We start from the raw sequence: 70,731 nt of genomic DNA, 5'->3' as shown, positions 1-70,731 counted from the left end.
AGTTATTAATGACTAACTTCAGTCCCATTGGGTCTAGTCTGATATGACTAAGTCTGGATCCAACGTGGTAACAGCAAAACTCCAAAAACAAATGTAGACAATAAACAGGATTCATGAGTGTTGGAGAGAAAATATAACAGTGTAAGAAAATCGATACTGAAAGTACTCCACCACTTTTTCTGAGTTTTTCTTTAATAGATAAATAGAATTCTTTCAAGATTAAATGAAGAAGAAATTAACAGCATCTTTGTAGGCAAAAGGAAGAAGACAGAATGAGTGTTCAGTTCATTTATAAAGGAAATGAAAAAGGTGATTTGAGAGTATGCAGAATGGATCAAAAGACCTGTCTAAAATAAATGGGAGAATATGAGGTATAAGGGGCACAATGTTATGTCAAGCATCAAGTCATTCACTCTTAGAAAAAGATTACATCTTCTGAAAGTGCAAAATAATCTGAACAACCTTTATTTCTCTCTTAGTTATTTGAGGCATGTCGATATCTTGCAGCTAGATGTCATGTAAGTATTTACTTATATATGGACCATTCTCTAAGCGACCAGTAGGCATAAGGAAATAACATGGCAGAAGTGATTATTTCTCCAATTGAAATATACATTTTAAAATCTGAATTTTTGTAACTCCTTGTTTAAATATGCCCTAATTAAAATGGTAGGTTGAGTTTCATAATTATTTTAAATCTGTGCCCAATAAAGGCTCAAGACAATGAACATTATTGAATAAATATAAAGACACTGGGCAGTATCCAACTGAGTCATTCTGTTAGTGCAAATGATGTTGCCCTAGCAGAAACTAAGTTCTGAACTATGCACAAGAGAAGAATCCAACTAAAGTTACATTTGCACAAGCATGGTTGCACAAGCAGTTGTGCATTATGCTTGCACAGCCCATTGCACCCATAATGTTTGCGCAGCCCATTGCACATGCCCAGTTGCGCCCATAACGCTTGCTCAGCCTGTTGTGCAGATGTAACGGACAACCACTTGCGCAACAGAACATTTCAGCCCAGCTCCATTAGCGCTATTTAAGTTTGCGGAATGACACCATTACATACTGCCCTCTATTTCCTGTCCTGAAACCACACATCTAAATAAGGTACAGTGGGGAGTGGGGGCAAAAGAGGAGGAACAAAGGGATTGGTACAGGAGGCTATCTTCAATTTGTCTCTAAACGTGTGACTGCAAACAGTTAGAGGAAAGTAGAGAAATGGAGACTGAAAGTGAGACTAAAAGAGACAAAAAAGTAAGGTAACTAGAATTAAGAGATCTGGGCGTATGATGAACAGAGATTTCGAGGAATTGATATATTAAGAGGTTGAAGATACAAGGTTTAGGTCTGTTATGGTTGTAACAAGCAGAAGCGGTGTGCGTGTGTAAAGTTGCAATTCAGCAGCACATAACCTGCTGTTGGGTGAACTAGTAAACATTTTAATCTTCTTTTCATTGTCACTTTAATCATAAATGGTCACTCATTTTGCTTTTCTCTGTGTAGTATGCTGCAAAAGAATATCAGCAGGCTCTTGATATTCTTGACATGGAAGAACCAATCAACAAAAGACTGTTTGAAAAATATTTGAAGGATGAAAGTGGGCTGAAAGACTGTTCCAGTGATTGGGAGGTTTCGCAATCTTCAGTGAGTAAAAAATGGCGTATAGTCCTTTAACGGCTATAGGAGAAATAGGACACTTTGCAGTGACATGAATTTGTGACTATCTTCTATTTTAAGACTTAATATCTTGGCTAGGTAAAAATAAAGTATTTTATATTAACAGGAGCCTCCATAATACAAAACATGAAAAAAGAAGAAGACATGCATCATGTGCCCACACCTTTATGCCATAATGATAGCCACAGTATAGGTATAGTGTATCCACTGCACTAATTTTATAATGTGTGAAGCATCCTGTAGTGCAGGGGTGGGGAAACTTTTTTCTGTCAGGGGCCTTATGGGTAATCTGCCAGGGGCAGTATATCAGTGGTTGGTGGGGCCAAACCCAGCAGAAGGCAGGGCCAGAACTAATAATGCATGGGTCACACCTTTTCTCTTTCTGCCACCCATCTTTCTCCCTCCCTCCCCCTCCTTTCTTGCCCATTGGGCTGACAGGGAAGGGACAGGTTGCAGGTCTGAACTGCTTATATTCAGAGGGCTTTTGAAATTAGGCTAACGCCACATGTTGCCCAACTCTGCTGTAGTGCATTGTGTCAATATTCTATTGAAAGATAGTCAGTCCATTATGGCTGAAATGTTTTTTACTTCTCAGGTTTGATTTGTACTCAAAATCAATTTGCAAACACTGATTCAGTCTCTGACCTCCAGCCATCCTTTCTCATCAGATCAAGAGCTCTATTTGCCTTTTGCGGGGAAAGATCTATGATGCTCTGGATAATAGGACCCTGGCAACGTTCAGCTACAAAGAGGCCTTGAAACTTGATGTCTACTGCTTTGAAGCATTTGACCTTTTAACATCACACCACATGCTGACAGCAGAAGAAGGTTTGGATAGCAATTTTTCCCCTCAAAGATTTTTAAAAAGTCAGTCTTGATCCAAAATGTTTTAATAAACAAAATGTTAAAGCTCTTGATTAGAGATACTGGTTTTAAAAATAAAGAAGATGTAATGGGTATTCTGTGATATGTAAATCTCCAAATAGGCTGTTAATAAGTGCTTTCTTGACTATCACAACATAACAATGAGCTAAATTGTACACATATATAATGTACACAAATATATGAATTGTTAGGTTCTGTCACACTCTTGCATCATACCAAGCTACAAAATATTGGGATGAGACTAAAGGAAGGGGCTATGTAGATAGGGGTTTGGCTCAAAAGGCCCCACTAAGTTCTGTGGACTATAGAGTGGTACACGCTTCAGAGAAGTCATAACCTGACAATAATGCCAGAATATGGAGTCAGCAGGAGCAGGGAATAAGCTAGCCCTTGCCTCAGTGGTGTTCCTGAGTGCTGTATCCTTGACATGCTGCTCTATAAATGAATGGCTAGCATACAGTGCTTTTTGTTTTCCCCACAAAAATGTATTTGAAGCCAGTGGTGCAGTGAGGGTAAAATCTGCAGTCCCTGCCCCTCGGATAAAGATCCTCCAAGCCCTTCCTCTAACAATATATGCCTGTCATAATGATGGACATTTCACTAGTCCTAATTTATAATCCAGTCCTCCAACTGTTATAGGGATTTACTTATTTACTGTACTTTTAAACCATCCAACAACTGAAGTTCTCTGGGTGGAATCCGACTACGATTTTGCTTCTATACCTTTCCTTACATGGAACAGGCTCACTCTACCTTCCCTAACCTGGCACCCTCAGTGTGTGGGATCATCGCTTACTTATCCCCAACCATCGGCATGCTGGAGGGCATCAGGTTGGGGATAGCTGGGCTATAGAATAGTCTTTATCAAACCTTGGGGCAGGCCTCTCTTTTTGGGTGTGGGACACCTAAGGGGAGCTGTGGAGTGGAAATATTACAGGGAGGAACAGGATTTTGAGGTGAGGCAGCTTTCACCCTACTTAGGTCTTGGCTAGTATGACCAAATGTCTTCTGGAAAAGAACCCTCACTGATTCACATTATATCTGTAGGGTTTACTGTATCCATGCTATTTTATCCCCAAAGAAAGTGCTATTGTTAATTTCTAATTGGAGTTCTCTGTGGATGATTTTTAGGAAAGGGGTCATAGTCTTGCTATTCTCTTTCTCTTCTAACTTCTCCGCCTTGACTAGTACTCCAGTCTACAGGTTCCTGCATGCAGCAGCACTAGACTGCACACAACTGCAGATGACTCTCCACATGCTCGCCTCTGGAATAGATTATAGGTATCAGATTGTGGGATGTGAGGAATAGAAGGTAGAAGAAATTCAGAAGGGGAGCCCAAGTTCTAAAAGTTTGGGAGACACTGCTGTAGAATCCATGTGTTATACACTATTCTTTGTAGCACTATGATTATATAGGGTAAATTGTAGGTGATCAAATGTAATATGGTATGTTGTTATGATGACTTTTCACTTAACCTGAGATTTCCTGCATGAGCAAATAAGTGCTATAGAAAAGATACGCCAATTGCTGCTTAGTTCAGTATAACAAAACATGTTATGTTGAGACTGCAATGAGATGCAAGATTCTTATATACTGTAGATCTGTATATAGAAATAGGAACATGCAGATATTACTTAGATAATTTTATTCATTTGCTTTTGTTACTGATGTTTTCAGAAAAAGAGCTTCTTGAATCTCTACCTCTTGGAAAACAGTGCACAGAAGAAGAACAAGTATTGCTACATTTTCTGTTTGAGAACAAACTAAAAAAGGTAATAGATCCATCTTAAAATATAAGCCCTATCTTGACTTCAAATGCAAATTTGATAAGATTCTGTTACATAGACTTTAATATAATCAAGCTGGTTATGTTGCATTTTAGTTTGTATTATTCAGTTCTATTTTGTGTTTTATCAGTGTAGTATAAGTCACTACCAACTTACATACTGTTAATCAATTAGAATTCACTCTTCAGGAGCTTTCAGTATATCAGTTAACAATATTAAAGGGTCAGAACACATGTCAACATGTGAAACTAGTGAAATTCAGCTGATAACTTACACTGTGAGGCTTGAGCTCTCATTCCTCCTTTGTGTTAAGGGGGAAAGCTTCCAAACTTGGGGAACTGTGGTTTTAATGAACTGTGGTTAGAATAAACAAACCAGAATCAAACTGTGTTTTCATATTATGGTTTGTTGGCTAACCTTGGTTAGAATAAGCCACAGTTTCCCAAGTTTATATGTAACTCAGAACCAGACCAATGTCTTTATCCAAGAGTAATCCTTATTCATTTTGAAAAAAGTCAAGCCATGTAATGCAAGTTTCTTAAATGACATTAAGCTGAGCTAAACATTGGGGGGTGGGGGGTGAATTCTTTGGCTGCCTGACAAAATCTGTAAGGTTGTAAATCTGTAAATGGAGAATAGTGTTCCCCTTGCATTCTCAAAGCAAGTTCCCAGTCAGTTTTAAGTCTTGCTTTTAGGACAGAGGAGGTGCTGCTTTCCCTCCATCTTCAGAGCGACTACACAATGAGAATGAAGAGGGACCAGAGTGATACATGGCAGATAAGAAAATTATATAAATAGAGATGGCCATATGACAGCGTATAGAGGCAGGATACCATTTGTAGAGGCTGGTTGAAATATAGAGGTTCTATTCTGCTAGGAGACAGGCTACTGGCAGTCTGGTACAGCTGACCCAGGAACTAGCACATTTTCCAAAATACTCAACAGTACAGTGTGTGTAACTTGAGGAATGAAGTCTGGGTAGTGTAGCGCCATTGTGAAGTACTCAGGCAGCAGAGAAGATATTAGAACTTTCCCAGAAATGGTGTCTTTATTGAGAGAGTAAAATAAAAATGCAATTTATAAATTAACTATTGAAGTCTGTCCCAGAGAAGGGCGAGAGAGAAGGCTGCCACTTCACTTTCATTGTGAAGTGGCAACAAGCCAGAGGAGGCTGCACAGTGATCTTTCAGAATTAACGGGGAAAGGAGGAGGCTGAAATGGTAGAGGTTGGTAGGAGAAAGAGAGAGGGGTCCACAGAGAAAGGCAGTTATGTCTTTCCTTCATTATACTCTGTCCAACACATAGGATACTTTGTGTCAGGGTAAAAGGAGAGGCAGAAAAAACATACACCTTTACTGGGCACAAATAACTGGAAGTGGGAGTGCAGGAAAAAGGCACACCAGCTGGGAGCAGAGTCACTCAGGATCCATTTTTTCTGGAAATACCTCTTCTGGAATTGCCTAAGGTTCAGAGGTGCAAGAAAGGGCACCAAACTGGGAGTTCCAAAAGCTATTCAAGCAGAGTGTTGGCCAACAAGGCAGCTCTTGGAATCACATTTGGGAAAACTCCCTGAGTCCAGGGCATCTAAGGCACTTATAGTCTGAGTTAGGACAATCATGGTGGGAAAAGAAGCCATCGTGGCTTCTCCCCAGCCCCTGTGCGTGCCCGTTGTTTACATAATTACCCAAGCTGCAGTGCAGGTTGCCATGTTGTACAAACGCAGCACAGCAGTGGTGGCTTTGTACCCACCCTACAAACTATGACATGCAGTAGGGGTTATAGGGTGGGTATGGAGCCACCCTCACCGTGCTGTGAACTGGGTTCACACAGCATGCCAACCCATGCTGCAGCACAGGTAATTATGTAAACAGGCGTGTGCACAGAATGCATGGGGGGGTAGGAGGAGAAGCCACTATGGCTTCTTTTCCCTCTGCGATTGTCCGACCACCCCCATAGTCTTAGAAACAAAAACTCATGAAAGAGTGGAGTGATTCTGGAATGGTGATGTACAGGTGAACAAATAAGACAATTGTGTTGTCTTGGTTAACAAAAGGGAGCTGTATGTGTGCAGGGCGATGCTTGACTTTAGGTGGGCTTTAAAGTACTCCTTATAAAGCCATTTGAAATCTCACAGCTCTCAATAGCCAGCATGGCCTGATTGGATTAGAAACATAGGGAGATTAAGCATTAGAAATTATAAGAGGTCCTAAGCCAGTGTATAGAGGATGGAATATTCCCTTGTTTATTTCAATAGAGGGTGTCAGTGGGAATCTTCAAATGCATTTTGTCCTAGCTTGCTATAACTTACCAGGGAAGTTTTCCAGACAAAATGAAGACTTTTGAGCCAAGGAGATAGTGTCTCAACACAAAATGGAGATACGCCAGTGCTCTCTGGCAACAGTCATATTATGAATCTGAGCTGCTATTTGGTTCTTTACTGAAATTTCTTTTGTCTTTCAGTATAATAAGCCTAGTGAAACGGTGATTCCTGAATCTGTAGATGGTCTTCAAGACAATCTGGATGTAGTAGTGTCTTTAGCAGAAAGACATTACTATAACTGTGATTTCAAAATGTGCTACAAGCTTACTTCTATGTAAGTACAGAAACCAGCCTTTCTTATGAAATAGTACTTATTGGACATCACTTTGACAGGGATGAACTCAACTTGTGAGACACATTAAATACATGTTTATCCTGCATATTGAACTTTCTAAGAGACAAAAATAGCACTGTGTATATTGGAAAGGTATCTTTTCAGCATGAAACAGCATATTATAGGCTTATGCTCTCTGCAAAGTTGGATTCAGTTAGAACGTTAGCTATGCTGGCTGGAGATGAACAAAGTTGTAATCCAACACATCTGGAGGGCACCACGTTGGAAAAGACTGCCTGAAAAACAGGTTTTTTAAAGGCTCCAAAAGTCATCAGAGTGTTTATACTTTGAAAGGAGACCTTGGTTTGCAGCCAAAGATAGGTTAAACAAAGCAGTCCTATACATGTCTACTCAGAAGTAAGTCCCATTGAGTGGGTTTGGGATTTCAGCCTTAAGGAAATTCAGAGAAGGAAAGTTTCCTGTCCCCTTGTCCTCAGTATGGATATCTGAGCCCCCCCAAAAGACTTTCCAGGGGGTGGGAAGCTCTTGTGAATAATGTGGGATGGTGCACAGGGGGCTGCTTGGCATCCCCCCCCTCAGCCTCCAGGTTGTTCATGACGGGCCCTCAACTCTCCAGAGAGACTTTTTGGGAGGCACAGAGGGCTTGGCGGGGGGATGAGAAGTGTAGCCCTGTTAAGTCACCTTTCCTAAGCATGAAACATATTTATTTGTGTTATGAAAGTCATGCTTCTGGCAAGGAGAGATCCCTAGCACCGCCACTTATCTTCTCCATGCTTTCCGTGTTTCCCAATAATTTTGGGAGTTTACCCCTATGCTTGGGTTCCAAATATGTGTTTAGCAGAAACATACAAAGCCTGGGTTGGGTGGCAGTAGGAGTTATAGGGGGGAAATAGTAAATGAGAGAAGGGTTAAGCTCTTGCATTTCCACCCATTGCTTTCCCCCTGCAAATCCTCTCTCCATCCACTAGCACATTGCCTCAGAGAAGTGACAGCCTGGCTTCCCAGAGACTCAGTGGCTACCAGATATGTACTTTTGGCTAAAAAATTTGTTAATTTCATTGAAACTGATATCTGGAGCTGGGAGCTTAAATAAAACTATAGTCTTTTTAGTGTTTGTCTAAGCTGTTTGGAGAATGGGAGGGATACAAAAGTAACATTTTTTTTACAATATATTACAACAGTAATTATGTATTTGTGACTGATGTAAATAAAAATTGGAGGGTCTTATTTGGACTTATTTTTAGAGTAATGGAAAAGGATCCATTCCATGCCAGTTGCTTACCTGTGCATATTGGGACGCTTGTGGAGCTGAATAAAGCAAATGGTGAGAGACTGTTTAATACATGTTGAAAATGAATAGATTATTTTTTTAAGGGTTCAAATCTCCACTCAACCATGGAACTCACACGTTAGCCTTAGCCAGTCATCATCTTTCAACTAGGGCTGTGCACCGCTTCAGCCTGAGGCCTGAACCCCAAGTTGAAGCAGACTGCTTCGGGTCACTTTGAGCACCTTCCGACGCGAAGTGGAGGGGCCACAAGCGACCCGGAGCAGGTCGGGGGCTTTCCAAAGCACTCAGTGTGCTTCAGAGCTTTGGCACCCCTGGCCCAGCCACACCAGATCCTTACCTGAGCTGCTGCTGCCTCCTTTGCTGCTGCCTCCATTGGCACCCTCGCTGTCCTCCCCACCCCCGCCATTGCTGTCCTCACCGCTGCCACCCTCGCCACCGTCCTTGCCGCCACCCCCTCCACCGCCAACTCCTTGGGCCTGGAGGCGCAGACCGACTCTTACTGCAGGGAGCTGCCATTTTAAAAATGGCAACTCCCTGCAGTAAGAGTTGGTCCACATGACCAGGCCTCATGAGTTGGTGGCGGTGAGGACGGTGGCGGTGGAGGCAGCAGTGAGGGTGCCAGCAGCAAGGACCATGGTGGCAGCATGGATGGCGATGGTGGCGGCGGAGGTGATGGTGAGGACGACAGCGATGGAGGTGGTGGCGGAGGTGGCAGCGAGGACGGCAGCGGAGGCGGTGGCAAGATAGGGGGGTTGGCGTGGGGGCATTGGGGGGGACCCGAAGCGGGGTTCGACATCTGAATCCCGCTTCAGGTTCAGGGCTGAGTCTGGTCAGGGGACCACCAAATCTGCCCGAGCCGAATCGGACCCACCTCCGAAGCCACAAAGCAGCTTCTGAGTCGGATCGGGGGGGGGGGGGGGCGTCCCTGTACAGCCCTACTTTCAACCCAACCTACTTCACAGGTTGTTGTGAGGATAAAATGGGGGATGAAGAACCATGTATGCCACCTTGGAGGAAGGGTGGGTTATAAATGTAATAAATGTGAGATATTGTTGGATAGCTGTAAATATGGAATAAGTTGTTATAGTAGTGGCTGAATCCATATTTAATGGATTTGATGTAAACTACTAATATTAACATATGGATTTCCTTAGCAAGATTTCATTCTTGTATTTAATTCTTTTCCAGTCTGGGTGAGTCACTATACATATTTCTACTGGTTCTGCATTTAAAAACTTATCACTTTTCCCATTTAAAGGCAGGAACATCCTCCTTTAGACCGCATATTTGCATTTTGCACCTTATAATTAGCAACTGTTAACATAAATTATGGTTAATATTCCTAATTTTACAATATTTAAATTCATTGTTATTAGTCTATAATGGGGAAATGCATACATTTTAGCACAGTCAGCAGAAATGGGGAACCATGGTTCATTCATGCTATAAAGAAGTTAAATGCAGGAATGAAATCTTGCTAAAGCAGTAGCTCACACCAAAGCATGAGTATCATTGAGACACTTGTTTCTAGCAACAAAGTTGGCATCTTATTATAAAATGAAAAGAAAATTGGGAGACGCACCACTAAATGCAAATAGTAAGTATATTACTCTTTAATTAAGTATGTATGCTTATTCATGATCAAACTGCAAAGATATATAATAGTTTAAATCCAAACATTGGCTACTTTATTCTGATCATCATTATTAAAAATAAAAATGGGAATTAGAGTAGTACTTCTGAATTAATGCAGTGTTTGACACACATATTACTTAAATGTATTTTCCCCCTTTTCCCCTCCTAGAACTGTTCTACCTTTCTCATAAACTGGTGGATTTATACCCAAATAATCCTGTAAGTTGTATGTCTGTTCTTTGTCCCATCAATGTGATATAAATGTCATCAACAGAAGTTTCAAATTAAAGTTAGGACACAAATAGTAGCAGGCACAGTCTTAAACTAAAGGTTAGCGTTGCTGGTATTACCACTTTTGTAAGAGCTAGATAAAAGTTCTTGAGCTAAAACGGTACAAAATCCAGTAGGCATGTATACTATGCTCCTCGTCACTTCGGATGTCCAAAGCACTATCCACAAGATGTTCGTGACACAGTCATGATCTACTCAGCACTGACAATTGCAAATACTTGCTGGGCATCATCACCATACTTTCTCAGCAACAAAATATTGTGGATTGAGTGCTGGGAAAATAAGAAATTTCCTTAACAAATGCACACCCTTTGAGAGAGAGATCTGGATACTGTACAAAAATGTTAGTAACAGCTGTGCACATCTTGAACTTGGGGAAAGATGTATTAGTTAATTTAAAACACAGAAATAATTCAAAACTCCCTGTGGTACATTAAAAATGTATTTAAGAAATGAACATGCTTCTAATGCTGCTTGTTTGTTTAAAATAAAAATGTTCTAACATTTGAAATGGAACTCGTGCATGCATTATGTCTCTAAACTTGGAATATACAAGGAACTATTTAATTCCAAGAACTAAGTCTAAATAAAAATGGTATATTTTTAATAGTAACTATACATTGTAATAAGAGAGCTGCATTTCTGCAGTCAACACTCATTCATTAAATGTAAGAACAAGAAAAGAAAAAGCACTGCATATTAATTGAACCTTCAGTGCAAATATCTATGGATCCAATAATAAATGTATACTTTGGGTTTACATAACTTATATTGTCTGTGTGATCATAATTTTCTTACAAAATTTTCATGCTAACTCCAGATAAAATGGCTGGGATCCAAGAATTGTGCAGTTAGTTCAGCAAGCCTACCAAGGCTTTAACTAAAGCTTAGATTTGTGTTTTTTGAAGAGCAGTCTTCCTCTGCCCACTGTGGCACACAGCAGAGTGCTTTTGGGAGAATTCCAAAAGCAGTTTGTGATGTGGTATAGGAACATAGGCTGTTCATAGAACAAAAGTAGAACATCTTTGAACCCTGGACAAAAATGTAAATATGGCATGAAGTTCTTAAAGCTCTAAAGTGCATATGTGCACATGTGCCACCGCATATGCATACTGCTTTGTGCATATTACTGCTTAGACTCATGCTGTTAATTTATTTAACTTGTCATATTGTTAACTTGCTATATGCTTAATGTGACTGAATTTTATTAGGTCTCCTGGTTTGCTGTAGGATGTTACTATCTCATGGTTGGCCATAAAAATGAACATGCCAGACGATACCTTAGGTAAGTTTTACTTTATTTTATTTATCCTTAGGGGCCTTGATCTAGTAAGTTCAAAACCTATAATATTTTAAGAAACCTTGTGCTATAAACTTTGATAAAATAAGTAAGGCTCAAGTGACTAGAATATTTTGAAGACCAGAGTTTGCACAGTTTAGTAAATGTTACATTTAACATTACAGTTTTCATTGGCTCTAATTTTATCAGTATGCTTTTTATGTTTCAGTAAAGCTACTACACTTGAGAGAACATATGGGCCGGCATGGATAGCATATGGACATTCATTTGCAGTTGAAAGTGAGCATGACCAAGCAATGGCTGCTTACTTCACAGCAGCCCAGCTGATGAAAGGGTATGTCAAAATCAGATTGCTAGGTAATATGAGAGCAGTTCAACAAAACCACCTTAGGGAGCAAGCAATCCTATGGACGCTAGTCAGCAGCTAGACGACCATAGAATATGTGGTTTTCTGGGAACCGACCTCGGAGCCACACTCCAAGGTCAATTCCTGGAAAACTGACCTCCCCCCCCCCTTCTACGCTGCCTCACAGGCAGCGCAGAACAGCCCCACACTCCGCACTTGGAAGAGGAGCACAGAGCAGCCAAAACAGGGCATTCCGGGGGGCGTTCCAGGGTGAGGAAGGCAGAAATGCTGGTACGACACATCCTATATGTCGTCCGGCAGCCTCCTCCCCCACTCCGCCTTCCTGCGGCTAGACAGTCGAAATCGGCTGTCTAGCTGCAAATGCAGGGCAGGAGAAGTGCAGAGGGAACTATCCCCCCCATGCTTCTCCTGCCCTGAATTGGACAGGTGGTCACCTCTGAGTTTGGAGGCGGCCGTCTAACCCCATAGGATTGTGCCCTTAGTAAAGGAATATTATGAATGGAAGAAAAATGATTTTAAAATATAATTAGAATAGAAAGAACATCTACCCTAAAACATGTATTCAGTGTTTGACTTGTACCTGGCAAGTATTTGTTGCTCACCTACCTACACATCTGTACTACCACAGCATATGGATCAATTTATCATGCTTGTGTAACATCAGTTCACCATGTTTTTATCAAAACAAGGAGTCGTATTGTGTCCATTTTTGCTCTTGTCAAAAAGTATTTATAATATTTTTAAAGTTATAGATAAAAACTTTATATAAATGAAATGCTTTTCTACTGCCTGTGCCTTAAATGTTCCCATTGTCTTAATTTTTCTTGCAGCTGCCATTTGCCCATGTTGTATATTGGGCTGGAATATGGCTTGACCAACAACTCAAAATTAGCTGAACGCTTTTTCAGCCAAGCTTTAAGTATTGCACCTGAAGACCCATTTGTTATGCATGAAGTTGGGGTGGTAGCATTTCAAAATGGAGAGTAAGTTGATTTTTTAATTATGAATTGTTTGTGTAGATTGAGGATAAACTATCATTTCCCTTCCTAATTAGCACAGAAGACTAAGAAAAAAATCCCTTTTCATTTATAATAAATTGTATAGATGGTTAATTTGAAGAGACATATCAGTTAGACATGGATCACTAAGCGTTACCTTATCTTTCTTCCAGCTGGAAAACTGCAGAAAAGTGGTTTCTTGATGCACTAGAGAAGATAAAAGCCATAGGAAATGAGGTATTTTAAATATACCTTTAAAAAATCCTTTATAAATATAGTTGACCATGACCTTGCCTCTCCCACTAAAGATTTGAAAGTAGGGTGCGGAAGCACCACATGTGCAAGAGACCACCAGGTACTGTGCTTACAGTAGACAGTATCCAACAGTGACATTCCACAAACTCAAATAGCGCTGGCAGAGCTCTGCTGACTCTTTCCATTGTGCATGCGGTTGCCCATTGTGCCTGCGCAACCGGTTGTATGAGCAGTTTTGCCAGCTGGTTGCATAAGAGTTGTGCAAAACCACTTGTGCAATCACAGTTGTGCAAACATAACTTTAGTTGGATTCTTCTCTTGCACATAGTTCAGAACCTAGTTCCACTAATGCAACATCATTTGCGCTAACGGAACGGTGCAATTGCATACTACCCAAACTAACCACCTCTCAGAAGCAATACACATGCAGGTCACCACCATCGCAATCCCATCTGTACTACAATCACCCAGGCACATGTCTATTTGCTGTTGCTGTTATTAAAGTGTATTTTTAATACTGCTTTTCAGTGCTAGGGCACCCTGCTCAATATAGTCAAGTGCAATAAAAATAATACAACAATAAAATAGTAATTCCAAGTCAATCAAAATCAACAGTATAAACAGAACTACAAAATCAGGAGATAAACATAGAAACCTCAGTTGTCATAAAAAGCAGTACAGAGAAGGACAGTCTTACCAGGCAATGTTATGATAACCCAAGGCTCTGTTCTTCCCTCTGAAGCATTCAACAATCTAGGCTCTGCCATACAGGTTATTCTTGCCAAAAGCTGGAGTAAGGTCTGCATGATGGGAATGTGGGTTGCCTGATGCTTTGCAGGGAGAAATCAAGGACCTTTGGCTATCACAGTCTGAGAAGACAATGGAAAGTCTGCACTGTTAGGTCATGCATATTGGGTGGTATGTGAGCTGGTTTTTTGTGCAATGCAGATGCTACACTGTGCAGTGATCTTCAGTGACTGATACGGCCTGAGGATGTTGTAATTTTCATGCGCTGGTTGCTAGAGGGAATTACATGTCATAACTTTCCTCACCATTCAGTAATGGCTGACTAACATTGAAATCCACCCCTGCGTGCATGTTATGACTGGTAAAGGGCTCTGGCATAGCTGCACCTCCCAATCTATGCAAGAGGGCAGAATGATGGCCATTATGGCCTTTCCATTACATGTTACATAACTTTAATTAGCTCACTATTCAATTTTAGTTTATTTTAAGGTAATTATACATAAGTCTCCATCAAAATAATCACCTGACTCAATTAAGTTTTTCTCAAAATAGCTTCATGGGAAGCCTCTTTATGAAACTGAGGGAAGCTTTATAAGTAGTCTGCAATATGACAGAGGAGGTGTGGGTCTGTCATTCAAAGGACAAATGTAAACAAAATTCCACTGAAACTTTAAAAACTTTCTGCATCCTATCTACAGTATTTTTCTGTAAAAGCCTTTCTGTTGCATGAAAAGTTTTCAAATGGCATGTAACCCTGTATTGCATGAAAGTTGATATCTTTTAATGGCCAATGGGCTACCTGCTTTCCATTAATTAGATGTAATGCTGTTTTTCTTACAGGTGACAGTTGATAAGTGGGAACCTCTATTGAATAATTTGGGACATGTGTGCAGAAAGCTCAAGTAAGTTGGGGTGGGGGTATTTTGACTAGTACTTGTTAAGTATTTTTAATTGTATAGGGTTCCAGTTTTACAAAATCTTATGCTTGCATTTAATTGTTCATGAGTCCATTTTGTGTGTATGGAATGTGGTATCCTAAAAATCTCAGTGATTACATTTTTTTTAAAAGCAAGCTTCTAATGGTTGAAGAGCAGTGTCCAGTGAATGCTCAGAGACCCAAGGGAGTGGATGGGGCTTCCAGTGGCCCTATCTTTGTGCATTTTAAGGTCAAATGTTTACAAATTGTATTTGCTAATGATACTTGCTCCTCCTAGATTTTTTTTGTTGCTCACTGTTAACATGTTTGGCTTTGTGTTTCTGAGAGATTAGAGAGGATATTAAGAAAGTTGAAGTAACATTTTTATATAGGAAATATCAGGAATCTTGTTAATAATATCATACATGTACTATATTGTTGCACTTATGTGTCAGAAGCAATATTAATTTATATTTGTTGATCTTAATAGGAAATATGAAGAAGCTCTTGAATATCATCGTCAAGCTCTAGTGTTGATTCCTCAAAATGCTTCTACATATTCTGCGATTGGATACATTCACAGTCTGATGGGAAACTTTGAAAGTGCAATTGATTATTTTCATACAGTATGTGTAGACTTTATTTGCTTAGGCAAAAATTATTTAGAGTAAGGTCTTTTAAGTTAGAGGTTTTCAGTAATACAAGTGGGACCTGCAACAAAATGTTGCAATGTGGAGTACTCCCTGTTCAGTATTCCAGCCACTCCATTCCATTCCCCCTCCTCTCAAGTTTTCTCTTCAACCATCTCCCCCCGCCCTGGTTAGCTAGCATTCCACGCCCACTAGGCGTGGCAGAAGGCATTCTCAGTGGCAGAAGGGGGTTCCTTTCTGTTGGGAGTTTTGTATTCTTTTGTACTTCTGCAAACCCCTGGGTTCCCATGAGATCTTTGATAACTCCCTCTTTTGCACTGATGCTGTTTTGGCTATATAAGGACCAACACTCAGGGAACTGAGATTACTATTAGAAAAATATATACTATTTATATATGTGTGTGTGTATGTGTTTGTGCGCGTGCACGTGCACTCACTTATGGGGTGCCACAGGGTTCTGTTCTCTCCCCAATGTTATTTATTATATATGTGAAGCCGCTGGGGGCTATTATCAGGAGGTTTGGAGTGCAGTATCACCAATATGTGGATGACACGCAACTCTACCTCTCATTTTAATCCTCGCCAAGGTTGGCTGTAGAAACCCTGTCCAAGTGTCTGGAGTCAGTAAGTGGCTGGATGGAAAGGACTAAGCTGAAACTGAACCCCAACAAAACTGAAGTACTTTTGGTGGGAGACAAGGGGGGGTTGGGGGATGTTAACCTTATGGTCAGCACGGTGCGGCTGCCCCTGAAAGACCAAGTCCGCAGTCTGGGGGTCATTTTAGACTCCCAGCTGTCCATGGAGGCTCAGGTGTCAGCCGTGAGCTGGGTGGTGCTGTACCAACTCCATCTGATACAGTGGCTGTGGCCCTACCTCCCTAACCATCTGCTCCCATCAGTAGTTCATGCCCTGGTCTCCTCGCACCTAGACTACTGTAATGTGCTCTATGTGGGGTTACCCTTCAAGGCAGTTCAGAAGTTGCAGCTGGTGCAGAATGTGGCGGCCCACCTGATTAAAGGCAGCTATCAGTGAGACCACATCACGCCAGTGCTGAAGGAGTTGCACTGGTTACCAGTTGTTTTTCAGGCCCAATTCAAGGTGTTGGCATTGACCTTTAAAACCCTAGATGATTCCAGCCCAGCCTATCATAAGGAGCATCTCCAACAACACCAAGGACACTGTTCAACGAGATCGGCCTCGGAAGGCCTTCTGTCTGTCCCATCAGCCAGGACAGCTAGGCTGGTGAGGACTAGGGAGAGGTCCTTTTTTGTGGTGGCCCCCACTCTGTGAAATCCCTCCCTAGTGACCTCTGCCATGCTCCTTCTTTGATGAGCTTCCACAGGGCTTTCAAAACCTGGCTGTTCAGGCAGGCATTTAGGGTGGGTTAGGTTTTTTTTTAGAGCAATGTTGTTTTGTTCAGTTAATTATGTAAATTTGTTGTATTTTGTGTTATTTGTATTGTATGCCGCCTAGAGTGGCCAGGCAGCCAGCCAGATGGGCGGCTACTAAATCTAATAAATTAATAAATATACAGTTCCCTATTCTTGATTTTGTAATTTGTTCTTTTTAAACAGGCCCTTGGTCTTAGAAGGGATGATACTTTTTCAGTTACTATGCTTGGACATTGCATAGAAATGTATATTACTGATTCTGAAGCCTATATTGGTAAGTAGTCATTTTATTACTGTTTCTGATAGCTACTCAAATCCTCCCATGCCACTGTGGCTGTCAGTACAATTGAGCGGTTACACTCAAAAGAGTATGTGGTGTATGCAGCTATTTTGCCATAGTGAATGATTGTCAAAGTTTACTAATGATGATAAAGTTGAAGAAAAAATAGTTTTGTAAGGTAAATATCAGCTGGAGATGGGGTTTTTTGACAGAGGTATTACACATTACCTGAAAGACTGCCTTCTCCCATACAAAGCTGCCCAGGTGTTAAGATCTTTAGGGGAGGCACTTCTGTCAGTACCAATGCCATCAGAGGCACGTTTGGTAGGGACATGAGAAAGGGCCTTCTCAGTAGCTGTGCCTAGACTCTGGAATTCTCTGCCAAGTGAGGCTATGTTGGGCCCCCTCTGTTCTCTTTCTGCCACCAGGAAAATATGCTTATATTCAGGCAGGCCTCTGGCATATAAGCTAGTCTGTTGTTGAAGGGGATTTTAATGGGTTGATGCTGTTTATTTCTTTTATTGTTTTTTAATTGTGCTTTTAATTTTTTGTTATATCTTAATTAAGATTTTGTTTGTATCTGTATTTTATTAGCAGCCTTGAGCACTCTTTTTTGGTGGAAAGGTGGGATATAAATTAAATAAAAATACTCTAGTTACTGTGCACATTATGAATTGGCTAAAGACCTATAGGTTACAGTAATTAACTATGGATAGTGAATATTGTCTTTAAGATTGAACAAGACAGAGCAGTATCCAATTGGACACTAGCACTAACGTAGGTTATGTTGTGCTAGAGTAAGGGACCTCTAACTCAACGCCAATAGCATTGTGAAAACAATGCAGTTTCCGGGGAATCCCATCATGCCAGTTAATGCTATTGGTGTTGCGCTAGAGGTCCCTTACTCTAGCGCAACATAATTTATGTTAGCACTCATGTACAATTGGATACTGCCCAAGAAATAATAGTCTAACAGTGAAAGTCATCTCATGGCAGAAATTACTTATATTATTTATTTGTTTGTTTATTATTAAATTTATTAATTTATTAAATTTATTAGAAAATTAATCTAGGAAATCTCTTTTAGGAACTGCAATTAAGGATAAATTAAGATGCTATGATTTTGATGTGCATACTATGAAGACATTAAAGAACATAATTTCACCTGCCTGGGATGTATTGGAATTTGATATAGAAAGGCAAACTCTAGAAGAAAGTAGTATCATGGCACTGGAAGCACCACATCAGAGGAAAACTACAGAAGCACCTCCTCAATTAGATGAAACTTTTGAAATTGAAATGAATGAAAGTGATATGATGTTAGAAACTTCAATGTCAGATCACAGTACATGACTTTAAAATGCTAATGCAGATTCATCATTGTGTAAAGCGTTTAAGCAGTTTTGTCACCTCATGCCTTTAGGATTCTGTTATTTTATATGATTTCATGAGACTAATGTTGACATTGGAGAACTGCCCAAGACGGTGATAGTATATTTGTTTATACCAATTTTATTCTACAAAATGACCATATGTATTTTTAACTGTTTAGTGCATCCTGTGACTGCTATTATTAAAAGACTGTGAATGTTTAAAAAAGCACTTAGTTTATAATATCTTCATTTCTGTGCCGAAGAGTTGATGAATTGCTGCTTTGGCTTTCTAAATGTCTTTATTTCCATGTTAAATATGTGACATAATACTCTCCTGCAAAATTTAGGATTTTGATACTATATATTTTATTCTTTAACTCAGAATCAAAGTTTTAATTACTTTGTTCAATCCCTACATACAATTGTAAAAAATAGTTATTAGTTGAATTCATTTTTTATTGAATTGTTGCCAAATATTAAGTGTGATAGTAAAAAAAAACCCTCTGTCCTATATTTGTCACTTATTTCAAGTTCTTTGCTGTTTCTTCATACTTTTTCCTAAGAGATATGGCAGGTCCAAGATGTAGATTACTAGTTGAATGGGCATTCAGAAGTTATTGTGCTACAGAGGTTTAACGGGTGAGTGAAATTCAGAGATGAGAGGAGGGAAGTTTTGAAACATTCATGTGAACCTGGAGTTAATATGTGAATAAGTGGAACAGGAAAGTGTGAATGGAACTCGCAGAAAAACTCAAGGTCGACCATGAAAAGGAGACAGGCTTAAATTGAGGTAGATGAACAGGCTGGGAAAGGAATAGAAGACCAAGGTGTCTTAGAGCTAGAGTTGAATATCTGTGTACGATTGTTTTATTACTTCTGCAATCATGCACACATAATCCTAGAAAGTAGCAAACCAGTTTTTTATTGATTGTTGTTGTTCAGTCGTTCAGTCGTGTTCGACTCTTCGTGACCCCATGGACCATAGCATGCCAGGCCTTCCTGTCCTGCGCTCTCTCCCGGAGTGTGCTCAAGTTCATATTCATTGCATCGGTGATGCTATCTTGCCATCTCATCCTCTGTCGTCCCCTTCTCCTTTTGCCTTCAGTCTTTCCCAGCATCAGGGTCTTTTCCAGAGAGTTTTCTCTTCGCATTAGGTGGCCAAAATATTTGAGCTTCATTATCTGTCCTTCCAATGAGCAGTCAGGGTTGATTTCCTTTAGGATGGACTGATTTGACCTCCTTGCAGTCCAGGGGACTCATAAGAGTCTTCTCCAGCACCACAGTTTGAAAGCATCAATTCTTCGGCACTCAGCCTTCCTTATAGTCCAGCTCTCACAGCCATACATTACTACTGGGAAAACCATAGCTTTGATTAGACGGACCTTTGTCGGCAAGGTGATGTCTCTGCTTCTTACTATGCTGTCTAGGTTTGCCATAGCTTTCCTCCCAAGGAGCAAGCGTCTTTTAATTTCATGGCTACAGTCACTGTCTGCGGTGATCTTCGAGCCCAAGAAAGTAAAATCTGTCACTGCTTCCATTTCTTCCCTTTCTATATGCCAGGAAGTGATGGGGCCAGATGCCATGATCTTCGTTTTCTTAATGTTGAGTTTCAAACCAGCTTTTGCACTCTCCTCTTTCACCCTCAACAAGAGGCTCTTTAGATCCTCTTTGCTTTCTGCCATTAGGGTGGTATCGTCTGCGTATCAGAGGTTGTTGATAATTCTCCCGGCAATCTTAATTCCGACCTGTGATTCATCCAACCCGGCGTTTCTCATGATGTACTCTGCATATAAGTTAAATAAGTAGGGCGACAATATGCAGCCTTGTTGTACTCCTTTCCCAATTTTGAACCACTCGGTTGTTCCATGTCTGGTTCTTAACTGTTGCTTCTTGACCCTCGTACAGGTTTCTCAGGAGACAGGTAAGGTGGTCTGGTACTCCCATCACTTTAAGAATTTGCCAGAGTTTGTTGTGATCCACACAATCAAAGGCTTTAGCGTAGTCAATGAAGCAGAAATAAACGTTTTTCTGGAATTCTCTTGCTTCCTCCATGATCCAGCGAACGTTGGCGATTTGATCTCTAGTTCCTCTGCCTCTTCGAAACCCAGCTTGTACTTCCGGTAGTTCTCAGTTCACATACTGCTGAAGCCTAGCTTGTAGGATTTTGAGCATCACCTTGCTGGCATGTGAAATGAGCGCAATTGTGCAGTAGTTTGAACACTCTTTGGCATTGCCCTTCTTTGGAATTGGAATGTAAACTGACCTTTTCCAGTCTTGTGGCCACTGTTGAGTGTTCCAGATTTGTTGGCATATTGAATGCAGCACTTTAACAGCATCATCTTTTAGGATTTTAAATAGCTCAGCTGGAATACTGTCATCTCCACTAGCTTTGTTGTTAGCAATGCTTCCTAAGGCCCACTTGACTTCACTCTCTAGGATGTCCAGCTCAAGTTCAGTGACTGCACTATCATGGCTATCAGGGGCATTAAGATCTTTCCTGTATAGTTCTTCTGTGTATTCTTTCCACCTCTTCTTAATCTCATCTGCGTCTGTGAGGTCCCTGCCTTCTTTGTCCTTTATCATGCCCGTCTTTGCACAAAACGTTCCCTTGAGATCTCCGATTTTCTTGACGAGATCTCTAGTCTTTCCCATTCTGTTGTTTTCCTCGATTTCTTTGCATTGTTCATTTAAGAAGGCCTTCTTGTCTCTCCTTGCTATTCTCTGGAACTCTGCATTCAGTTGGATATATAACTCTGCATTCAGTTGGATATATTTGGATATATATATTTTTATTGATTATGTCCATGTTAATCTATATGAGCTTTATATAACTCACAAGTGGGACGAGATGGCAATGAAATATATGGGTTGTGGGATGGGTTTCCACATTCTGATGTCTCGGGGACAGCTCTTATATGGCACCATGCCGGGCTCCAGTACAAATTCCACACCAAACCAGATTCAAATGTTGTGAGTGTCATTGCCTATGCAGTCAGAATGGCCCCAGCCACTCACAAGAGGTGTGCAGAGCTACAACAAATCTTTAGGAAAAAATCCAGCAAAGTCGTCCTCCCCCCCCCCGCCCCCCCAGAAGAAAAAAGTATTGAGGACTGAGCATGTTCAGTGTTGACTCACTGTTGGGGAGAAAACATGGAAAAGGAGGTGAAGAGAAATAGAAAGGTTAGAATCCTGAACAGGGAGCACTGTACTGTAACTTTTGTTCTTGTTACAGGCCTTATTTGTATAAATGTAATACATACAATGTAAGTACTGCATACATTGGGTTCCTTGCAAGAGGAAAAAAGGTGGGATATAAATGCAATAATAAATACGTTGCTTTTTGGCTAAAGGCCCCTCCGTTTTTCTGATCAAAGACATCCTTGTTCTTGTTTCCTCATGTCTTATAAATAATTGCCCACAATAAACCACACACAAGAAAGAGTAGAATAAATAGGCAGAGCATAGTTCACGTTTAGCTGCAAATTTGCAGCTGGCTTGGGGCAGAGACTCTACAGGTGCACACAGAGTCATCGCCTGAGAGAATGGGTAGCCCGAAAGGCCGAATAACCGGCATCGGCCTCAACGGGGCTCGCTCCTGCCACCTGGCCGCATCGCACCGAGCCGTGAACAATAACGGTGGAGAGCGCTTGCCTGGCCGTAACACGGAGGCGGCAGCAGCGCTTTCCCGCCTCCGCGTCTCTCCCACCCACCCCTTCCCCTCTCGCGAGACCCTCGTAGGAATGAGGGGGCCGTTCTCGCGATGCTTCCTGGCAAGGGTTGGCGGTTGGCTGAGGGATAAGGGAGAAGCGGGGCCGGAGCGGCGTCGAGCCGCGGCGGGGGCGCAGTCGCCGCCGGGCGCGGGGCTCGTGAGAGGCTGTCACCCCGCCAGAGCCATGGAGGCTCCGCTTCAGCGGGAATCTCCGCGTCGTGGGCCAGAGACCCCGCCACAGTCCCCGCCACAGTCCCCGCCGCCGCCGCCGCCTCCTCCTCCGCTGCCGCCGCCGCCGCCGCCTTCCAACCTGGGGCTGCCGCCGGGCAAACAACAGCGGGAAGAGAAAAGAGCGGCGCTGAGTAAAGTGAGAAGCCGGCAAGGCGGGAGGGGGAGCGGCTCTCTCCCAGCACCAGGGACAGCTCACGCGGGGGGGGCGGGCCCGGGAGAGAGGGGGCGGGAGGGGCCACAGTTCCGGAGGAAACGCGGCTGGGTGTGGGAAGGTGAGCCAGGCAGGGGGATGAGGAGGGCGACGGACATGCGCTGGGCGGGGCGGAGGGCTGCCGACACTGCCAGCCCATCCCCTTGTCTGGTCTCGGAAGCGAAGCAGAGTCAGCCCTGGTTAGTACTTGGGTGGGAGGCCGCCCGGCAATCAGGCTTCCTGCACTGAGCGCGGGGTTGGACTCGATGGTCTCGCAGGCCCCTTCCAACCCTATGATTCTGTGATGCCCACAGGCCCCGTGGCTCTAGAGCATTGGCCTTTGGTCTGGCTGCAGGACCCTGGTCAGAGACAGAGACCGCCTTGGCAGCCTTGGGCAAGCCCGGATCCTCCCTCCAGCTGCAAATCTCCATCACTTCACGACTATAGGCATTACCAACCCCATTCAACCCCAAAGAGGCTGGGAAAATCCAAGTAGAGGTTTAAACCGGAAGAGGTTTGTGCTGGGGAAGAGCAGGTGTGAAGGATATTGTCACCATGGATCAGTATTTTGAGGCCAGGTCTGGCTAAATGGCATAAGAATAGAAAATCATTTGACCTTCTAAGAATTACTAATAGGAGGAGTTCCCCCCCCCCCATGGAATATAAATTAAATAATATGTTTGGTGATATTGTAGGCACTGGAATGGATACTCCTGAGTCTTCTGTGCCCTCAGTTTTACATGTGATACTTTGCAGGTAGTTATACGTCGGCTACCTCCTAGCTTTACCAAGGAGAAGCTGGAGGAACAACTCCATCCACTACCTGCTCATGATTATTTTGAATTTTGTACCTCCGATCCCAGGTGAGAACTTGCTTAGCATTTCTATGAGCAAAGGAGGCATTTTATTTGGGCTTGCATGGTGTCACTCATACCTACAGCATCCAGATTCTGGTACAGGATGTTTTCAGTACAAGGAGAATTATAAAAACATTTGTCATAAAGCAATGACAAACATCATATTAGAGCATTCTAAAGAGATTAATATGTGTGATGTGCATCTGCTATTTTCTTTGCTTTACTGTGATGCATGTCATGGACATGAATTTCTTCCCATGAGTCTAGGGAATCAGGGAAGCACACTGAGCTTTGAGAGTGTGTCAGAAAGAGTATCTGGAATCTACTTTATATATTTTGGTTATTAGATCGACGCTCTAGCCTCCTGTATTTGTGGTCATTTAGGGCTACTTCACACAATAAGCTCTTAATGAGAGGCTTCTATGGCACAGAAATTTCCCTGCAATTATACTGGCCTCTGATTTTGAATGCCAGTGTAGTCATCCACAGCCACTCTTGCATACACTTGAGAGGGGGAAGAGTAGTGGTGATATGATGTTTCATCTTATCAAGAATGCCCTGCTTGTTTATTTAAGATATTAGTATACACTTTTCCTAATCTCAAAGTGATTTACATAGAAAATGAAATAGTATTTAAAATCACATACATTATTGAAACACAGTTATTAGAAGCTGACAGTATGAGCTTTATGGCCTATGATTCTCTCTTGCCTTCCCCTGATGGTATAAAAGTCTTTAAGAAGCCTCTGGAAAGCAGGGAAGGGGATGTCCTAGCTAGGCATCAGGCTTTTCATGGTCTTTTTTCAGGAGCTAATGGGATGAGTTCCCTAGCTTGGGTGTTTCCTCTTTTGCCTTCCTCTTAGGGCTCATTGTTCTATGTGTTATCATCTTTAATCCTTCTTCCCTTGTCTTTGTGTGTGTATGTGGAGAATGGAATAAAATATTATAGTTGGAAAGAAAGAGCAAAAACCAACAACAAAGCTCAAACCTGCAAGTTTAATAAGGATATGAAGGCATTGTCTGATCACATTATCAAGATGATTGGTTAAGATTTTGGTTGTTAGTACAAAACTGTGGGCATTCTTCCAATCTCCATAGCTTTTGTTACATTACCATGGGGGATATCAGAGGCTCACAGGTTCTGAGAGGCAGCAAAGAGGGAAAATCCCCAGACATTGGTATCTAGATATGAGATTTTGACTTGTTTGCTTCATTTAGCACTATACTCTATGGCCACTCCTACACCCTGCATTCACAGAGATCAAGGTGCGGAAAAGCTCCTGTTACCTTCCCCCACCATTCCTCCTCTGTGCCTGGTACACAGCTCTTCTTGGCAATGATACAGACCACTCTCTTTCAGCTGAAGCCCTCCCATATCTCACCTATCTCTCACCTATCAGCTTCCAGCATCCACTGTTCTACAGGCCCTTTGTGCTCAAGCTACTCCCGCTCAAAGGAAGAGCAGAGCCATAGTAGCTAGTAGAAAACATTGGATCCTTGAAGGAGGGCCTTGTTTGAAAGATGGGCGGGTTGAATCACAGCACACTTAGCAGCATTGGTTGAGTGGAGAATTATACTGGACTAAGGCTGTAGCCATTCCACACCCTACTTTCTATGCATGTAGCATTGAAGCCAATGACTACTAAGGTTCATAAATTTCTTATTTCATTATTGTTTCATTTGATGTATAAATATAATGCTTGCCTTCTTTGGGAATACTTATGCTTCTACCCTTCCTTTTAAAAGATAAACATAAATAACAGGAAACATTCACTCTTGTTGCAGTCTTTATCCTCACCTCTACTCAAGAGCATATATTAATTTTAGAAATCCTGATGACATCCTTCTTTTTAGAGATCGCTTTGATGGCTATGTCTTCATTGACAACAAAGGTAATCCATTCATCACTATGGCAAAGAATCAAAGAACCATACAACCAGTTGTATGCACCCAAAAGGGTGTTGTGTTTGTGTTTCTTAAACAATAGCTAATCTTGCCATATGACAAAGCAAAAAAGCTTAGTCAGTCTTTCCGAAGTTCTGATCATAGTTCAGTCCTGACAAAGGTTCACCATGTTTCGTAAATCATATTTTTGTTTTACACAATCTCCAAAATGTTTCATGATTTTTGATTGTGGCACAGTTTTAAACTCATAGAAGCATATGGGACTTCATTGGTGATCGTCCGATGTTCTCTCAGAGGCAGGAATCCTACCCAAAGTTATCCTTGTCAAACACTCATTTCCAGTGTTACAACCCTTGGATATATAGCTGGCAGAGACTTTGAGAGGTCTGCATTCCACTTTGAAACCAGGTGAAGTTTGCAGATAAAATTAGGCCATAGACATTTGCATAGAAATTAATGTCTGTGCAGTGAACTGTTACCAAGATATTTATTTATTTATACATATATGCCTCACCCTTAAGTGTGAATACTATCATATGAGTTTCAAGAAACTGAATAACTGTGGAATCCTATGCATGTCTACTCAGATGTAAGTCTCAGTGAGTTCAAAGGGGCATAATCCCAGCTAAGAAGGTATAGGATTGCAGCTGAAATAACTTTAAAATGAAGTACAATTGTAGCATTTATTTTCTTGTAGTTCTTCGATCGTCCTCTATCAGCATCTTTGTTGATATATTTGTTGGTCTGAGCTATGATACATATTTTCTGCCATGTTTAAAAGAATATAAATGAAAAGGTTTATGGTACCTGTTTGCATTGGTCCCACTCTACCTGTGTGGCCAGGGATGTGGATTGCATCTGCATCAGCATCAATATCAACAGACATATCCAGCCAGAGCAGTGGAGTTTGGATGAGCATCATGATTCAAATGTAACTATTGAGTGGGTGGTGGCGATGCAGTTGAAGGCACACTTGGAAGAAGCCGATTATCTAGATCCATCTCAGTCGGGCTTCAGGCCTGGGCATGGGACAGAAACAGCCTTGGTCACTTTGGTGGATGATATGAGGAGGGCTTTGGATAGGGCTGAATGCTCCTTCCTTGTTCTCCTTGACCTCTCAGCGGCTTTTGATACCATTGCCCACGGTATCCTCCTGGATCGCCTGGAGGGGTTGGGCATTGGAGACATCGTATTATGGTGGTTGAGGTCCTTCCTCTCTGGCAGGCACCAAAGGGTAGCACTGGGAGAGGAGGAGTCGGACCTGTGGCCACTCACTTGTGGGGTGCCACAGGGTTCCATCCTCTCCCAGATGCTATTTAACATCTACGTGAAGCTGCTGGGGACTATCATCAGGAGGTTTGGGGTGCAGTGTCATCAATATGCGGATGACACACAGCTCTACCTCTCGTTCAAATCTTCACCAGGGTTGGCTGTAGAATCCCTGTCTAAATGTCTGGAGATGGTGAGTGGCTGGATGGGGAGGAATAAGCTGAAGCTGAACCCTAACAAGCCCGAGGTACTTTTGATGGGAGACAAGAGGAGGTTGGGGGATGTTGACCTGGTGTTGAATGGGGTACGGCTACCCTTGAAAGACCAGGTTCTCAGCCTGGGGATCATTTTAGACTCCCAGCTATCCATGGAGGCTCAGGTGTCAGCCGTGAGCCAGACAGCGTTGTATCAACTCCATCTGATACGGTGATGCCTACCTTCCCGAGCATCTGCTCCCATCGGTAATACATGCCCTGGTCTCCTCTCGTCTAGACTACTGTAATGTGCTCTATGTGGGGTTACCCTTGAAGATGGTTCAGAAGCTGCAGCTGGTGCAGAACGTGGTGGCTCGCCTGATTAAAGGCAGCCGCTGGCATGATCACATCACTCCAGTGCTGAAGGTGTTTCACTGGCTACCAGTTGTTTTCCGGGCCAAATTCAAGGTGTTGGTTTTGACCTTTAAAACCCTATATGGTTCTGGCCCAGCCTATCTCAAGTAGCGCCTCCAACAACACCAGACAGGCCGCTCAACAAGATCAGCCTCGGATGGCCTTCTCTCTGTCCCATCAGCCAGGACAGCTAGGCTGGTGAGGATGAGGGAGAGGGCCTTCTCTGTGGTGGCCCCCACTCTGTGGAACTCCTTCCCTAGGGAACTCCACCATGCCCCTTCTTTAATGAGCTTCCACCAAGCACTGAAAACGTGGTTGTTCAGGCAGGCATTTGGGGTGGGTTAGGGTATTTTTAAATATGTTTAATGTGTAATTTTACTGTTTTAAATTGTACTGTTGTACATCTCCCAGAGTGGCCGGGTGACTGGCCAGATGGGTGATTGAGAAATTTAAGAAACAAACAAACAAACAAACAAACCAGCCAGGTGCTCATCTATCTGCACTGAATGCATATGTGGACATTTGCTTTTGTAAGTGGATTTACTTTTCTGTATCAAGGCAGTCAGTCTTTAGGTTGCAATTCTATAGCCACTTACCTGGAAGTAAGCCTCATTGAATTCAGTGGGACTAACATGCACAGGAACTGCCCAGAGAGCTTTAGCTATTGGACAGTATAGACATTAAATAAATAAATAAATAAATAAATAAATAAGGGTTGCGCTGTTAGGCAGTGAAAAATAAAATGACACATTTTAATTCTTATATTTGTACTCAAGGGAACCTAGGAGCAAGTTCTCTTCAATCTCAAAATGTGTATATTATTTACCTTTAATCATTAAATTCCTTTGCAATTCTTTCAAGGTTTAGAATATCCTGCTGTTGTTGAATTTGCACCATTCCAAAAGATTTCTAAAAAGAAGCTGAAGAAGAAAGATGCAAAAGCTGGAAGCATAGAAGATGGTAATCCCATTTTCTTGGCAGAAACATTTTCCTAACCTACTGTGGTTAAGTCACAGTTTCTCATGTAATATATAGCATGTAGTTATTAACTTTCTTTTCAACATTTTTCTTTTACAGATCCAGAATACAGAAAATTTTTAGAAACTTATTGTGCTGAAGAAGAAAAAATATGTGCCAACCCTGAAACCCTACTAGGAGAAATTGAGGCAAAAACAAGGGAACTTATTGGTCTGTTAAGCTGATTTCCCCCTCCTTAACGGAAATTTTCCAAATTATATTTCAGTTGTCCTGCTTATTAGGCATCTTGAAGTTATTAATATTAAATTGTGGTTATCTATAGCACAACTGCAGAAGTTCTTAATAAAAATAACAGTCCTTGTTTATTGTTTAACATTAGCTGAAGAGCAGAATTGGAATGCTAGCACTTTGCAGAACACTGCACTCAGATAGGTTCATATATTTATGAAGTTGGTGAGATACTCTCAGAGACCTTTTATGGTCAAGATCTGCTATTTCAAAAGCTAGGAGAATGATCTTAGTATGCCAACACAGATTTTGTGTTATCCTGACCTCTTTATCACTCCTACATATTTGAGATCATAAGTGACTCCAACTGGGTATTAAAAATACATAAAATGTTTTCCTCTAACCAGTGCAATTTTATATACCATCTGTTCTCCTACAGTAAAGAGGAGGTTGTTCTGTGATGTTTCAGCCCTGCCTCCCATTGTGTTATTTTTAAAATTTTAAGTTTCACTAAAAAGGCATGGTGCTGGAGTTGGACCCTAACTGAAGTAAATAGGAGAAAAATTAATTCAGCATGCTCAAAGTAAGGATGGGTGAGAGGTCAAAATAATCCCAGCTTAGTGAAAGCTCTAATGTAACAACATAATGGCTACTTTATCTAGATTCAACAAATAAGATAAGGAGGTGTTAATAATTCATTATTGGGTTTGCTGCTGCTGCTGCTGTTGTTGTTCTAGAAACAAAACCCTGGCTGGTTATTAATAACATATGTAGTTCTCCAAAAACATACATACTGGATATTAATATTCTTGTTTGATATGTAGTACAATCTATTTTTACTTAAATTATGTCATTTGTGTAATAGATTATTAATAACTCAGAGTACTAAAAGGGCTAAATGATATGCAATGCAATCAAAAAGATAACAAGGAGTTTCCATTACATTGCTGTCCTGTTTATGTACATATATGAGGGCAGATTTGCGAATTACAGGAATGGCACAAAAGACGTTACCAGGGATTCAGTTTGGTGATACTTTAGTGATTGATATCTGTAAGAACAGAACATGTGAGTTGCTGAATTATGGGGTTTCTTCCCATGCCAGCCTCACCTGTCACTGGGGGCTAACAACATTTCTGTGAGAAGAATTATACCATTCAGCAGAGCCATATGGGTGACCAAACCATGTGCAACTGGATTCCATGCTGCTCCAATAATGTATGAACTAGGTCTCCATGGGATTAGAGAGGATAATTTTGATATCCATTTACTATTTATCTTATGTTTTGAACCACAAGCCAACACAGTAACTTTAGAAGTATTATTAAGGAATAATAGTAACTATGGGTCAATACAGAATTGAAGAGGAGAGAACTGGTGTATCTTACAGCTTAAGAGCAAGATATACAACATGGATATCCTTGGTTTAAATCTCAGTCAGCTGTGGATCCACTGGGTGGCATTAGACAGACATGATCTCTTAGCCCATATCTGTGAAATTTAAGATAATAACTACCTCGCATTGTTGTTATAAGGATTACTGAGAAAATATATGTGAAATGATTTTAGTGCTTAGGAAAAAGCTATATAAATACTAAGTATATTATTGATTTAATCTGCTGTGTCTAAAGTTAAAACACCTAGGAATCAGTGTCAGTGCCATAGAAGCTGTGTTTTTCATGACTCCTTGTCTTTGGAAGGGAACAAATGTTCCCACTAAAACCAAAACCTATAAGCAAAAATATGTAGAAATGGAAATTGCAAGTTAACTCCATGGTCACTCATCATAGTTGCCACAGGTTGGCCAAGTTGTGCCCTGTCTTGCTTTTCCCACTTTCTGTGTCTGTTCTGCTTAGTTAAAAACAAAACAAAACATGAGAGCATACGCAGGTAAATATTTTCCACATTGTTTTCAGGGGGTTTATTGTTATCTAATTATTACATACTTTTGCATAAACCTGCAGCATGAGTTTGCATTTCACTTATGATTATAAACAGCAACAAACTCTGAAAGGCTAATTTACAAGGGTACAAGCAATCAAACCCTCACTAGTCAGGTAGAAGATGAAAGAAAAATGCTGTGTAAACAACATGCTTCTTCAACATGTTGAAAAGCCATGAGAAAAATATTTATTGAAAAAAAAATAATATTAAGACTTATACTTTAAGTAATTCCAGATATGGGTCTAGCGTTACTGATTCCTAGACTTCTTAACAATAAAAAATGAATGACTTTTCTGCATTAGAGAAATTATTATTTTTTATTATTATTTATGGCCCATTATGGAACAGTATTCATTGTAGCTATGTTGAGAGCCAGCAGCTCTGAAATCCGATGCTGTCAAGTATCCTAATGCAGGGCAGTTGGATCCCAGAGGTGATCCTTGCCTCCATGCTCCAGCTGCCCTGCATTTTTGCTAGATGGGCCATTTCACCCATCTGGCCACGGTGCTTCAGAGCAGCAGGGCCAAGGTGAACATAGGAAGCTGTGTAAGGCAGCTTTCCTGATCTACTCCCTTCCCCACCCCAGGACCATCCCCTTCTCTCTGTCTCTGCGCTCAGGTTTCTGAGCACAGAGAGGTAACTGGCACTGTTCTCTGCACTGGCTATGAGGTGGAGGGGAGTGTGGTTTACTGGCTTCGAGGTTGGAACCCTGTCTCGTAGCCTAGACACTGTCTAGGGGGCCATAGGATTGGTCTCCTAGCAATTGGCATATTGAACCTTAAATAAAAAGTATGATAAAAACACATGTATCTTAGGAATGGAGGACATCATCACATTTTTTTGTGTTTTAGCTAGAAGAACAACACCACTTTTGGAATATATTAAAAATAGAAAATTAGAAAAACAGGTATGTTTGTATTTTGGACTAAAGCTTCAACTTTGTGTGTCTTATTTGTATTTGTACAAATCTACATTAAACATTTCCATAATTTTAGAGAATCCGAGAAGAGAAAAGGGAAGAACGAAGGAGGAGAGAATCAGAGAAGAAACGCCTAAGAGAAGATGAGAAACGGAAGCGGAGAGAAGAAGAAAGGCGTAAAAGAAGAGAAGCTGAAAAGCAAAAGAAAATTGCTGAAAAAGAAATAAGGATCAAAGTAAAACATTTTTTTAAGATGTCTGCAATCATTCAGTAAAGTTACAGTATTTTAGTTTAATGTGCGTCATCCCCCTAAGTGTGTACATGTGGAAGAGAACTCATAAATTGCAGTGAAGGATGCTTCCATGTAAGTAGCGTAATGATTACTGTACTAGAATACAAGGGGTGGTATCAAATACTGCTCTTGCATGTGTGGACAACCTCTCCAATTCTGGTCCCTTACCACTTGCAGAATGGTGATTTAGTGCTTCCGGAGACAAGCCAAAATGAGCGGAAATGCTCATTTCTGGAACGGGGCAGATTGGCAGAGCTCAGATAAGGGAGCTCTGCTAACCTGCCCCCTTCATAAACAAGTGTTTCTGCTCATTTGGGGGCTTGCCTCTGGAAGTGCTAAATTGTCATTCTGCAAGCACTAGGGGCTGCTTGTAGACTGGAATTGGTGGAGCTGGCTGCGTGTAGACCAGAATCAACAGCCAGCTCTGCTAGTGGATGGGCAGCATTAGATTCTGCCCAAGCAGTTCTCCAACACTATGGTGGTGATCATCTCAGCCAGGGGAATGATCAGTAAAAAAGTGTAAAAGGTGTCCCCAACCAGTCGTGTCCGACTCTAGGGTGCAGTGCTCATCCCTGTTTCTAAGCCGAAGAGCCAGTGCTGTCCGAAGATGCTTCCGTGGTCATGTGGCTGGCATGACTGAACACCGAGGTGCACGGAACGCTGTTACCTTTCCCGCCGAAGCGGTACCTATTTATCTACTTGCAATTTCTTGCTTTCCAACTGCTAGGTTGGCAGAAGCTGGGACTGAAGACGGGAGCTCACTCCGTCACGCAGCACTCGGGTCTCGAACTGCTGTCTTGCCGACCTTCCAGTCTGCAGTTCAGCGTCTTAACCACCACCAGCAGAATCCCTAATCTGTCTCGCTGGTCCAACACCATGTAGAAACACTCAACCCAGCACCTGAGTGGACTGGTCTAATAAGGGAGATGGATTCTTTATACATGACAACAACCCTCTCCCCTCTCTGAACCTCCAGCCAGTGTTGGTGCTACATAACATACCCAGGTGGACAAAACTGAGACAGACCAACTCCATCCAGCTCATCCACTCAAGTCTTGGTGACACAGATGAAGCTGGCCCTTTAATCTATGATTAAATCATGCATGATAGCTGCCTTCTTATAAACCAGTCTGGCTCTAACAAGAAGAATGTCCCTTGAAAGAGGTGTGTGTCAATTGGGAATACTCCTGAATCTAGCTTTGTCACTTGAGGCACAGGTGACCTTGGTGGCTTTGAGTACCTTTTACCAGCTTTAGCTGGTTCACCAGGTATAACCATTCCTAGACAGGGATAGTCTGGCTATAGTTTTCTACACTCTGGTAACCTCCCAACTGAATTACTGTCAAAACTTTTCTGCTTGCCCAAGTGTTTTAAATCAGTTAGTCTGTTTTATTGTATTTCGACAACTTAAAAAGATTATTAAATGATTGTAATTTACTGTTTTTGGTGGGTTTGTGGTTGTATGACCATTTTTGGCTATACTTTTCTTCACCTTCTTGATATCTGTTTGATGACGTTTATAAATATTTTAATTAGTGATAAATACATAATAAATAAATAATATTCTTTAGCTTCTTAAGAAGCCTGAGAAAGGAGATGAGCAAGCCACAGAAAAACACAGAGAAAAAGAAAAAGCTGACATAGAAGACAGCAAATGGGAGAAGTCACCAGGGCATGGGAGTTTAAAATCCAAGCCACTAGAAGGTTCGCTAAAGGAATTTAAGGAAAAGTAAGTAGTAGTTTATTTTGAATATTGAGTTGCATACTCAAGGCGCCTTAATAAATCAGTGCATCCTTTTCACTTACTGTGGAGTAGATTAAGGGCACAACCTTATCAGGTTGCTGCCCATTAGATGGAAGCATCCGATTTCGGAGGCTTCTGAGATTCCTATGCCCTGCTGAGTTGCTGCCACCAGAGTTGGAGAAGCAACTGAGGCAATTTTCACCTCTGTGTCCTCCTTTTCAAATTTTCCCACTAGTGGAGTTAAGCTTGTGGGGGTGGGCCTGGGGCTTGGGAAGCCACAGGATGTAACATGTCCAGGCCTCTCCTCCTCCCTCCCCTTCCTGCCCACAGGCATGCCCCCTTTTTCCTCATCCAAGGTTGTGACACCGACATTGGAAGAGGAGCTGCTGTGGAGCTTTCTGTGGTGGCTAGGAGGGTGGTGGGGGTAAAGATCCAAGTGTGGATTTTCACCTCCAAGGTTGTAGCTCTGGCCTGTGGATGAATTCCCCCATAGGGCTTCCTTTGCAGCTTTGGCCGCCATTTTAAATATTCGAACTGTAGCAGGGGCGTGCAGTAGTTTGTCTGGCAAAGGTGGGTTGTTGGGGTGGCTGACAAGCCAGCCACAACCCTAAAAGAGCCCATAGGTTCTGGGTGGCTTGCCAAACACCCCAACAGCCCACCCTCACCAGGTTCACATGTAACAACAAGCTATGGCACACTCCTACAGCAGTTCGAATATTCAAAGTGGCCACCACTGCCACAACAAGAAGCCCCGTGGGGAAATTCCTTCATGGTGGCTTCTTGTCACATATGAACCAGATCTCTGTATCCTGTGTATCTTATGGCCCCTCAGACAATGACCTGGTTCACATGACACAACAACCTACCCTGGATAAAATATCCATGGAGGGTTGTCGTGATGTCTGAACCCGGCGCAGTTTCCGCATGGTGGTTTATTTTTCATGAACAAGCCAGTCTTGAGATCCCATGGCTTTTTGTTGGGTTCTTCAGGGTGACGTCCAAGCCCAGCAGGGCATATACATCGTGGGTTGTTAGGAACGGTTGGAGAGCCACCCGGCAAGAGCAGTGAAAACCCTTGCCGCTACTTGTGATCCCGCTAGTGCTGTAGCCACCCACCCTCACCTCTCATCCTTTTTCAGCGTCCTCCTCCCCATGCTCATAAAAATCAAGAAGAAAGGATGCCAGCGAGTGTCCCAAATGCATTTGCAACCTTTTGTTTTCCAGTATTGTACAAGTGTGCAGAGGCAAAAGTCTACCACTATGAAATTTCCATAATTTCCCCCTTGGCTTTGCTGCTCTGCCATGAAATTTGTATAGTTTTAGCAATCTGCCTCACTGCTCTGCTGTGCAATTTGTGTAATTTTCCCTTCAGCTTTACTGCTTTGCCTTGTAATTTGTGTATATTTACTTATCCCCTTCACTGCTCTGCCTTGACATCTGCATGTTTATCAATCCACCTCACTGTTCTGTAACCCACATGTATATCTGACAGCTAACAATGGAGACCAGTGGAGGCAAGCAACAAGCTCAAAGGGTGGGGGGAGCCAAAAGTGGTCAGCAGCTGCAGGAGAAGGATCTTTTGGGACAGGTGTGCTTACTTCAGGAGTAGGTAAAGCGGCCTTTAAAAAAAAAAAAAAAGTTCACTAGCAAGCTAAGCACCAAGGGGACGATGAAATTTACAAGGATATTGACAAGAGGGGGTATTGGTATGTTTGGCTAAGTAGCAGACAAGCACTCTTATGTACTTTTGCACACACACCCATTTAAAAAAAAATTGTGAACAAATTCCTGTGTTCATAAGGGCTCAGAAAATGGATTCCATTTGGCGATCTGATGCTGGGGGGCGGGGTTCCCTCGGGAACTGGCACCCAAATGGTTTTGTTGTAGGGACTGAGGATGTGAGGGGTTCTGCTGCAAAGGCACCTGGGATACATGCTGGGAGCCAGCAGGAGGACCAAGGGGGGACGCAAGCCACAGAGTGCGCAATTGTCAGGTTAGCGAGCCAGCCACGAACCCAGGGTGGCTTATTCTCAGGGTAGCTTAGTGTGATGAGCAAGGTCTAGGGGCCATGGGATTGTGCCCTAAAACATCTTGCCTTGATGACTCAGCTTTTCCATGTTCTAACAACTTAAGTCCTAGAGGTTGTCACTTTTCCTATTGCTCAGGTGCTGGGAGTTGCAATGCTAAAGCAGTCTTGGTCTTAGTTGAGTTGCTTAGGTTATAGAGCTGATGGGAATGCATTATTTGATTCCTCATTATTTGATTGTTGAGTATGTAGTAACTTGTATCTCAGTTTGTGAACTGAGTAAGCAATCCTATTCCCACTTACCTAGGATTGAGCCCAATTGACATCAATGAGTAAACATGTAGAGAATTGCACAGTTGGTATAGTTGGCCCTACTCCAATGCCACTAAATTATCTGGGAGCTTTGTTTTGGCATTATATGTCTCATTATCCGAGTTTTAAGCAAAGTTTGGATTGTTCATTTTTCAAACACAGATCACAAAATGATAGTGATAAAGAGCAAAGAGATTCAGAGAGAAGATTTCGTGAAAAAGATCCTGAGAGGCAAAGGTATCGGTTAGAAGATGGTCGAAAGCACAGAACTCACTATGAATATGACAAGTTTGTGAGAAGGAATGAAGACGAGGTGAAGTGGGGGAAAGGATACAATCAAGATCGAGGGAAGAAAGTGAACTACAACTACAGCTTCACTGTGGACACAGTAGACAAACTGGGTAAAGAGGACAAGTGTGATGACATGGCATCCAAAAAGGAGCGCATAAGAAATAAGGTTCTTTTATTCATTTAGGATAATCTTTCATTAGTAAAATTACTTCAGGGTCACACAGGATTTGCTTTTGACATCTCAGCATTAACTTTTTAAACAGCTTGATTTTTAGTAATATGAAAAACTCCATATTTATTCAGCAAAAGCAGTTAAAATGATAGGCATTCAAATCTATTTTTGCTGCTTAGTTATATGTTTGCATTTTCAAAATACATGCTTTTATGAAGCACCTTTCTTAGAATTCTAGCTTTTAAAAATGTGCTTACCTGTTTTAATAAACACATGACAGAATGTCTGCACTCTCCATGAGAACCAATCCTCACCTAATCCACTCCCAAAGATCCTGATCTTATGTCCTAGTACATTACTATTAAGGGAAAGACTGGGCAGAACAGTCTAAGCTGAAGTAACACTGGTGCTGGCTGAGTAATAAAAAAAAATGCAGTCATGACAGTTGAGTACTAGAGCATCTAAGAAAAGGTGAGGAATCTATTTTCTGAAGGTTTTCAAAAGAAAACTCAGTAACAGTTTAGCTGTTGTTAATACTGACATAGTCCAGAGGATGGTATTTTCCACAGATATCACTTTTGCACTTGATCCTGTGGATATGTTTAGCTGCAGTGGTACAAAGAGTGGCTTGCATTGACACAACTACAGCAGCACCCTTTGCGGGCTGGACAACCATGCTGTGCTACTTGGTAGTTGGAACCACTTTATAATGACTTACTACAATTCATCAGGGATGTGTAGCTTGATCCTAATCATGTTTACCAAGAAGCAAGTCCCACTAATATCTGTGAAGCTTATTCCCCAATAAGTTTCAATTTGCAGCTTTAGCAGTGTTTATGGCATCATGATTGACTATAGCCTAGCTGTAAGGCCTTTGTGACTGCATCTATCTAAGGCAGTTGCCTTGTCTGCCACCCACATTTGGCTATTACCCATGCCATAGTGTAAGCCTCTTGTATCACTAGCAAAATGCTACAAGATATGATACTGAACTTGAGCAGCTGCTCTTCGACCCATACGTACTTGCTAACCAGGAGATTATTAAATCAAGCACTGCATTGTCAGGTCAGCTTGTAGATTGTTATGCTAACTTTATATCTTGGAAACTGTGGACTATTTTTCTGTTTGAAAATCATTATGTCCATATTTAGTTTGCATCCAGCTTTCTCCTAGTTGTTACAATGAACTTAAACTTGGATAGTGGGCTTGAAACTTTCCATGGATCAAGTTTGTACCGTGCTCTTGCCTATCACTTTCCTCCCAAAATAGCTATCCTAATTTGTCTAGAATATTTTTAATCTGCTTAAAGTACTTGGCTTCTAGGAACCAGGGTGAGATGATAAATGTCAAACCACTATAATCTAGTTTTCCCTATTTCTTATTGAATGTAGAGCAGTTTGTCAAAAAGTCCTCTTTTCTGTATCAACTCATTTAAGACATTCTGAGATCTCCTATATATGGATAAATGGTTTTCTCAAAGCCTTAATCTCTTTTATTTGTTTCTTCCTACACAGGATCGACCAGCCATGCAGCTATACCAGCCAGGAGTTCGCATTCGAACACTTACGGGGTGTACAAGTAGGTCCTATGACTGTGCTGAAAAGTCTTCTGAAGAGGCTTATGACAGAAAGTATGAGGCAGATAATTCAACTGGAGGTGGTTCTGAGAAGAGTGAAGATGCAGAATAAAACAGCATGGACAAAAACTTCAGTATTAAGGTTTAGTGTCCCCACAGAAAAGTCTATGTTTTCAGAACCAGCATTATCAAGAAAACAATGTTTTCTTTTTCTAGCAGTAATTTGGGCAACATGCAACATTACATATATTGAATGAGGATAGAATTACTTTATGAAAAAAATGAAAGGAAAGGACTTGTCAGTCTTAGAGGGTACATTTATTATTTTTCCAGCTGTGGATATGCTGTGTGCATGTGAGGACAAATTTTAATCCCACCACACATATAGGTGCATATTTGAATGTATGTTATGATAGGAATAGCATATAACTATTATTCACTAGGTTGGATTTCATAGGTATTATCACTGACATGTTACACAATCAAATATGCACTTCTATGCATAATAGGGCGGGGGGGGTGGCACCAGGGGAGATCTTTTCAAATGCATAGGCCATACTTTGGCTTGAGATGTGGGGAAAGCATGTATGATACAACCTTGTTGAATATCATGCTACATTTCAGAATGTAGAAGATGGAAGCTTCTAATAGCTTCTAGCACATTTTAAAGTTTGTATAGTACATCTCAGAAAATATTACGCCTGTTCCACTCTGTTAAATGAGAGGAATATTTTTAAAGTGTGTATTTCCATCCATTTTAATTGAGGCATTTAAATGTGTTCTACAAATTGCATTAACTACCCAGCTCCAAGCCCTGTAAAACAAGAATAGAATTATACAGACAATAACTATATTTACCTCAGTGGAGAGAAAAAACACACAAGTACCATAGCCTTGGTCCTGTAAGGAGTCAATAGTTTAGTCCGAATTTAGTAAGTGCATTACCGCGTAATGAATAATAGCAACTAATGCCATCTTTTCATTGGAACTGTTCATATGCTTCTAATGAAGATGTTTAAATTATTATGGTAGGGCAGTATTCAACTTGCTGCAGGATCATGGGAGGTTAAAAGTTACACTTGCAGAACAAGGTTCATAATTGGCATATTTATGTCCAGTGTCTGTATGCCTCAGTATCTCCTTGTATTTAAATTGGTTTTCAAGGGCAAACTGGACACTAGGATAGCATGACCTATGTGTTATAATTGGGGTTGTGTAAAATTCTTTTAAAGGGTGTGTATGTTTTAAAGTGCAGCATGTGCAGGTGGGAGGGGCGTCCTTAATCTTTGCTTCTTCCAGCTCTTTTTCTCTCAGCTGGGTTAGTTCTGGTCTCAGAGACCCACCAGAACAATAGCTTGGGCGAGGCAGTTTCAGGAAAGAAGGTATGGTCAGCACCACTTTCTGCTCTCCCTGCTTTACAGAAATTCAAAGGTGTCCCAGTTCTAACACACTGGTTGGCCACTGTCATATCTAGCTTGCTCTTCAATTTGCTAAAATGTCAGGTAAGTGTCAGTACTTTTTTAGTTTCTGAACTATTTTTGCCTTTTAAGAGGTTTCCTCTTCAACCAGAAGAAAGGCTGATCTGAGTCAAAATATTTGTATCTGTTTTTCATGAAATAGCAGTTTTAAATGTTTTTGCCATTTTTAATATGTGATTTTAGCAACAATGTTTTGTATGTTAATATTTAATAAAATATGTTTTTACATGTCACCAATGAAAACATATATTTTGTTACATAAATAAGCTATGAATTAGAATGTGTTTGAGGGAATAACCAGTGATTGCAATTCCCTCTGTTCATTATGCTAGTTGAAAAACACATTTTGATCATATATATCCTTGTTGTTTCTGGTATCTTCAGTGAGCAACTGCACATGTTTTGAGGGAAGAGCATCAATCTGACAATGCTGACATGCTTTGTTTGTCTAAAACACACCTTATTTTGACTACTTTTTAACATCATGTCTTGACCTTTTATTACTAATCGTACTATCAGCATTTGATTGTTCTAATGTAAATAAAGGTGATCTTCTGGAATGTCAACCACTAGAAACCTAATCTGATCATCTGAGTAATGTTTAGCCTGATATTTTTCTTCTATACCAGAATGATTATGAAATATTCAAAAGTACTGTGCAGTTCAAAAGTACTGTGCCAATTCAGCATTTCTGTATATGAATGTGTATATTCACCTTACTACTTATATAGTCTCTAGTTTCCTGACGAAGCTCTCAGTTTCAGTTATTCTTCCATTATTTCCTGGCTGACAAACCAGATAAACTGGACTGCTTGGATTTAATCCCACTGCCCCAGTTCATCTGCAGAAGCAGGCTTCTACAAGGGCAGCCAATACAAAAGTAGACATGCATGTGTATCAACAATCATGATGCTCATTTCAGCCCCACTGAGCTGGCTGGACATATTTTGATCGGTTTAGGAGTTTAGGGATCCTTCTGGTATCAGCAGTGGCCAGGAACAGTTTTTATTAGCTGTATCTATTATGTAAGCTGTATTCCATCTTTAAGAAGAGGGATCTTGCTTTGCTGATACATGCTTTAGTAACCTCTAGGAATCAATACTGTATTGCACTCTACATGGGCTGCCCTTGAAGATAACTCAAAGTTCAGCTAATGTAGTATGCCATTCCCTACTTTCTGTTAGGTGAGGAGAGACCAGAACATATTCAAACTATATTGGCTACGAATAAGCTTCCAGGCCCAACTTAAGGTGCAGGTTCTTGCCTTTAAAGACCTTCACAACCTGTATCTGGATCACAAAGCAGAGCCTTTCTTGCAATTCTCCTGAGATGTACTTTCCTGTGATCCAAAGCTGTACTGTTCTGGAGGCTTTCTAGAGAATATTCAAAATATATCTCTTCTAAAAGGCATATAGCTATTGAGTGGGTATTTCTAGTCCTGCTGCTATAGAAAGCACTGTTTTAGTGATTATAGCTTTGAGATTTATTTTAAATTGTTTTAATGTTGTTCGTTTATTTCCTGTTATGTACACCCCACTTTTCTATGTAAATATACATATTCTAAAGTTGTGAAAAAATAACAATAAACCAATCAAATAAAAGTAGCAACAGCAGCAACAATATAACACAAATAAAACAGCTGACATTTTTAATGCTAAAAGTCTGTCTGAATAGAAATATATATTCTTCCATTAAAGGCAGAAAGAGGGGGAGGCTGCTTGATCTCACCCTATTGATTTAGTGTTTGTTTTGTTGGAAGCTGCCTTAAGCCTAGGGACATTCACTCATACAAGTCAGTTTCCACTTTGAGTGTATTCTCATGATGCATTGGGAACTGCACATACAGATTGGATGCAGGCATATCCGGAGGCAAAACATCTAACCAACCCCCATCTGTAGGGTATAAATGGAAATGTGTATTACAATGCCATTCAAATGCCCCTCTCCACCTGCAACCTGGGGCTACTTTTTGCATGTAATGCAACTGTTTGTCATGCCTCCCTCGGGTTCCTCCAAGGACTAAGGGGAATGGTAGGTTCCAGACCCAGGAGAAGGGACTAGCACAGAAGTAGCTCAAGACCCCTCACCACCTGATGATGATCAATGCCCTGCTACAGCCCCTCATTGGATTCAGAGGGTGAAGTCCTGCTGACCCTAGCAGAGCGAAGGTGGCTTCATGTGAAAGAATGTAGGTGAGTCTGTCCATTTAAGACAGAGAGGCTCCCAGAAGCCTCTCTGTTGAACTGGTAAACACCCCAGCTCTGTGCAACCGCCTTCCTTTGCCTGCCTTGGCAGATTATCGGCAAGTGATTTATTGCAGCCATTGCATACTAGCTGCAGTCAGCTGGCAAGGACTGACACTGTTACATATGATTTCTTCTAAATAAGCACCTATGTGTTTCTCTGGTTTTGGGACAGCTAGTATAATTATTTTTAAATCTTAACAAGCTTGAAAAGTAATCAACAGGCAATTTGCCCTCAATCACTAGTCACCAGAGCACTTTCAGCTTTCAGAAGAGGTTACTTTAAAAGCACCTGAAAGAAGGAATTGCCATGTGCTTCTGCAATATAAAGAAGTACTGAAGAAAGAACCAAAGCTCATAGATGCTATGAAGTATTTATTATTCCCAAACTCTTATGCATTGTGAGTTATGTGTTCTTTATTAGGAATAAGAATTTCTGATATCACTCCCAAGAAACTACATAGCATCAACATTTTCTTCTGCATATGGTACTCCCAAGCATTGGATGCAGGATTTTTGTTCCCTGCGCACTGGATTGGTACACTTGTACAATAACAAGTCTGCCAACAGAAGACAGTTTTGGCTGGATTGGGGTGCAGACTCTTGCAAGATAATCACATATATGCAATCAGTTTCAAAAGAATGTGGTCTGCCTTCTCTGCATTGGTGTGAGATAGCCTGGTCTTCGGCTGAAATTCACTGGCTTCTTGTAAGCTGGAAACTTGGCTGTCTGTACATCAAGAGTGTATTTATCTTGCAACCTTTTAATTCTTTCCCAAAATTCTTCAGTGTTACACAGCTGAAAGATAAATATTTGCAAAACATAAAAAACATGAGGCCATATTCTCATCTTATTCAAAACAGATTTGTTGGCTTAGTATTATTAGCTTAACACCATTATATCTTCATCTTTTGAGGCAATTGTGAACTAATATTATTCTGGCTGTACATGGTAACTGCTGCTGGTAACTGGTTGTATGTGCTACTCCTATAAAACTCCATTTAAAGTTTAAAGTGAAGACCAAATTTTGTTATCTTTTAAGGCCTCAATACCTGCTGAGAAGTAGTTGTGAGAATTCTTACCTGCCGAAATCTTTTACATGTTTTTGACAACTGCCTAATATCCTCCGTATTAAGAAATGACAAGATGTGTATAATTAGACTCTCAGGCATTCGAATTAGGAAATCATACTGTCCTTGACACAAGTTGAGAACATAGTCTAGTATTTTGTTTCCAAAGATGCTTTGCACTTGCTCTGAATAAAATAATAAATACACAGAAGTGAAGATTTAAAATATAAGCATTGAAAAAACAAAACACCACTTAAAATGTGTTAAAACTATACTGATGAATGCAAATCCTCAAAGTACCCAGAAAAACAATCCTCTATAATAACACCATGTGCATCGTACAGATTGTTGCAGTGGCAAATGGGAGGAACAATGATAAGTTGTTGAGTTCACTTGATGCACTAGCCTGCTTCTTTCTCCAGGGATAAATCATTTGGAGAAAGGCACTCTGCTAAGCAAAATGGTAAAGGAGACAAACAGAAATCTTTACTAAAGGAAAACAGGAAACAGAGTAATAGAATTACTCTGCAATTCTATACTCAATTACCTGGGAGTAAGATCCACTGATTTCAGTAGCACTTACATTTGTGCAGGTGTGTTAGGATTGCACTGTTGTTCTATTAATAATAATTTGAATTATTTCATTACCTGATGTCTATGAAGGACTGGATACATTGGGGGGGGGGGGGGAGGCGAGGAACAACAAACTGAAACTTAAGCCAGATAAGATGGAGGTCTTTTTGGTTGGGAGAATGTCTGATGGGGATTCAGTCTTTTGTGGATTGCTTTGCATTCCCCTGAAGAATCAGTTTCACAGTCTGAAAGTGATTGATCTAGCACTCCTTGATCTGGCCCTGATTTAGATACGCAGGTAGCGGTGGGGACTGGAGTAGCTTCTGCCAGCTTTGGTTGGTGTGCCAGCTGTGTCAATCATGACTTAGTCACCTTCAGACTTGCCATACTCTGTGTTGGACTGTCCTTGAAAAGTATTAACTGGGACAATGTCACCATCAGGTCGCTGGCTAGGACTGGAAAATTTAAACGTATTAATTATCCTAAAGTGATTTGATCAGTACTGGTTGCCTGCTTGTTTCCAGACTCAGTTCAAGGTGCTGCTTTTCTGGTTTTTTACTAATAAAACTCTAAATGGTTTTGGACTTTGTGCACTTTGTTCAACATCTAAAGTCCGTCTCCTGATTCTCTTGACTGAAGTTTAGTGGGGGTCTAACAGGAGCAGGGCCTTTTAGGTGGTGACAACTTTATGGAATGCCTCCCCCAGGATGCCAGTCTAGCCCTGACGCTGTATGACTTCAGTGCCACATGAAAACTGGGCTTTCTTGGTTGGAAGGCATTTAGAATAAGCTAAAGTTATTTGGTATATTTTCTGTTATTTTTTTCTTTTCTGTGTTGCTGGTTATTGTGTGTGTGTGTGTGTGGGGGGGTGTTCCCCCTCCTGTTCCTGCTATTATACTGTTATTTGGGTTTGCTGATTTTATTTTCTTCTTTGTAGCTGATGTTTTATTTTTAGCATTTATAACAGCTGCTTTTAGTTTATTTGTAAAGAAAAGCAGAATATAAACTTTTAAAATAAACATGTGGTTGTATAAGATGCACAGTTATAAAAGACTAGTGAAGTCTTTATGTGAAGACTAGATATGCTTCAGTGAGAGTGAATAAGGCAGTAATACACCTAACTGGAACTAAATCCCATGAAAAATCATTGGACTTACTTCTGAGTAGACATGTATAGGATTATGCTGTCCCTAACAAAGCAGAAATCCAAAAATACAAGTTTTAGGCTGCAATTCACATACTTGAAAATAGGTTCAACTTATTTCAATGGGACTTGCTCCCCTAGAAAACATGGACAGGAATGGGCTGTTACCTCCTTACAGAAAGAAGGCCAAACAACAACAAAAAAAGACATGTCCCTGAACTACTATTCCTAACAAAAATCTGGACTCAACACATAGCAGTGGCCAGTGTCGACATGTAGAATAGAGGCTTATGACTTCTGGATAGATAGACACACGCACACACTCATACACACATGCGCACACACACACACGTATATATATGTATACGCACACATATACATACATACATACACACTCACACTTCAAGAAAGATAGCTAAGCATTCTATTTTTCCGGAAAAAATCAGCATTAAATTCAACTCATGCATAAATACCCCGCACATGTACTCAGCAGACAGTCCTATATGGTGTCCTGTTTTGAAGGGCTGTCCAGTCCAAGTTTGGTTTAAATATGAAGAGCCATAAGAAGGGAAAGCAGGGGTCTTGAGGTTGCCCATCAACACTTTGCGCCTGGACAGCAGGGTTGAGTAGGCACACAGATCAGCTAGTCACAATCTTCCAGTATTGTGCTTCCATTTAAATTATTATAGTATGATTTCTGAATTTGCATCTATACACACAAATCAGCATTTGCAAATTTTATGCAAATCTTGTCCTATTTTGTGATGCATTTCCTGTTTTTTAGCAATCCATAAGTAGTCACTTTAACTCTCAAAAACACATATGTGTGGGGAAAAACCACAACCGATGCACTATAAGAGAGTTAAATTGGGGGTTCATGGATCAGACTGTACCAAAACATCCTAGGGAGGAAATCATGCTTCCTATCTCTACTAACACTGAAATCTTGGATGCATTCCCAGCACTTCCAGATCCCTTTAATCTAGAAGATATATACATAACTATTCTTAGGAGAAAACAGCTAGTATACACAGAAGCCCAGCTACAGTGAAAGCAAGTGGACGAAAGTTCAGCATTGCCTTTCAGCCACATTTGTAGTCAAGTTCTTAGATCTGAATACTGGGTTACAAGTAATAGGAGATGCAGGAGGAGAGGGGTGGGGTGGGGGGTGGAGAGACACTCTAGCAATAGAAGGGTCATTCTTCATAGTGTTTAGGACCAGATTTTTAGAGAGAGAATTTGATGAGTGCCTGAACTGGAAGAGTATGATGTAAAGATTATCAAGTGAGAAATTAGTAGGACTGACGTCTTTTTGGAGTCAAGTAAAGACTTCTATATTTTTCTAGGCTTTCTAAGATTTTATTGTCTTAGGCTGCAATCCTATACACTTACCTGGGAGTAAGTCCCATTGCAGTCAATGGGACTTACTTTGCAATAGACATCTATAAGATTGCACTGTTCATGTTTTTTAAATTTTAATTCAGTTGAAACTGATGTATTGAAAAAGATTCGGTTTATGTTAGTGCTTTAGTCCTATGTGATTGCTCTCATGTTTCATGTGTTGTATTAATTGAAATAAATATAGTCATTTGTGCTGCTTTTCACTTGTTGATTTAAGCATTTACTTTGATTTAATTATATAGCTTTGTTTTATGTTTAGATTTTTTATTTACTGTTTGTCGCTCTAAGAACATTTTTAAAAAGGCACAACAAATGCCTGTTGGAGGGCGGTAGTCTAGCCCCACAATGGTTGCATTTGCAAAAGGGGGCCCTAAGGGTCATACACCTGTGAGGGAGATTGCGAGATCATGATAAACAAAACAAAGAAAATAAACGTGAAAGAAGGAAATAACTTTGAAAGGGAGAAGAAGAAAGAATAAAATCTCAGCTTTTTGACAAAAAAATGCTCTCAGTACTACTTGAGTGCAGAAGTTCCCTCACGAGGCTACCACAATAGTGGTCAAAAGAGAACTGAGGGCGTAAGTGGGAACCCACTAGAGACGTGTCCACTGGGACACTGGGGGAAGGGTTCTCACCAAAACTCCTCAGCAATAGAAGTTTCCCAGATCGAGGCTCCACGCAGGTGTGCAGCCCATATGTGTGATGCATAGAGACCACGAAGAAGAGCCATCACAGTCTGTAGACTGAATATACAGCTAGGAACATCCTACTGTTTCATTTATTTTATTTATTATAAATGCATATGGCCACATTCATAAAAAAAAAGTGTTGCTTAAGGCCCTTATTGTACTACAAACTAACTGGCTTTATATCACTTCAGTCAACTACTAAGGATTCTCTATATCCCTAGCCCCCCTCTCCCACCAAAAACTACGGGAAAAGAGAATGGCTTAAACTAGTTTAAATCTACTGAGGTTATGCCTTAAGTTTAACTTGTGCTCTCAAGAGAGGCATTACAGCAGCCTCCCCAAACCTGGTGCCCTCCAGATGTTTTGGACTTCAACTCCCAATGTTCCTGACCATTGGCCAGGCTGATGGGAGCTGAAGTCTAAAACATCTAGAGGGCACTAGGCTGGGGAAGGCTCCATTACAGTGAAGCTGTAACAGGAATATATACACCTCTTTGAAATAATACACATTTCCTGAACTACTGGTAGGGCTGAAGAGCATAACAACATAGCTTCAGAGGGAAGATCACTCCCAATGAGGCCTCTGCTGTGGACCATAAGATCAATGGACAAGGCAGAACACAACACATTTGGCAATTCTATCAGATGTGTCACCACAATATTACAAATTGCAAAACATCAAATTGTGGTGGAAAATATGATCATGTGAATACCCAATAAAAGGGTTCTGCTTCCCCCAGCTGCTAATACTCAGACATTTCACAAGCAAAGTAAAGCCACCCCAGTGAATTACATTACCATACTATGACTGGATGGTTTTGCACAAAGTAAAGGGCAAATTGCCATGATAATTGCTGAGGAGAAGACTAATTCCAAATTGCCCAGGCATGTCATATGAAAGGGGCATTGTTTTCATTGACCAATTATGTACAAAGCATTTCTTGTTCACATGTGCAATGCATACACTAAAGCCCTCTGCACTCTGAACACTTTTTAGTTTCCAAATATAAATAAAATTGGCTCGAGGTATAATTATCATATTTATCAGAAAGACAAGAGGGCTTGCTATGTGTACTTAAGGTATTTAGAATGATGAATAGATTTCTCCATAGCGACCACACCATGTGGTCTAACACTATTCATTAAGTACATAACTAGAACAAACAGCTAATTCTACACCATGAATGAATGAATGCCTTAAAAATAAAGGGGACAGAAATAAATTAAACTAACCATGTGCAGTGAATTAACTGCTTGCTTGGCACTGCACTCCATTAGTGTCAAGTGTTTCCCTGGAAGAAACAAGACTTGCTAATATACAGAATGTAATTTCTTTTTGCAGCTTCATAAGCAACTAAGGTAAGAGTGAAAACCTAGATTTGCAAATTACACAAAAGGGCCACATGCATTGTGCATTTCCCCAAAAGAGGGGAGGGGGACATAGGAAATGTCAGGATATCAAAAATGAATAATAGATGTGTAGAAATCCAGAAGACAGAAACAAAATTCAAAGTGATCTTGATAGGCTGGAGTGCTGGGCAGAAAACAACAGAATGAAATTTAATAGGGATAAAGGCCAAGTTCTGCACCTAGGAAAAAGAAACCAAATCTACAGTTACAAGATGGGGGAACCTTGGTTCAGCAATACTACAAGCAAGAAGGATCTTGGAATTGTTGTAGATCACAACCTGAATATGAGCCAACAATGTGATGTGGCTGCAAAAAAGACAAATGCTCTTTTGGGCTGCATTAATAGAAGTATAGCTTCCAAATCCTGTGAAGTACTAGTTCCCCTCTACTCAGCACTGGTTAGGCCTCATCTTGAGTACTGTGCCCAGTTCTGGGCACCACACTTGAAGAAGGATGCAGACAAACTGGAGAGGGTTCAGAGGAGGGCAATGAAGATGATCAGGGGACTGGAAACAAAGCCCTATGAGGAGAGACTGAAAGAACTGGGCATGTTTAGCCTTGAGAAGAGAAGACTGAGGGGAGAGATGATCGTGCTCTTCAAGTACTTGAAAGGTTGTCACAGAGAGGAAGGACAGGATCTCTTCTCAATCATCCCAGAATGCAGGACACAGAATAATGAGCTCAAGTGACAGGAAGCCAGATTCCGGCTGAACATCAGGAAAAACTTCCTGACTGTTAGAGCAATATGACAATGGAACCAGTTGCCTAGGGAGGTGGTGGGCTCTCCCACACTGGAGGCATTCAAGATGAAGCTGGACAGCCACTTGTCAGGGATACTCTGACCTGGATTCCTGCAATGAGCAGGGGGTTGGACTCGATGATCTTATAGGCCCCTTCCAACCCTACTATTCTATGAAATAACTTGCCAAAAAAAAAAAACAATGCTCATAGGGCTGAAGATGGTAACTACCTTAGGAAAGTTATTTTATGCTGGTATGCCAATAACATCAGTACACTCAGAAGGTCATTATTATAACCGTTCCTTAGGGCTAAACCACACACTACAATAAATACGCAGTGTGCACCTGATTCTCGCCTTGTTTATACCTCAAACTAAGCATGTAGGCTCCTGATCTACATCGGGACTTCCAGGTATGGGCACGCAGCCACTTTTCCCTCCAAGAGTAGTATCCAGTTAGTCCTACATAGAGTAGACCCATTGAAATGAATGAGACTTAAGTCAGTCATGACTAATTTAAGTCCCATTCATTTCAAAGGGTCTACTCTACGTAGGACTAACATTGGCTACTACCCTAAACCACCTCCTGGAGGGAAGGGAGTGAGAAACTCCATTGGTACCAGTGAAGAGTTTTTCTTTTCTTTTTTTTAGTCCCCCCGCAGGTGATCAAATTTAGAGAGTGGGGGAGTGGCTGGGCAGAAAGATTTGAACCTCCCAGCATCCACCAATCACAGTCTGGATTGGGGCCCCGCACACTCTCTTTTGAGGTAAAAAAAGAAGTGAAGATTAGCTCCATGCTATGTATTTAATGTAGCGTGTGGTTTAACCTTTAGAACAGTTTCTATCTTAGCTGTGCTTATGGCCCACAGTATGTCACAGGGTGAAGTCTGGACCTATTCAAATAAGGGCTGTCCACTGATGAAAGAATTTTAGCTGATCAATTAAACTGAATATGTATTTAACTGTTTCTGAAACCTCAATATCGATTCCTTTATGATATACTGAAGGAAATGGCAGATGACCATCTCAATAAACAATTGCCATGAACTGTTAGAAGGAAAGGTTATGTTGATAATTTCTTTTTCTTTCCCTTTTCCATCAAACATCCATGTGTTTAACTTCCAGATGTTGCAGTTATTTTATAAGGCAGCCTTCCGCAATCTGGCACCCTCCAGATGTGTTTGGCTACAACTCCCATCATCCCCAGCCAGCACAGAAGGCTGTTGTAGGGACTGCATGACACTGCAGAGTTCATAGGTATCGATGGCCCAGCAAGTGCTTCCATTGTGAGGGAACTGCAGTTCCCTTGGTTCTGTGGGGTTGTGTGAACTGCTCCTCTTAAAGATTTCCTCTCCCACCTGCCCATGCCATGCCATTTCAAGACAACTTCTCCACTGTTCTCTTTTTTTCCTTCTTAATTTTCAGCTGCAGGTGTCCATGCTATACAGTGGTTGTGCGAAGTGGGGGAATACCACTCATACAACTTTGCACGGACTGCCATTTTGCACACATTGCTGGCAAGCGTCACTTTTTGAGAGCATGAGGGAAACAGATTTGTTCAGAGTTTGGTATGCTGCAACAGCCTTTACACAGCTGCCTCGGCAGGGCATGCAGTGGTGCAGCTAGGTCATTTTAGTCTTGGACTTGATGGTGTTATGGACCCCCCCTTTAGAGAGCCTTGTGTATTACTTCAGTTGTGAAGCACACAACTAACATCTCTCTTCCCCTTCAACAGTCATTCCACGCCTGACAAACTCTTCATTATTCCTTATATGTTAGAATGTTTGCCAATCCTGGAGGGAAAAGTACTCGGAACATGTGCAATTGTACATTTTAAGCACACTTAAATCATAGTGCTACAGGAATAAAAGGGAGTTTGCTTCTACTACTCTGATGCCCTCATCAATTGCCATTTTCTGGGTGGTCATGGGAAGGAGCTAAGCCGTGGGACCCAAGGTCCAGCCCTAGCTACACCACTGACAAGGCAACTGCCCCTAAAAGTATATTACATTAGAGGAGGTTATCAGAACCGGCAGCAAGATTTGAATGAAAAACCTCATTATACCATTTAGGACATGTTCCTCGCAATTAATAAAATCTGCTCTCACCAGTTAGAATTGGTCCTCATTCATTTAAGTTCTCGGAACTGGGAGTTGGACTTGATGGCCTTGTAGGCCCCTTCCAACCCTACTATTCTACGATTCCTACTATTCTATGAATTACTCTTATGATTAAATCAGTTCATCCATCAAAGCATTTCTACCTCCCCACCCCCCCATTTTCCACTTCAGAACTGTGCTCCCTGTCTTCAGTGGCTCACCTCCTCCCCACTCCCCAAAGAAGAGCGGAGAGATTATCATGTACAACAAGGCTTCACTCCAATTCATTATATGGGAATTGATACAGCTTGATGTGGATAGCCTGCCTCATAGGCAAGCTGAGGGTTCTTTCTATTTTAATAATTCACTAGAAGCTTCCTGCTTTTCTTGATCTCTGCATTCTGTTGTACTGCATTTCTATTTTGGAGAAATTTGGGAGGTAAAGGTGACCTTGGTAGTTAACATATTCAGGATATTGCAACAAGATGTTCTTTGTCAGGAGACAGAAAGGCAAGGAAATAAGCAAGTAGTTGCAGGTCTTGATGTCATTCTCCTTGTGACCATGTCTGCAAAACCCCTTTGTCAGACATACATCTGCTGAGAGGGGATGATGTCATTTAGCCTGGGGTAGATTTTCATTGAAATTGGGTAGCTTTTTACAATTCCTATACACTGACAAGGAATTAGCAGTTTCTTTAAATGCCTCTACACAATGGAAGAACTGTGGTGCTGGAGAAGACTCTTATGAGTCCCCTGGACTGCAAGGAGGTCAAATCAGTCCATCCTAAAGGAAATCAATCCTGACTGCTCATTGTAAGGACAGATACAGAAGCTGAAGCTCAAATATTTTGGTCACCTAATGCGAAGAGAAAACTCTCTGGAAAAGACCCTGATGCTGGGAAAGACTGAAGGCAAAAGGAGAAGGGGACAGCAGAGGATGAGATGGCTAGATAGCATCACCGATGCAATGAATATGAACTTGAGCACACTCCGGGAGAGAGCGCAGGACAGGAAGGCCTGGCGTGCTATGGTCCATGGGGTCACGAAGAGTCGGACACGACTGAACGACTGAACAAAAACACAATGGAACATCTTATGTTTGTTCCAACGCTATAATTTCAATGGATCTATATTCTCTAAACAGTCTTGGGCCCATCAATAGTGTACCCTGGTGTGGGAAAAATAGGTTTTTATGTAAGTTTGATGCTAATTACATATTTCCTTGGTAACTTCAATTTACTCTTGCTTAAAACCATTTAACTGTTGCTATTGGCTGAGTATGGTTAACTAGTGTGCATTTCTGTACTCCTGTATTTTAGTGAATAGAGTTATTTTACTGTTTCCATATTGAGAATCCTGTGCAGACACTCAATTGTTTCCCATCTATCTAATTTAGTTCCATAAAACATCCGATATTCATCTAGTTTAGGCAAGATTTATTTATAATGTAATTTGTACCTTCACTTTTCCATCCCCAGAAGAAAAGTAAAAGCATTAAAAAAAACCCAAATATAAATACCACCATTAAGGGTGCAATCCTATGCATGTTTAGGCAGAGAAAAGGCCTACAACTCCCAGCATTCCCCAGCCAGCCATGCTGGCTGGGGAATGCTGGGAGTTGTAGGTTTTCTCTCTCTGTCTAAATATGCATAGGATTGTGCCCTAAAATGATGAAAAGGAGATAGTCTGGAAAGATCCTAGGTTTTGAGCTAATTCCATAATAGTCAGGATCTCCTAGAATATATTCATGCCTCTTTCCACATTATTGGTTGTATCCAGAGGAATGTGTGAAAAAGAGGCTTGTCAGAACGTGAATTTTGCATTCCCTTCTCCCCCCAGCAGTTCTGAGCCCCATGGAAAATATCTTCTTTGGGTTACGGAAACCTGTGGAATGTGGAGACTGTGGCATGGGATGGGGGTTGAGCAGGAAGGAGAATCCCAATAATTCAGTCAGAGGCACCTCTTGAGAGTGGAGCAGACGTTTTTTAGGATCCTGCCTGCCCCCTCAGCCCCCTATTTGTTTGTTTGTTTATTTATTTCATTTATATCCCGCCTTTTCACCTCCTGAAGGAACCCAAGGCGGCATACATGGTCCTCCTCCTCTCCATTTTAGCCTCACAACAACAACCCTGTGAGGTAGGTTGGGCTGCGAGTCTGTGACTGGCCCAAAGTCACCCAGTGAGCTTCCATGGCTGAGTGGGGACTAGAACCCCGATCTCCTGACTCCCAATCCAACACTCTAGCCACTACACCACGCTGGCTCACTCTAGCCACTACACCAGTCCAGTGACCCACAGAAAACACTTTGGGGAGGACTGGGAGGGGTGCCAGGAGAGGAGGGATGGAAATACCATGTTTCACAGCCCTTTCTGCTCATTTTTCACTGGATCCAACTCTATGTTTTTAGCCAACTCTGAACATTTGGGATCTGGCGTTTGGAACATTGAGCCATAAACAAACAACTATATAATATACTGTCTTTCCTCTTGACCACAGCAGTAACCTAGCTATCCTATTGCTTTCTGTAGATGAGGGATAGCCAATCTGGTGCCCATCAAAGCTCATGCCAGAATAACTGTGTTAGTCTTTAGGATGCCACAAGACTCCTTTGTTGTTTTTGCTGCAACAAACTAACATGGCTGCCCTCTGAAAATTATCCAGATGTTTTGGATTACAACTTGGATAAGCCCAAACCAGCATGGCCAATGCTACTAGTGATTTTGGCTGCATCAGAAGCATTGGGGGGGGGAGTGTAACTTTAACTTCACCCCACTCCCTGTTGTCAGCCAAGATTGCTGTTTCCATGCTCCTAATAGCAGCCCGGGAACAGCAATATTTTTTTAAAAAAACCAATTGTATTGAGTTTAATGTACAAATGCATTGGGAGAACTTGGGTGGGGGGAGGTCACCCATCCCTGTTCTACATGATCCTTTTAACTGAAAAATCCAAGGACTGAATCTGGGACCTTATGCACACGAAGCAAAAGTCTCCAACCCTGAGCTATGAGCTCTTCCTTGGCTCAAATTAAGCCCTGATCTCAGCCATTAAGTTCTGGCACGTGATGCCAACTATAACTAACTTCATTGTCCCATAACTTTCACTACACTGGGTGGGTTTGCACAGTCAGGGAAGGCCCATAAATCACCATGGTTTATTTTCCCACCCCACACATGCCAGTTGTGAGCCACCTAATTTCCATAATACCCTTGCTGGGCACGGGTTATTGTGACATCCAAACCTGGCGAGGGTGGTTTACAAACCACCCTGCAAGCCTAGAACAAACCAAGTAACAACAACAAGGAAACCACCCCCTCCACCAGGTTTGGATGTCACAACAACCCAAGCCCTGTGAGGGTAATTATGGACATTAGGTAGCTCATGACCAGCATACACGGAGCAGGAAAATAAGCCACAGTCATTTATTTTCCTTCCCTGATCACACAAACCTGGGCCGTGTTTCCATGACAACAGGAGGAGAAGCTAATGGAGGAGTACCAGATTTTTTTAAAAGGAATCGGCTTTGCTGTGAGCAGGGTTCCACGAGGAGATTTTCCGCAGCTGTAAAAATCGCTTCACAGAACATACTTCCTGGTGCAGGTGCGGGTGGGAGTGAATGTCAACTGACTGGCAGGGGCTGCTCAACCAATAAGAGAGGCTTCCCCCCCTTTCTGCTTTCCCCTGAAAGTCCAGATGCACCTGCATTTCAGGTGCAAGCCTCATTGAGCACAACGGGAGTTACTTCTGAGGAGACACACATATGCTTCTGCTGGGAAAGGGCAGGGGAACACAAAGACAGAAACCAGCCCCCATTTTAACCCACAGGACCTCATTGACCACAATAAGAGTTACTTCTGAGGAGACAGTAATGGGTTTGTTGTGGGAAAGAGACTGAAACCAGCCCCCATTTGAATGCACAGGATTTCTGTAAGGAAGCTGTGAAGGAGTTATGTCCTAAGGCAATGAATCCAAGCCTCGAGATCACGCTTAATCACATTTAAGGAATTGGGCTTTGATATGTGCCTTATCAATTGAGGGGTTTCTCTGTTATTTTTGTGGTCATTGAGAGGGCAAGCCTCATTGAGCACAATGGAAGGAAACAGCCCTTGACCGGGGTCATGGTGAAAGGCACACCCGTGAGCAGGGCTAGCCTACCGGAGATAAATGCAGTGGTTGGGGCATGCAACAACTATACCTGGGAGAACCCAACTTAAGGATAAGAATGGGACTTTAAGCAGTCTCAGGAAATCTGGTTTTTCCCTGATAAGCTCCGGGGTGGCTGCTGGATGGCCACAATGTCATGTATCCTTAAAAACCTCAGCACGCTACTGGCTCGGAGTAAATCACTGGTGGAGGGACCCCCCAGGTCACTGTCTTCCTGCACACCCTTCTTTCTGGCTTTTCTTGTTATATTGCTGATTAAGCTCCATTGTAAGTTGAATGGAATAAGTTCCAATTATTTACATGTGCTTAGAACAAGAGAGGGGAACCTCAGGCCCAGGAGCCAAATCTGGTCCACTGGGGTTCCCCAGATAGCTACACCCCCTTCCCCCAGCCTCATCCCTTTCCCCCAACAACCAATTGTGGAGCTTTTGTTCAATTTTTCCTGCATTCTAAAACGTTGAAATGCCTCTCCCAAGGCTTAGTTACTGGCAGTAGGAGCTTTTAAGCTACAGTAGGCCAGGGTTTTTTTATACATTTTGGTGCCAGCCCTTTTGCTTTTGCCCTGCCCCTATTGCCCCACCTACTAGTGGAATGTGCCCCTCCCCAAGAGCTTCTCCAAAATTGAATTTGGTCCTCAGACAGAAAGAGGTTCCCTGCCCCTGGCTTAGAATCACAGCCAAAGATTATGTATTAGAAAAGAGAATGAAGACATAGAGCCCAGAATTTTTACTCGGAAATAAGCCACACTGAGTTTAATCTCACTTCTGCTCAAAGAAGTGCACGTAGGATTATAGAATATTAACTCTAAGGCCACAATTTGATGCATGCTTCATTGGGAGTAAATCCTCTTCAACTTTCTGCAACTTACTTCCAAGTAAACACATCAGTGTGTTACTAGGGAGTAAGTCCCACTGAACTCAGTAGGGTTTACTTCTAAATTAAGACACAGGACCACTGGGCAAAGGTATAATTATTTTAAAAAATTATAAAACTGCATTATTTCTTTGCCCACTCAATACTTGCTGTGTAATTGTTCATCCAAGAGAAAATCTTTATGGAGTTTCTTCACTTCTCTTGGGAAAAATCTTTCTTGATTAGGTCGAAACGAAATTCTCCATGACTTCCAGATAACCTAAAGCAATAAGAATAAGTTGGGGTGGGCATTATTTCCTATTTTGTTTCCCCACCAGTCTAGTCAGGGTGCTTCCAGGCAGAGGGCTCCTAGAGCTACCAATGAGAAGGCACTGTGCAGCTATTGTCTTTTATTTCTTAACAGATTATCTATGGTAAGAGAAAAGATGGAAACAGCAGGAGGAAAACACAGGAGGGTTACAAGTTGAAGACAATGACAGCTGGACCCACCATAACATTCCATAAATGAGGCAGAGTGATGGCACTTTCAAAGCCTCGTCTGGAAGCACCCTCAGTCTAACGTGAAGCAGAAAACCAGGGATTTGGGTTACAACCTAGATTTGTGTGGCAATGTATTACATTGCTTACAGAAAGAGAAGCAGAGTGTGGTAGGGTTGCCACCATTTATCTGTGTTCCCTAACAGGTGTATAAGCATAGTAGCAGGTGGGAAAATTTTGCAAACCAGTCCAGGATTGCTTGAACAAGCAAGCCTGGAATTGCCAGCTTCCCCCCCCCCCCCCTGACTCTGTGCCTTTAACAGCTGCATGACAGGTGTCAAAATTCAATAGGTGTAGCTTCCTCACATCTCTGCACTTTCTTCAGCAAACATTCAACAAACCTTCTAACCTGGGGATAAACAAGAGATGGATGCCATGTTACCTCATGCTTTGTGATAGTCAAGTGATGGAAGTCTTTGCTGGGAGGAGGTGCCTGAGTGTGAACTTCACAGAGTTTCTCCTGCAGCAGGGAGGTCATTTTGATTTTGCTTTGGACTGCTTGCTTGTAGCTTGCAATTGAAATCGCAGGCTCCCAAGGTTGTTTCCATGGACTCTATGAGGGTTGAACTCAGTCGACTCCACGTGCTCCATAAATACAGGGCTGGCTACTGTTTGCATTCCTAAGTTCACTCTCTTTACTAAGGGAGGGCTCAGGTGTGCGATGTTTGCATTGTCATTTGGTCAATAGTAAAAAAAAATAAAAAATAAACCACTGACAGCCTGATCCTATGCATAGCTTTGTTTTGTTCGAAGTTAAGTCCCATTGATTTCAAAGCATGTTTCACACTTTGGGGAGTGGTAGGAATTTCTAGAGATATCAGTTAAAATGCCAATTTCTTTGGAAGGAGAGCGTGCTTGAAAATATATGGCTCTTTTACAGATCTCTGTTTATATGTTTATAAGGTGAGCCTAGGAGATCAAGCAAGCAAGCATGGAGACAGACATTCATTTTTAAAGCAGCAGCATCCCCACCCATCCCCGAAGCCTCACAACTGACCAGAAAAACTCAAACTTCTGTGTCCTTCACTGGCTACATTCTCATGGCCAGACTTGGTCTTTCAGCCCCCATCCAAGCAAACATCATAAGGCTAGTACACAGTAGTCACCAGCCATTAAAAGCCTTCAGGCAAGCACTTTCACCTACCTCTGGAAACATCAACTGACCATCAGTGCTCATTAAAGAAATCTCTTCAGCTGGCACCAGAAAAAAATCTAGAGATGTCTTCCTTCACTTGACACCACACAATAGTATTTCAATCAGAAGGGGTTACTTTTCATACTTTTTTCTGAGTTTTTAAACTCTTTTTTTCTGGCTCTTCAAAAGATGAAATCAGGATAGGAGCAGAAAACAAAACAGCCAAAGGACAAAATAGCAAGATGCTTAGGCGTGATCCAGCCAAAACTAAGCACATTTAAGGGTGGAATCCTATGCACAATTATTTGAGATCAATCTCTACTGAACTCAGAAGGGCTTCCTTCCAGATAAACATCCTCAGGATTGGGTTGCATGCCCAACTGACTTCAGTAAAAGAATTAAGCGCATGCTCAATCCTTCCTACTGAAATCAGTGGAAGCTCAACATGCTTAACCTTGGCTGGATCATGCCCTAACAGTTTACCTCTGCACTGTTTGTACCTAGGATTAGAAATATTTCTCGTTCTACATTCTTTAGAGCCAGGCTTCCCAAACATGCTGGCTGGGGATGATGGGAGTTATAGTCCAATGCATTCGGAGGGCAGCAGGTTGAAGATGACCACTTTAGTGAGAAATAAGATTTCTTATGTACTGTGCTCAACCGCAGGTTATTAAATGCATCACAGCCTGTAAACAAACAACAGCAGTGCAATTTAAGATTGCCCCCCTTGTGTCTAATGAAGTGCTTATGTGTGCACACACACTCCTTTTGTAGCACAGGTATTATATTAGTGTAGTGTATCTTCTGATTTTACCTGAGCTTCTTAAAAGATAATGAATATACTGGAGACAATGACTGGGTTCACACAACACAATAACTCACACTCAAGGTTGCGTATGGGTTAAGTGTGGGCTGTTGTTGAACTATGGGTTGTTCTTGAAATACGGCTTGTCATGTTGTCTGCACCCAGCTGCAATAACAAACCATAGTTTGTTAACCACAGACAACCCATGCAGAGTACTCATGGTTTGTTGCTGGGTTGTGAACTAACCCTCTTGACTATGGGTTATCATGTTGTGTCTACCCAGTCACTGACTCTCATGCCAAGGTCATTGATCCGTTCTTTTGCACAGACACAAAAATTCATTCCTTTTAATCCTTCATCTAAGAACAGCGAATAGTATTTTCTTTGCTGGTGTATCCATTTCCTCCAAAACAAATCAGGATGTTTCATACTTCAGCTCTAATTTTGTACTACTTCTTTTAAGTCATCAGCCACTAGAGGTCAGCAATCAACTTAAAAAGCTTGCATTTAATGAACAGAGAGAGAGAGAGAGAGAGAGAGAGAGAGTTTTGTGGCATCTTACAGACTGACAGATGTATTGTGCCATAAGCTTTCATGAACTAGACTCTGCTTCAGCTGATGCATGAAGTATCTATTGGCACGGGCGCACATACACACAGACAGAAGTAAGTAAGCAATGGGGCTAAAAGGTCATGCAAGATGTCTGACACAAGAACATAAGAAGAGCCATGCTAGATCAGACCAAAGGTCTATGTAGTCCAGCATTCTGTTCCCATAGGGGCCAACCAGACACCCATGAGAAATCCACAAGTAGAAGATGAGTACAACAGCACCCTCCTGCACATGTTCCCTAGCAACTGATAGACAGAGGCATACTACCTCTGATACTAGAGAAAATATGTAGCTATCATGACCCACAGCCATTGATAGCCTTATCTTCCTGAATTTGTTTTGATCCCATTTTAAGGCCATCCAAGTTCATGGCCATTACTACATCTTGTGGTAGTGAATTCCATAGCTTAACTATGTGATGTCCTTTTAGCTGTCCTGAATCTCCCACTGATCAGCTTCACGGGATGACCCTGGGTTCTAAGTATCCACTGTCTCCACATCATGTGTCATTTAAACACCTCTATCTTCTCCCCTCTTACTCGACTTTTTTCTAAGCTAAAGAGCTCCAGATGTTGTAACCTTTCCTCACAGAGAAGTTGTTTCAGCCCATTGATAATTTTGGTTGCCTTTTTTTCACCTTTCCCAGCTCTACAATATCCTTTTTGAGGTGCAGGGAGCAGAACCGTACACAGTATTCCAAGTGTAGTTGCACTATAGATTTGTATAGTTATTATGATATTGGCAGTTTTATTTTTGATTCCTTTCTTAATGATCTCCAACATGAAATTTGTCTTTTTCCCAGGAGCCATACACCACAATCCGAAGATCCTTTTCCTGGTGAATTACTGCCAACTCAGCCTCCATCAGTATATATGTAAAGTTAGGGATTTTTTTTTTTGCCACAATCCACATCACTTTAGATGGGCAAATTTTAATGCCATTCCCCCAGTTGGACCACATATGCCATTTTAATGCCACTCCCTCAGTTTAGAGAGATCCTTTTTTGTTTTAACCACCCTATATAATTTGGTGTAATTAGTAAACTTGGCTATCTCACCATTCAACCCCTAACTCTTTCTATACAAACCTCAAATTTATACAGTGACCATTCAGAACATCATTAACTGGCAATAACACCATCTTCCTAGATTTGTTATGGGTACCTGCACGGTTCCACAATATGCCATTCATGGCTAAGGGTGCAATCTTATGAGATGCGCCCTGGCTACTCGTAAGCCTCTGAACTCATGCCTCCCACTCTGCAATTCAGCTAGATGAGCTGTTCTGCCCATCTAGAGGCTTCAGGGAGGGGGGTAAGGAGGCTGGGGATACTTTGTAAGCCCATGTCCCCAGTTTTTGCACCTCCCCCAGGGACACTCCCTTCTCCCCACTCCAGTGTTCTCTCCATGCCAGCTATGAGGGGGAACGGAGCACAATTTCCTGGTTCTGAGATAGGAGCCCTGTCTATGAGCTCAGAGCCAGGAAAGTGAGCAATCGTATGTCCCCCATCCCCCCAGACACTGGCTGAGGGATGCTGGGAATTGTAGGACTTTTTTCCTGTCTAAGCATGCACAGGATTGTGCCCTAAAATAATGCTTTTCTATACACCTGCCCTTAAATATCTCTCCTTTGCTCAAGATACAACAATGACATTTGGATCTAGACCCCAACAACATCTTCAACATCTGGATCTAGATCCCGAGGAAAATTCTACCAGAATTTGTGCAAGTTTACATCTATGCTTTTCATAGGGCTACCAGGTTTTAATTTCAAAAAACAAGGATCAGTTTTCTGCTATGATCTTTGTACTGACAGTTGTCTTTTCTTTTGAAATTAGGGGATGTCATGTGTTATCTTCTACACCAGCAGTTCGCAACTGGTGGATGGTTTCCTCAAAAATATACAAGGATTCTTCAGTTAAATTAGTAATATGCAGGACTAATATCAGTAAATATCAATCTTCCCGCACAACACCCAGCCACAGGAGAATTTAGAAGGGCCAGCAGTGTCCCCCACATCAACTGTGTGCACACATTCCCCAGAATTCTCTGCAAAATCATGCAGCAGTGTTGTAAACTCAGGGGTTCCTCCGAAGGCAAGTACTTTCAGAGTTCCTTGTCCTGGGATGTAGTCCTAGATCACACCTCTATGAGGGTGGCCAGATGGCAGAAAAGAACACGACTCCTGTACCTTTAATAATTGGGCAGAACAGAGGTGGGCAGACTTCAGGATCTAGTCTTTTTATTGTTGGAATTCCAAAATCCACCCACTGGAGTCAGACACAAAAGAAATATATTTGGAATTAAAGAATGTTGGTCCCAGGAATTTGTTCTGAGTACCAGAACTGAATAGAGCTCACCCTCCTTCCACACAAAACCCTGCTCCTGGTTACCTCAAACTTTCTTCACTTCAGCATCATAATTTAGGGCTGTGTGTGTCATTATTTTGTTGCTGCTATGAGTCAGAAATCCTTGCTGAACTACTGAAAAACACCCAGAGATGTACAGAGAGTAGATCCCGATCTACTTTCTACCCACCCCTGGAACAGAACTGGAATTCCAGCAGGTATAGCTTGCAGACTGCAGATGGCGGGAGCTCACATGATTCAATAATAAACAATTGCTACATATGGAAAGCTAACCCTTCAGGCTGGCTTAAAACGTAGGCTAAAACCTTCTCCCAGATTCCTGTGCACAAATGATTATTATTTACTTGTCTTGAATATACGCCCGCGTAGAAATTCCAAAATAACGAGCTCCTTCTGTATATATCTGGAGGAGCATTCAGTCATTGGAGGTTTACTATCTAAGCGGAGGGCTCAAGCCAGCCTTTCAAGCCAGCCACGACTCCCGCCCGCTTTCCCCGCCTCGCAGGCCGCTGCCTCACCCGCCCTGCCAGGATTGCGTGGGGGGGGGGGGCGGCGCTGCGACCAGCCTCCTCCTCCTCCGAAAGAACTTCGTCCACCAGCGTCGCGACTAACGCGCCTGCGCTTTAAAAATTCCACCATGGGGGCGGGGCACGTTCCAAGCGGCCGTTGGGCAGGAGCTGGACGCCATGAGCCAATAAGAAAGCGGCTATCAGGGCGCGTGAGCCCCCCCCTTCCTCGTCCTTTGTCCTGTCCATCATTCTCCCCCACCCGCCTCCCTTCTTCTCCGGCATTTCGCTCCGGCTTGTGGAAAGCGCCGCCATTGTGGGCAAGCGCTTAAGAAGTAGCACCTCTCCCTCTCTCCCCGTAGCCGTCGTTTTCTCTCGGGTACGTATTTTGTCGCTTCCCGTCTCCGGAGCTGCGCATTCCGTTAATAGCGTAAGGGAAGAAGAAGGGGGAGGACATCTTTTCCCCTCATGTGTGAGACTCGGTCTTGGAGAGGACCGTCTCCCCCCCCCATTTTCCCGCGTTACCCAAACGCTTGTTTGTCCCCTCCCTCTTTCCGTCCACAGAGCTTTTCTACGTGCGCGAGATGGCGCGTTCCCTCTCCCGTGTTTTGCGCGCAGCTGCTCTTCTCCGTCGCCTTTTGCTCTGTCTCTCTGTGGGTACCGGTATACCTCAGATTTTTCAGCCCTAATTGCAAAGGGTTCCTGAGCCCTGGCAAGCAAAACTTGGCTTTCTAGACGTTCCGGTGCCGGCCCTTTGCGGACACCCTCGAAGCCACAAACATGATAGTTAAATAATTTTCTCTTCCGCTCGTAACTATATAGAGTGATTTTCAATCCTTAGTTCTTTCATCTTCGCAACAACCACCTATGGCGTAGGCAGTCAGCCCCTTAAACCTGGAATCCGATGCACACTTGTTTGAGAGTAAACCCCATGGAATTCAGTAATTAAGGGCACAATCCTGTGCATGTTTAGAGAGAGAGAAAAGTCCTACAGTTCCCAGCATTCCCCAGCTAGCCATGATGGCTGGGGAATGCTGGGAGTTGTAGGACTTTTTTTCTGTCTAAACGTGCATAAAATTGTACCCTAAGTATGTGTAAGATCAGGCTGTGAGGCCAAAACCAGGTTGGATTTTTCATCTAGCTGCAGTGCTGGGGTGGTCACTTTAAAACGTTTTTATTTATATATTTAAACAATGTCTATGCTGTCCTCCAGAGCTTCTAGGGTAGTTTCAAAACAAGGTAAGCTACAAATAAAACAAACAGTATGTTTAAAAATAGTACATTAAGGGAGCAATCCTATCAGAATAGGCAGCCGCCTCTGAACTCAGAGACAACCTCCTATCCAATATAGGGTGGGCGGAGCGCAGAGGGGATCTTCTCCACGCTCCAACTGACCTGCATTCGCAGCTAGACAGCTGATTTTGGCTGTCTAACCACAGGACTCCGGGGCGGGGGGAGGCCGGACAAAGCATAGGAAGCATCGGACAAAGCATAGGAAGCATCGGACAAAGCATAGGAAGCATCGGACAAAGCATAGGAAGCATCGGACAAAGCATAGGAAGCATCGGACAAAGCATAGGAAGCATCGTACCAGCACTTCTACACTCCCTGCCCCCGAGAACTCCCCTTTTGTCCCACTCCGCGCTGCTCATCCTAGCCCGGGGACAATCCATGCTGCCTACGAGGGGGCAGGGAGGCAGTTTTCCAGGAACTGACCTTGGAGCGTGGGCTCTGAGGTCGGTTCCTGGAAATTGAATAATCCTATGCATGTTTAGACAGAACGAAGTCATACAACTCTCCTCATGTCTCAGCCACTGTAAGCCCCTTCAAAATGTTAAAAATAAGGTTCCCACTCTGGACTGTGATTTCTAACACAGGTGTCAGTGGAGATGTGATGGTCTGGAACGCGATGTTTTGACTCCTTCGAAGGACCAGGAAGCCTGGAGGTGCAGCTGAGAAAATAGGCAGAATGTAGTGTAGGGTAGAGGGCATTTTAGGTTTTCATTGCGTCACATAGATGTGTTTAATTTAATATTTTGTATGCTGCCCTTCCAAATGTTTGATATTGATGATTATAATTTTTAAGTGCTATACTTAAAAATTAAAAACTTCGGAAAGACACAGTAAAAATAACCAACGAGGGGGTAACTTCCAAAGGCTACTCTAAAGTGATGTGCTTTGAATTACTTTCCATACAAAGACTGGTTGGAGTTTTGTGTCACAAGGGAGGTGGTGGGCTCTCCCACACTGGAGGCATTCAAGACGAGGCTGGACAGCCATCTGTCAGGGATGCTCTGACTTGGATTCCTGTGTTGAGCAGGGGGTTGGACTCGATGGTCTTGTAGGTCCCTTCCAACCCTACTATTCTATGATTCTATGACAAGGGCTGTATCTGTATTTGAGGAGCAATGTATGCAGGCTCTATAGGAGATGAGGCCACATCAGAAAGCCAGTATTTCTCATGTATGAACCCATAAAAACATAGTGGCTATATACCTATCCACCATAGTGAGAAAGAAAGCGTGATTAATATTTAAAACCATACTCAGTATTTCTGTAGTGCTTTTCCTAAATGTTGAACATGTATCACATTCATTATTTTAGTAATCCTTAATAACAAGCCTGTAAGAGAGGCCAATATTATCCCCATCTGCAGACAAGTGGGCTGAGAGATAAAGGCTTGTCTAAGGCCATCTAGTGAGTTCATGGCTTGCTTGAGTTGAGTTGGAGGATTCTGTTTCACAGCTTATTCTCTTAAGTGCTATACTACATTAGCTCCCTGAAAGATATAAGCTATAGATTTGGTGTGTTTTCTATATTACTATGAATATCAAATATCTTAATGCTCTGAATGCACCGTAGTGTATAATGCTTTAAAACAGCCTTCCCCAATGTGGTGCCCTGAACTAAAACTCCCATCAGCCCCAGCCTAGCAGGGTCAGTTGTTAGGGATGATGGGAGTTATATTTTAAAAAAACTGGAGGACACCACATTGCGGAATACTCCTTTAAAGAAACCACATTAAGGTTGCATCCTGGGTCATTTCATGTAAAAATGGATATAGAATTCAGAAGTTCTTGTCAGTATTTATGTTCTCCTCTGAATGAGACAGGCTACCATGTCTGAACGTACTGAGGTGACGTGAAATGCCAGGCATTTTGTAAAAATCATAATGTGACATAGCATGAGTAACCGTATCAATAACAATTACATGTTTTTGACTGTAGGCTTAAACTTGTCTACATATTAAAAACATGAATTTAATGTTTCTCCCCCTCCTATTACAGTTCTGAATAAATGTTGGTCAATAAATGTTTTTATGAGGCTCATTTATTACCTCTCTCCATCTGCTCTGGAGGATCCCCCAACTATTGCTGTTTCTCTCTCTTAAAATACATTTCTAGGTGTAATCTGATATGTGCAATACCTACCACTGACTAATTGATTCAGTCTGCAATCTCCAGTTTGAGACTAGGTCTGTCTAACTGCAGACCTCATGGCCACCACATCTGGTCAAAGTTTTCGACTTTTCTGTTTCTTCTTCCACCCCCTACTTTTTGTATGATCCAGCTTGATGAAGAGTTCCAGAGAACTCAAAAGCTTGCACATTTTCCTGGAATTTTAGTTGGTCTTAATAAAGATATTGCCCAATTGTGGATTTTCGATTTGTTTCTCATGGGCCAGCATGGCTGTCTTTCCTTTTTTTATGTGCTTTAGAACTAGCTGGGCATTTTCTGTAGATTGTTTACTTTGTAAGGCTTTCTGCAACAGAAAGAACCATCTGGAACCAGCAAACAACTTAAATTGCCTTCACAAAGTCTACTGATAACTTTGTAAACAATGAAGTGATTTATATGCAGAATTCTTTGTGCAAAGGGTGATAGGCTTAGAAATGTTTAATATGTTCCCCAAAGTGGAGGAGGGGATATACAAAACAAGAGCAAACATTTCCATATTTAATGAGCGAATTTTTAAATTTTATTTCAGGAATACTGGAACGCACAGTTTGAAACATGTGTAGCGTTATGCAAGTTGACAGTAGAAAAATTGACATGTTGAAGATCTTGCATAAAACAACGGAGCGCTTAGAATGTGATCACTGCAATTTCAGAGGCTCTGACTATGAAAACATACAGATTCATATGGGTACTATCCACCCTGAGTTTTGTGATGAAATGGATACCGCGGGATTGGGGAAACTTATATTTTACCAGAAAAGTGCAAAGTTGTTCCACTGCCACAAATGCTTTTTTACCAGCAAGATGTATTGCAATGTGTATTATCACATCACAGCACACCATGCAGGATCTGACAAATGGAATGAAGAGCAGAAAGATTTATTAGACACAGAATCCCTAAAGAAGCCTCTCTTTGTGGAGCCTCAAAAGCCTTCTCTGTCTCCTGAGTCTCATAAACCCACTGTGCCTCCAGAGTCTCAGAAGTCTGCTCCTTCTGAACCCCTGAAGTCTGATGTAGGGTTGCCCTCCAAGATACAAAAGCCCATCCCAGTTGCATCCCTGGAGCAACAGAAGGTAGCTCCAGTTGCATGTCCAGAGCCACAGAAACCCATCTCTGTTGTATCAGAGCTTCCAGAACCAGAGCCACTGAAATCAAACCCTTCTTTGACTCCAGAACCATTGAAGCCGGCCTCAGTCGAGTCCCCGGAGCTACCAAAACTGGTCTCTGCTTTATCCCCAGAGCCACAGAAACCTGCCACAGCTACATATATGGAGCCACAAAAACCTCTTACAGTTGTACATCCAGAACTATATGTCTCTATCCCAGAGCCAGAGAAGTCTGCACCACTTGTATCTCTGGAGCCACAGAAACTCATTCCACCCATATCTCCAGAGCCTCAAAAATCCATTCTGCCTGCATCTCCACCTGTGGCTACATCAGAACCACAGAAATTTGTTCCAGCTATGTCTCCCGAGCCCCGCAGGCACTCTCCAGCTGTGTCTCCCGAGCCCCGCAGGCACTCTCCGGCTGGGTCTCCCGAGCCCCGCAGACACTCTCCGGCTGGGTCTCCCGAGCCCCGCAGGCACTCTCCAGCTGGGTCTCCTGAGCTAAAGAAACCTTCTGCTACTCTGTCCTCAGAATCTCGTAGGCATATTCCTCAAATGCGGAGGCCTGGTTCGGCACTTTCCCCTGAGCCACGAAAACCTGATCCACCAATCTCCCCGGATCCCTGGAGGCCTGCCCCCAATATTAATCCAGAACCTTGGAGGCCTGCTTCTAGTATTTCTCACGAGCAGCAGAAGTCTTCTATTACTGTCTCACCTTGGTCCCCCAAACCGCCCACATCTATGTCACTTGAGCCTAGGAGACCTGCCTCAGAACCTCGAAGACCAGGCACTTTGATGACCCCAGAGCCTCAGAAGTTTATGCCAGAGCCTTGGAAGTCTACCTCCTTGCCTGAGTCTCAAAAATCTAGTCTTGCTTCCTCAGAGCCCTGGAAACCCATTTCTTCTGTTTATCCTGAAGGCTGGAAGCCTGTTTTGCCTCCTGACACCTGGAGGCCAACACCTTCGGTACCACCCCCTGCTCCTCCTCCTCTGCCAACGGAGCTTAGAAAACCTGGTCCCCCTATGTCCTCTGAGCTTTGGAAACCTTCCTTCTTTCCTGAGCAACGTAAGCCAGCACCTTCTGTGGCTCCTGATCCTTGGAAATTTTCTTCGGATTCCCGAAAGCCGCCTTTCTTTTCAGAGACTCAGAAGCCTACCCCTTTTGTTTCCTCTGAGTTGCAAAAACGTGCTTTGTTTTCTGAACCCCGAAAACGGGCACTATTTCCTGAGCCTAAAAAATCTGTTCCTCCTGTGTCTGCTGAAGTACAAAAACGATCATTCTTTCATGAAACTCACATGTCTTTTCCTGAAGTCCAAAAACATGCTCTCTTTTCTGAATCTCACAGATCTACTCCTGTCTCTCCTGAAGCCCCAAAGCATGCCTTCTTTCCAGAGCCCCAGAAACATGTTGCTGTTTCTCCTGAAATTCAAGACCATGTTTCCCTTTCAGAACCTCAGAAACCACCAGTTCTTTCTCACGAAGTGCTGAAGTCTCCTGCAGTTTCTCCTGAAATCCAGAAACATGCAACCTTTGCTGAACTTCAGAAGCCACCTCCTGACTCCCCTGAGAAACAAAGGCAAGGTTTCTTTGCTGAGGCTTCAAAACACTCTCTTTCACCTGAGCTCCAAAAACCTGCTCCTTCTGATCAGAAGCAAGTCTTCAGTTCTGACGTCCACAAACCAGTGGAAACAGCAAGCATCGAAGTCCACAAAACTGCTGTCTCTGACTTCAGCCAACCTGTTGTGCCTGTTTTTTCGGAGTTGCAGGCATGTACTGAATCTGGTAGTAAAGATTTCTTTACTGAGCATCCAGAAGGTGAGAATCCATTCAGTAGTCTGTTAGCTCCAAAAGAACAGTCTGTACAAGCCAAGGAACCTACAGAAGAGGTTTTATATTCTTGTCCAAAGAAGAAACCCAAGAAGGAGAATCAGGAGACTTCTAATACAGACCTAAATAGCAGTGAAAGTGGAAATACTGAGATGGATACATCAGAGGTGAAGGAACAGGAATCCGTCAGTGATCAGGAACAGTTTGATACAGAATCTTCTGACCACAATAAAGAGACTAAAACTGATGTAGCTACTCCTACTCAGCCTCAGTGTATGTTGCAGTTTACAGAAGAGAAGGAAGCTTTTATCTCAGAAGAAGAGATAGCAAAGTATATGAAGCGTGGCAAAGGTAAATATTATTGCAAAATTTGTTGCTGCCGGGCTATGAAAAAAGGTGCTGTTTTGCATCACTTGGTTAACAAGCATAATGTTCACAGTCCATACAAGTGTGACATATGTGGAAAGGCTTTTCTCTTGGAATCTCACCTTAAAAACCATGTTGCTGCACATGGTCAGAGTTTGCTTAAATGTCCACGTTGCAGCTTTGAGTCAAACTTTCCTAGAGGCTTTAAAAAACATTTAACCCATTGCCAAAACCGTCACAATGAAGAGGCCAATAGAAAACAGGTGGATACCACTACTGAACCACCTAGTCAGAGCCAGCCTAGTGAAGAGGCCAATAAGACACCAGCAGATGGCACTGAACCATTGAATGAATCGCTTACTGAATCGTTTACCGACCCACAAACTCAGTGATTTTTGTTTTGGAAGTTCGGGAATGTCTAAATGTGTTGTATTGTGCTGTAGTCAGTGATATAATTGAAATTATATATATATATATATATATACACACACACACACACACACACACACTCACACACCTGTTAGCATGTTACAGTAAACTTGATAGCCACAATCCAATGCAAAGTTAAGTTCACTGAAGCTATTGATTGAAATGGATTCTAGAGTGCTTAACTGTGTTAGATTGTGGCCATTATAATTTGCAGAAATAGTAGCACATAACTAAATTAATAAGCTTGTACTGGATTGTTCAGCGTCTTACATTTTTTAAACAAAAGGGGCAAATTAAGTCATTAAAAATTAAAGTATACAGTTAGAAAAGCAGAACTCTAGCAACTAGTCCAATCACTTAACTGTACAATCCCAGTTATATAGTTCAAGCATCAAATGTTGGAAGCATCACTAGATGGAGATAGCTTTAAACATTGCATGAAATATGTCTGGTTTGTCTGGAATTGTAAGTTGTGATCATTTTTATATGTATTGGAAGAAAAAAATCACAGTTCCCACCTCAATGGATTGCTTGCTTAGATATTTGAAACAGTGGTTTTCTCACCATGTCTGAAGCACGTTAATGTGTATGAAGTAGCTATGCTGAAGGGGTGGGCAGTTGGTGACCCTCCAGATGTTTTTGGCCTACAATTTCCATCAGCCATAGCCAATATAGCCAATGTTAAGAGGGCTGGTGAGAATTGTAGGTCAAAATCAGTAGATGGCAACAAGTTGCCCACCCCTGAGCTATGGTAATGTCAAATGTATTGGAAATGCATATGTGCTGCATTGTATGATTGTCTTTCATATTAGGGAAAAACATTTTAAGGAGTGTTTTCTATTCTTTTAACAATAAAAATCATTTGTTGTGCATTTGAACTAGTCAAATTGTATGTGTTAGGTAATGTTTCATCAATTTGTATTTCAAATATTGATTACTGGAATTAATAGTTTTCTGTGTATTCACTAATATAGGAAAATAATTTACAGTGTACATCCCATTTCATTCATATCAAAGAAATCTCTCTTTGATCCAAATCCAGTACCATATGCAGTTACATCACACATGATCTGGCTGTCCTACATGAGTACTGGATGTAGATGTCAGAAGAATGGTATAAGAAGCAGCAGCAACCATGCCATTCAGAATATTTGCCTCTCCACAGAGCTTTGGGTTCTCTAAGTATGTTCAAAAAGCTGGATCCTCGGTGCTGTTGAGTTTTGAAATGTGAAGGTGTCACATCTCAGCCTTCATACTCACATTGATTTAGGCTACTAAAATGTATTTATTTCATTTCTATACTGCCCAATAGCCGAAGCTCTCTGGGCAGTTCACAGAAATTAAAACCACAGAGTGCAACATAAAACAATATAAAACATAAAAGCTTAAAACCACAATATAGCAATACAACCAGAATAAAACCTTGCAGCAATGCAGATTTAAAATACAGATGTAAAACACTAGAGCTAAAAGATTAAGAAGCTAGAATACTGGAAGAATAAAAAGGTCTTCACCTGGAACCAGAAGGAAAACAATGTAGGCACCAGGTGAACCTTTCTAGGGGAGAGCTGGGGGGCCACAGCTGAAAAGGCCCTCCTCCTTGTAGCCACCTGCCTCACTTCCTTTGGCAGGGGCTCCCAGAGTAGGACCCTGAGGATGATCTTAGGGTCTAGGCAGGCACATACGGGAGGAGGCGATCCTTCAGATAACCTGGCCCCAAGTCATTTAGGGCTTTGAATCGGGCCCGGCAATGGACTGGAAGCCAGTGTAGCTGTAAAAGTACTGGTATAATGTGATCTCATTGGCCACTCCCTGTTAACAATCTTGCTGCCCTATTTTGGACTAGCTGAAGTTTCCAGACTGTTTTCAAAGTTCCAATGTACACTGCTGCACTGTGAATACATGGTGTTAGTTCAAAAGGCGCCTGGAGAATTGTTTTATACTTTGCACTAGAGCACTGTCTAAGAAAAGTAACACTAAAT

The 70,731-nt window shown here is 42.0% G+C and overlaps 4 protein-coding genes across 9 annotated transcripts in view; 3 read left to right on the top strand and 1 right to left on the bottom strand.

Moving 5' to 3' along the window:
- The window catches only part of CDC16 (cell division cycle 16), a 26,212-nt gene extending 7,230 nt beyond the window's left edge, over nt 1-18,982 (top strand). For 3 of the 4 annotated variants that reach the window (XM_084844546.1, XM_084844545.1, XM_084844547.1), the window contains exons 4-18: nt 480-518; nt 1,510-1,650; nt 2,352-2,511; nt 4,247-4,341; nt 6,817-6,950; nt 8,216-8,295; nt 10,067-10,116; nt 11,400-11,473; nt 11,697-11,822; nt 12,686-12,838; nt 13,027-13,090; nt 14,696-14,757; nt 15,262-15,397; nt 16,996-17,086; nt 18,180-18,982. In XM_084844546.1, the coding sequence (XP_084700672.1) occupies nt 1,552-1,650; nt 2,352-2,511; nt 4,247-4,341; nt 6,817-6,950; nt 8,216-8,295; nt 10,067-10,116; nt 11,400-11,473; nt 11,697-11,822; nt 12,686-12,838; nt 13,027-13,090; nt 14,696-14,757; nt 15,262-15,397; nt 16,996-17,086; nt 18,180-18,445 (1,590 nt within the window). In that variant the 5' untranslated portion in view covers nt 480-518; nt 1,510-1,551 and the 3' untranslated portion in view covers nt 18,446-18,982. Of the gene's footprint in view, nt 1-479; nt 519-1,509; nt 1,651-2,351; nt 2,512-4,246; nt 4,342-6,816; nt 6,951-8,215; nt 8,296-9,793; nt 9,860-10,066; nt 10,117-11,399; nt 11,474-11,696; nt 11,823-12,685; nt 12,839-13,026; nt 13,091-14,695; nt 14,758-15,261; nt 15,398-16,995; nt 17,087-18,179 lie in introns of all 4 variants that reach the window. The other variant, XM_084844544.1, reaches the window with a different exon arrangement.
- Nucleotides 18,983-22,234: 3,252 nt separating this feature from the next.
- UPF3A (UPF3A regulator of nonsense mediated mRNA decay) lies at nt 22,235-40,850 on the top strand. 2 transcript variants are annotated; one of them, XM_084844534.1, is made up of 10 exons: nt 22,235-22,541; nt 23,352-23,458; nt 25,238-25,344; nt 28,096-28,194; nt 28,312-28,422; nt 31,236-31,291; nt 31,380-31,538; nt 33,167-33,324; nt 35,840-36,078; nt 37,655-40,850. In XM_084844534.1, exons 1-10 carry the CDS (start codon nt 22,359-22,361, stop codon nt 37,720-37,722), a joined length of 1,287 nt encoding a protein of 428 aa, XP_084700660.1. In that variant the 5' UTR covers nt 22,235-22,358; the 3' UTR covers nt 37,723-40,850. The 2 variants fall into 2 exon arrangements, with proteins under 2 accessions (XP_084700660.1, XP_084700659.1); XM_084844533.1 differs by having other exon boundaries at nt 35,840-36,134; nt 37,655-40,759.
- A 943-nt stretch (nt 40,851-41,793) lies between these two features.
- LOC146350231 (F-box only protein 36-like) lies at nt 41,794-57,044 on the bottom strand. Its single transcript, XM_084844543.1, has 4 exons — nt 56,518-57,044; nt 55,749-55,857; nt 42,521-42,693; nt 41,794-42,236 (listed from the first exon to the last, which is right to left on the bottom strand). Exons 1-4 carry the CDS (start codon nt 56,611-56,613, stop codon nt 42,072-42,074), a joined length of 543 nt encoding a protein of 180 aa, XP_084700669.1. The 5' UTR covers nt 56,614-57,044; the 3' UTR covers nt 41,794-42,071.
- Nucleotides 57,045-61,841: 4,797 nt separating this feature from the next.
- CHAMP1 (chromosome alignment maintaining phosphoprotein 1) lies at nt 61,842-69,684 on the top strand. Of its 2 annotated transcripts, none has more exons than XM_084844526.1 (2): nt 61,842-61,940; nt 65,549-69,684. In XM_084844526.1, exon 2 carries the CDS (start codon nt 65,575-65,577, stop codon nt 68,710-68,712), a length of 3,138 nt encoding a protein of 1,045 aa, XP_084700652.1. In that variant the 5' UTR covers nt 61,842-61,940; nt 65,549-65,574; the 3' UTR covers nt 68,713-69,684. The 2 variants fall into 2 exon arrangements, with proteins under 2 accessions (XP_084700652.1, XP_084700653.1); XM_084844527.1 differs by lacking the exon at nt 61,842-61,940 and adding an exon at nt 62,130-62,214.
- The last annotated feature ends 1,047 nt before the right edge of the window (nt 69,685-70,731 follow it).

Source organism: Heloderma suspectum, chromosome 3 (genome assembly GCF_057233095.1).
Source record: "Heloderma suspectum isolate Gila_16-S chromosome 3, 16-S_ref, whole genome shotgun sequence".
NCBI lineage: Eukaryota > Metazoa > Chordata > Lepidosauria > Squamata > Helodermatidae > Heloderma > Heloderma suspectum.
This window is presented reverse-complemented; position numbering and strand designations above follow the sequence as displayed.

Bases quoted from the DNA above. Each gene is read 5' to 3' on its own strand.
- UPF3A (XM_084844533.1), top strand. From the start codon at position 22,359: ATGGAGGCTCCGCTTCAGCGGGAATCTCCGCGTCGTGGGCCAGAGACC. The intron at 25,345-28,095 runs GTAATCCATTCA...AATTCTTTCAAG, and splicing joins TGTCTTCATTGACAACAAAG to GTTTAGAATATCCTGCTGTT. The intron at 28,195-28,311 runs GTAATCCCATTT...TTTCTTTTACAG, and splicing joins AGCTGGAAGCATAGAAGATG to ATCCAGAATACAGAAAATTT.
- CHAMP1 (XM_084844526.1), top strand. From the start codon at position 65,575: ATGTGTAGCGTTATGCAAGTTGACAGTAGAAAAATTGACATGTTGAAG.
- LOC146350231 (XM_084844543.1), bottom strand. From the start codon at position 56,613: ATGACCTCCCTGCTGCAGGAGAAACTCTGTGAAGTTCACACTCAGGCA. The intron at 55,858-56,517 runs GTAACATGGCAT...TTATTGCTTTAG, and splicing joins TGACTATCACAAAGCATGAG to GTTATCTGGAAGTCATGGAG. The intron at 42,237-42,520 runs GTAAGAATTCTC...TTTATCTTTCAG, and splicing joins CATGTAAAAGATTTCGGCAG to CTGTGTAACACTGAAGAATT.